At 38.7% G+C, this 60,948-nt stretch overlaps 3 protein-coding genes across 3 annotated transcripts; 1 reads left to right on the plus strand and 2 right to left on the minus strand.

The window, feature by feature from the left end:
* Positions 1–19,250: 19,250 nt before the first annotated feature.
* exoc2 (exocyst complex component 2) lies at positions 19,251–42,420 on the plus strand. The gene is made up of 28 exons (XM_063002340.1): positions 19,251–19,314; positions 23,566–23,693; positions 23,809–23,985; positions 24,496–24,622; positions 25,756–25,869; positions 25,991–26,115; positions 27,513–27,593; positions 27,940–28,085; positions 28,210–28,291; positions 29,359–29,461; positions 29,788–29,906; positions 30,056–30,169; positions 30,286–30,410; positions 30,492–30,560; positions 31,075–31,232; positions 31,495–31,616; positions 32,873–32,934; positions 33,030–33,110; positions 33,226–33,285; positions 33,915–33,976; positions 34,250–34,316; positions 35,779–35,895; positions 38,106–38,247; positions 39,333–39,388; positions 40,425–40,547; positions 40,630–40,691; positions 40,871–40,930; positions 42,110–42,420. Exons 2-28 carry the CDS (start codon positions 23,576–23,578, stop codon positions 42,201–42,203), a joined length of 2,766 nt encoding a protein of 921 aa, XP_062858410.1. The 5' UTR covers positions 19,251–19,314; positions 23,566–23,575; the 3' UTR covers positions 42,204–42,420.
* Positions 42,421–47,252: 4,832 nt separating this feature from the next.
* Positions 47,253–55,095, minus strand: irf4b (interferon regulatory factor 4b). The gene is made up of 8 exons (XM_063001432.1): positions 54,895–55,095; positions 53,936–54,122; positions 53,709–53,794; positions 53,512–53,626; positions 53,060–53,167; positions 51,141–51,476; positions 48,460–48,572; positions 47,253–47,714 (listed from the first exon to the last, which is right to left on the minus strand). Exons 1-8 carry the CDS (start codon positions 55,093–55,095, stop codon positions 47,553–47,555), a joined length of 1,308 nt encoding a protein of 435 aa, XP_062857502.1. The 3' UTR covers positions 47,253–47,552.
* A 3,587-nt stretch (positions 55,096–58,682) lies between these two features.
* On the minus strand, positions 58,683–59,995 carry stx11b.1 (syntaxin 11b, tandem duplicate 1). Its single transcript, XM_063001433.1, has one exon. It carries the CDS (start codon positions 59,984–59,986, stop codon positions 59,087–59,089), a length of 900 nt encoding a protein of 299 aa, XP_062857503.1. The 5' UTR covers positions 59,987–59,995; the 3' UTR covers positions 58,683–59,086.
* Between the last annotated feature and the right edge of the window lie 953 nt (positions 59,996–60,948).

The following is a 60,948-nucleotide window of genomic DNA, read 5'->3' on the forward strand; positions in this document are numbered from 1 at the left end:
GTTGGTAACCGTTTTAGTTATGTAGTGGATTAGCATATCACAGCAACATGCACAAGAAAGTCACCCCCAACCAGGTATTGTCAGGGAGTCGCCACAGGTTTTTAAAATATTTAATTAGAGTCTAATAATTTTGAATTAATTAATTTAACAATCACTAAATCATAAACAGTACTTTGTAATATGACATGTATGCTTACTTAATTACAAACTTCCGGAAGTTGCGTAAATCAGACAACAATAATACATTTTGTTATTTTTTTTTAAGTTACTTCTAAAGTCAAAATAAACGATCGCTTGTAAATTTAAATTGCATAAGTGGTCATGGAAATTAACACCAATGGAGAAAAAACTTAAATATTTGGAAGAATACCTACAATTTGGCTTCATGACTTTGACCAGCAATGGCATAGAGAAGCCACAGTGTGTTTTGTGCAACGTTGTTTATCGGATAAATATTTTATTTAATTAATGTTAGTTCTGTTACAGTTTAATATTTGTTTTGAACTGTTAAATTAAAGAATTGTATTTTGAAAAATCTATTTCACTCTGTTTTTGTTTAGTTGTATAAGACCTAAGAAGGCTAAAGGACTCTAAGTCTATGACCTTTTCAGGATTAATCAATAATGCCTCCTAATGTAGCTGTAGCAGGGGTCACAGCCTACTTTGCCACTGAAAAAGGGGTCGAGACACGGAAAGGGTTGGGAAACGGTGCACTAGATCAATAAGAAATACAGCTATTATACAGTCCAGCCAAAAAAAGCAGTTATCATTCTGAGGGGAAATGGACAGGGGAAAATGCACCTTCCAGAGTCTATATGTGCTTGTGTCTGCCACAGTAATCTCTAGTACAATTTCATCAATGATATTTTTAAATATGTGACGAGAGACTTGGAAAAAATTCTAATCAAAGCTATTTTTTATATACAGCAGTTCTGTTTAACACTGGAGTATTAGAGTTAAGTATTTTTGTATTAATGGCAAGCAATATGCTTACATTTTCTCTAAAATGCTGTGTTATTTACACAAGATCAAATGAGTACTGAAGTAATATCTTAGAACCAATTAATATTTTGGATGTATATTTACAAATTACAGGGTGAGTCAAAATTATGTTAACACTAATGGATCTTTTCCCCCTGAAATGTGTGTCCGGGCATTAAATGGTACTGTTACTTGCTGCTTTTTGTGTGTTGAACATGATGGCGAACAGGTTGAGACTGTCCTGTAAATCATCTTACACATATGAAGTATGTTTTGTGAATAAATGGTTTCCGCCATTCAAGTGTTAACATAATTTTGACTTACCATGTACTTACTGACATAAAGACGTCTGCAAGTTCTTACACATTTTTATGGACTGACCCAGCAACAGTCATTGAGCATTTATGTCTATTTTATGAATTAAGTTTTAGTACATAATGAAATTAATGAATAATATGTATATTGCCTGTAGTAAATTGTATCTGTTTATGTTCTTTGATTGTTAATTCCCTTTAAAGTTATAATAGCGGTGAGCACAAAGTCCAGAGACACTGCACTGAGGTATTATTTCACTGAAAGCTTTATTCTTGGTATTGTTGAACCAAAATAACCTACCATTTAAAATCCAGTCTGGTTAATCTTAGCCTTTCTGTCTGGTACGCACAGCATAGCTTTAAACAATTAGTGCAGGTTTGGGTGTTTAATGAGCTGTGTTTGTTTGTGCTGGAGGAATCTTAAATGCTGCATGCTTGTTAAAAACATGTCTGTCCTCCCGGTTCACCTGCACCACACTGAAAGATTTTACTCGACCCGGGCAAGAACAGAGGTCATGGAGAGGCTGCGTGCATGTGTGTATGTTTGTGTGGGTGTGGGTGTGTGTGAATGTAGGATGTTTTTGTTGAAATTCCTTTGTGCCTGTTCTTACAATATACACAGTGGATTCAGAAAGACCTTTTGACTTTGTGCACACTTTTTTGTGTATTTGATTTTGAATAGATGCAATTGCCATTTTCCCATCAAGCTTGTTTTCTTCATAAAAGCATTCAGACCCTATGCTGTGACAAGCCAAATCGTGGTCAGGTACATTCTATTTGTGTTTATTATTCCTGAGATATGTCTGGCATTCAGTTAGAGTCCATCAGTAGCAATTTAAATAGTTTGAACATAGATTAGAAAGGCAAACACATTGGAAACACAATTTGCACTGCACTGTTAAGACATGAACACGTAGGAAATTTATGCAATCAAATTGTGGCAATGCCTAGATCAAGACTTGTAAAACAATATCTAAGGCTTTGAGCTTTCCCAGAACCAGCAGACCCTAAAATTTTAAAATGTTAAAATTCCTTAAATTGGTCATCTGGCCAAATTTGGCAACCAGACAAGAAGAGCCTTGGTAAGGGTTGTTTGTTTGTTTATTAGGATTTTAATGTCATGTTTTACACTTTGGTTACATTCATGACAGGAACGGTAGTTACTCAATACACAAGATTCCGGAGCTCCAGAGGAAATCCACACGGACACAGGGAGAACATGCAAACTCCACACAGAAAGGACCCGGGCCGCCCCACCTGGGGATCAAACCCAGGACCTTCTTGCTGTGAGGCGACAGTGCTACCCACTTAGCCACCGTGGTAAGGGATGTAATAAAGAACCGACTGGTTACTCTAAAATACTAAAATAGCTCCAAAAATCCTGTGCAAAGACTAAAGAACCTGTCATAAGTAGAACATTCTCTGTAGCACTGCATATCAGGACTTGATAGGATCAGCCATAAACAATAGGATAAAATGCCTAAATCCAGCTGTGCAAAGTTTCTAAGGCTTGCAGCTGTAATTACTGCCAAGTGTTCTTCTACAAGTACAGAATACAAGGTCTGTTCTTGCTAATACGATGTACTATATGTAGGAAATTTGACAAAATACATTTCCTTTAACGTTCTCACTTTATATCTTCATTGCTCACACGCTCTCATGGAAAAATGTTTTACAAATAATCAGATGGATACTGTTGGGTACGAGACAGTGTTGTCTACAGTGACGCAGTGCTCTGTCTTTACCTAAAAGAGGAAATTTGGAGAAAAACATCTGTAACGCATATCTGGGTATGTTTTGTGTTTATGAGGCATTTTGTTTGCCAGATTGAGCATTGCTTATTTTTCTGGACTATTTAAATCCGACTGTGCTGGGAAATGGTTGGATTGGTTTTGGTTAATTGGTTTTCAACTAAGTTAAATTTTTTTATATTCTAAGGTACATTTTAAACATTGATTTATCTTAGAAACTCTTATTATAATCTGGCAACTATGGCTGAATTGACCTAGACCGCAGATGTTATACAATCTTTTGTCTAAACTTAAAACGGGATCTTTGAGCTCACATTTCTCACGTGTGGCCCTTTGCATGAGAAACTCTGTCCATCTCATTCCAGACTTGCTCATGCCAGCGGAGAACAAGAAGACTGTTAGGCCTATGGAAATAAATCTCAGCCAAAGAGAGGCTGCAGCACAAATCCCATACTGCCATTCTCAATACTGAACCACAGCAACAAAAATAGAACCACATGACCGTTATCATGAGCTGTGAAAATGCTACACGTGTGCATGCATTAGTCATGCATATGTCTGAATTAGTCTGTATGTATACTACAGTGGTCATTTTATTATTACAGCCTTTAATTTACTGTACAGTTTATATATATATATATATATACCGATCAGCCATAACATTACAACCACCTCCTTGTTTCTACAAACACTGTCCATTTTATCGGCTTCCCCTTACCATATAGAAGCACTTTGGAGTTCTACAATTACTGACTGTAGTCCATCTATTTCTCTTCATACCTTTTTAGCCTGCTTTTACCCTGTTCTTCAGTGGTCAGGACCCCCACAGGACCACTACAGAGCAGGTATTATTTGGGTGTTGGATCATTCTCAGCACTGCAGTGACACTGACATGGTGGTGGTGTGTTAGTGTGTGTTGTGCTGGTATGAGTGGATCAGACACAGCGGCACTGATGGAGTTTTTAAATACCATGTCCACTCACTGTCCACTTTATTAGGCACTCCTACCTAGTTGGTCCACCTTGTAGATGTAAAGTCAGAGACGATCGCTCATCTATTGCTGCTGTTTGAGTTGGTCATCTTCTAGACCTTCATCAGTGGTCAGGGGACGCTGTTGGCTGGATATTTTTGGTTGGTGGACTATTCTCAGTCCAGCAGTGGCAGTGAGATGTTTAAAAACTCCATCAGCATTGCTGTGTCTTATCCACCCATACCAGCACAACACACACTAACACACCACCACCATGTCATTGTCACTGCAGTGCTGAGAATGATCCACCACCCAAATAATACCTGCTCTGTGGTGGTCCTGTGGGAGTCCTGACCATTGAAGAACAGGGTGAAAGCAGGCTAAAAAAGTATGTAGAGAAATAGATGGACTACAGTCAGTAATTGTAGAACTACAAAATGCTTCTATATGGTAAGTGGAGCTGATTAAATGGACAGTGAGTGTAGAAACAAGGAGGTGGTTTTAATGTTGTGCCTGATCGGTATATATAGTGTATATATAAATTTATCATGTTTTTCATATTTATCCAAATGAAGGTTCTGCAGTGCAAATGCAAAGTTAATTCAGATGTGAGCTCTGTGAGTCGAGGCTGTTCATGCACACAGAGAGGCATGTATTGATTTCATGCAGCTGGTTGACTAGTTGTGTAATCACAATGTAAACAATGGATCTGTTTCCTCAAACCTTTATAGTCCAATTCTGAAATCTGGCAGAATAGTTGCATTGTGATTAATAGAATTTAGTGTAGGGATTAAGGGATGATTAGGTACTACCTTATGCCACACGGCAGATGTGTTCTGATCTTTTTTAGAACTCAGCCTTTTGTTCTTTGTGTACACAGTTTTTAAGATATCTAATGCTGAATCGTAAGAGGAGGGACTTGCACACCGGCAGATGTTATTGTAATCTTTTATTGATTTGGTTTTAATCTTTCATATTTGCTTAGATCATTAGGAGGAAGCAGGATGGGAACAAACAAATTTACAGATGAAATAATAAAAAATGGTGTATGTAGCTTTATAACCAATCCATCCTTCCCCTTACATTATATTAAGATTGATTTAAAAGCATTTAACCAAAAATGATTCACACACCTGGTAAGGTTGAGTGGTAACGTTTTGTTTCAGCAGCATGTTTACCAGAAATGTTATTCCCTTAAGTATGTATTCCCACATTTAACTGCTGAACAGCAGAGATTTCATTTAGTCAAAGTTTGAGTCTATTTAAACCCAAAGAGTATTGTTTGTTTGTTTGTTTGTTTGTTTATTAGGATTTTAACGTCATGTTTTACACTTTGGTTACATTCATGACAGGAACGGTAGTTACTCATTTCACAAGATTCATCAGTTCACAAGGTTATATCGAACACAGTCCTGGACAATTTTGTATCTCCAATTCACCTCACTTGCACGTCTTTGGACTGTGGGAGGAAACCGGAGCTCCAGGAGGAAACCCACGCAGACACGGGAAGAACATGCAAATTCCACACAGAAAGGACCCAGACCGCCCCACCTGGGGATCGAACCCAGGACCTTTTTGCTGTGAGGAGACAGTGCTACCCACTTAGCCACCAGGCCGCCCAGTCATCCCAGAACAGGAAACACTTTTAGAAACAGGTGAGGCTGAAACATCTGAACTAAAACATCTTAAGTGTGACCACAGTTGTGGTCTTATTTACATTCTAAAAAATATTTGAAAGTCTTCACTCTGGTCTGTATGTAGACGACTGACAAAGATTAAAAATAAATGTGTGGATATGAGCTCGTGTCAGAGTTTCGTGTTATTTTCTGTCTTGTATTTTTAAGCTTTAAAATATTTTTTGGGCATAAATAGTCTTTTATTTGTAAGAGCTTGGTTCTTGATTGGCATGTGTATATCTTTGCTACTCCTGCAGTAAATGCTGTAATAGCTTTACATATTTAGACAAAATACTTAAGTGCTGTGTACATTGGTATCGTTTAAGCTGCAAATGTTTTGCATTTCTCACGACACAATGCAGTGATACTCTCATGTTTAACAGACTAGACTGGCTGTTTGAGTTTTTGAATGGGCTGGAATCTGTCTGCGTGCTTTTACGTAAACTAATCTTTGAGCAAACATTCAGACTGAGCCTCGGGTTTTAAAGCATTTATAAAGTGGCATTTCTGAAAAGCACTTGCATTCAGGTAAGTTTGGTGGGATCAAAGCCTGCAGCACAATGTGCCAGATTTAGAATCCCCATGCTCTCTATCTGCCCCCATTGTCTTGGTCTTTCTCTAAAGAAAGTTATTTGAATTCTTGTGTGATTTAAACCCTTCTTTGTTCACCTCAGGGTCACAGAAAATATACACCCAAACATTAGTTTGTACTGCTCTCTCTCTCTCTCTCTCTCTCTCTCTCTCTCTCTCTCTCTCCCTCTCTCTCTCTCTCTCTCTCTCTCTCTCTCCCTCCGTGTCTACTTCTAGCCATTTTGTCTTTGTCTGGTTCAGTCCTATTCAAACAGGCTTAAACAGTAGCATCAAACAGTGTGCAAACTGTCTTCTCTCCCCACACACACACATTTTTTCATCACTTCTTTGCTCACCTTTACTTTGTTAAAGCGGTTGTCAGACCCTGTCTGTGTTTGTATTTGGGTGTGCCCCAGTTGTGTTTGTTCTAAGATGCAGGGTACCATACACGCACACATACATAAACAGCATATGCTATAAGGGAATGAAATGGTACATGATGATAAAATATCAGTTATGAGTCAGTGCTAAACTCTGCTACCAGAGCTTTAGTGTGTCTATGTTCTGTTAATAAAAACTCATGTGATAATAATGTGAGTGTGTATAAAGGTGTTAAATGTTGTGGGCTTAATTACCATCTTACAAAAAACTGCATCCCTGTCCAACCTGTGGGTGTTCTGGACTTCACGTTGGAATCGGGCCACTTCAATATACTGTATTTGTAAAACTTCCTAAGCAAATAGGTCAGAGCATAATATACACCTAAAGTCAATGCATAGATAAAAAGTCTATTGATGTATTAATTAATGTATTCATTGCAATTTCAGAAATCAATAAACTTTTGTTAGTGCATAATGTCACACGTGGCACCCTGAAGCTGTGCAATACCAACACTACCCGCTAGGACACTTTGAATTCTTTAAAATTCGGGGGTGTATTACCCCACTGCAACCCTGACCAGGATAAAACAGTGGTAAAACATAAAACATACAGCTAACAGAATTAACTAAATAACTCAATTTGATTTTGCACAAGTACACATTTACAGCCACATTTATCATCAAGCTTTGTTTTTATTATGTAAACATAAATTATTTGCAATGTGATTATATGTATTTATATATCTCACAACATACCACTGTTTGAAATCTATTTTTTAATTATTTTTTACTGAAACTTAATAATAAGGTTGACCAAATGTTATAATTAAAATCTACAAATTAAAGCTTACATTCAACTCTTCTATCAAAGCCTTTGTTGTTTCAGTATTTGCTCAGGGAAACATTGTTTGAAGGGATTTCATTATTTTGCGAAGATTAGAATCATCAAAGACTTAATTGTGTATTCAAATAGAGAAGGTTTTATCAAGTAATTTCAATTTGCTTTAATTCAAATTAAACACAGTTGTCATTTTTCCTTGTTACTCATCATCTGTGTGAACCTTACATTCACATTTATGACATTCAGCTGAAGGCTTATGTCCAAGTTGTTGTTGTTGTTGTGTGTGTGTGTGTGTTTTTGTGTTTGCCCTGTGATGGACCAGGGTGTTTCCTGCCTGTCACCCAACGAATCAGACCCATTGCAACCCTGATCAGAATAAAGTGCTGGTTAAACAGACAATGAATTAATACATTCTGGCATGGCAGGTATTTAACAAACTTACTTGCTAAAAACTGGCTATTCTCACTTATTCACTCACTTATTCACTCACTTTTTTTTAACCGCTTACCCAATCAGGGTCGCAGGGGGTGCTGGAGTCTATCCCAGCTTTTCAATGGGTGCAAGGCCCACAGTAACACCCTGGACGGGGCGCCAGTCCATCGCAGGGCAGACAGAAACACACCCCCATTCACCTATAGGGCAATTCAGTGTCTCTAATTAACCTGACTGCATGTTTTTGGACTGTGGAAGGAAACCGGATTTCCAAATCCACTCATTTACAGGGTGTCTACAACATTGCACTTCAAAACTAAACAAGAAAACTCATGCCATACAGTAGCACACTGTACAGAAATCCACTCACACCACATCTCTGTTATCAGCCTGCTGGACCCTGTGCCTTAGTCACTGGCGTTGAATAAACATGTGGAGTGAAACGTGCTCTCATTAATAAAGTTTACTCAATTTAAATGCAGCTATTAAATAGAAAGATAAACACACACGTACAACGGTGCGCCCATAAAAGTCAGCACACACCAACATTAGAGACATTAGAGCGATAACGCTTCAGGTGTTGTATTGATTTTGATTTGTGTGTGTTTTTAATTTATAGATTTATAACCAGTAAGAGAGATAGACTGGAAAATGTTTGTAATATGTATAACAATTAGTTTATGAATATTGTTGATTAGACGTCACTGGAATGTATTAGTGTAGGAAAAATGGAACAAAGTCTCTTTATTAGACTGTTCAGTGACTTCCTTTAGTTTTATTAGTGGAATTAACTTCTTTTAAATAACACTAATCAATAATTAACGTCATATATTACAAGCATTGAACAACCTGTTCTCCAAGCTAAAGGTTTTTGCCTGTCAAAGTCAAAGATTAACACTGATTTATATTCTTGTAGATAAACTATACTTAATTATTAATGCACATGCAGGATTTATTTTTTTCATGGTGTTTGAGAGGATTGTGTCTTATCTTTACCCTGGATTTATTATTTTATAAATCATTTTCTTCTGTGTTGGAGAAAGCTTATTACGTCTTAGTCTTTTGTCAAAACATTGCATCTAATATGTGACCAAAAGTATGTGGACAGCTGACCATTTCCTTTCCAAAACCATGGTTTGTTTGTTTATTAAGATTTTAACATCATGTTTTACACTTTGGTTTCATTCATGACAGGAAACGGTAGTTACTCATTACACAAGATTAATCAGTTCACAAGGTTATATCAAACACAGTCATGGGCAATTTTGTATCTCCAGTTCACCTCACTTGCATGTCTTTGGACTGTGGGAGGAAACCCACGCAGAACCGGGGAGAACATGCAAACTCCACACAGAGGACCCGGACCGCCCCACCTGGGGATCGAACCCAGGACCTTCTTGCTGTGAGGCGACAGTGCTACCCACTTAGCCACCGTGCCGCCACCCAAAACCATCAACATTAGTATGGCACTACAAAAGCTTTCACTCATTTTGAAAGAATTTGTGCTCATTACCTTAAAATAGCATAGGTCTGCTTAAGTACTGATGTTAAACATGACTTGGCTCACATGGGCTTTCCAATTCATCATTAGATTGTTTAATAGACTTGAGGACAGGCCACAGAATTTTCTCCATGTAAAACTCATCAAACCACGTCCTTATGGACCTCGCTTTGAGCAGAGTGGCACATTCATTCTAGAACAAGAAAGACCCTCCCCAAACTGCTGCCACAAAGTTGAAAGCATCTAATTTATTTCATATAATTAATTTTATGCACCTGTTAGCAACTGATGTGGCTGAAACATCTGAACTTATTGATTAGGAGGGATGTTCTTTAGGTCTCTCCACAACTTTTTGATGGGGTTTAAGTCTGTTCTTTTGCTGGGACACTCAAGAACATTTAGAGACTTGCCTCAAAGCCAGTGTTGTTTTGTCTCTATGCTTCGGGTCATGTTAAAAGGTGAAATGTTATGTCTGATTTTAACCCAGACTGAGTTTGTTAAAGAAATGTACATCTCTGTGTGTTTAAAGGGTGCAATTGCAATTGTAATAGTGGCATCAATAATTTTAATTTTGGATGTTGGGTACAGTTCAATAGTGCAATGTTAGTAACATAGAAATTATTAATGTTTTTTTTTATATACATACACACACACACACACACACACACGGAGACAATCAAGGATTAAATTATACAGTAATCCACTCATTTATTTCTATCTTCTCCCACTGAACACGGGCTTTATAATGTCAATGACAGACTAGGCTGCTAGAATAGGAGTCAGTGTATTTTAGTAGTTTGTTACTTCTATTGAAAACATTTATTACCTTAAAAATGTTAAATACAGTATTTACATGTGAATGACAAATATTTTGGCTAATATATTTGGCCATCATTTGTTTGTATTATTGGCATTGACCAGTAAAGAGAGCAACTCTGGCATTAACAAAATCCCTCAAGAACACATTAAATGAAAATTTAAATGCATAATTCTTTCTCAGCATAACATTTTTAAATGTAACTGCACTAAGCAGGAGTAATTGAAGAAATGACTTTGCTTATTTATATGCATTTTTTCAATTGTATTATAAGCTTTTAAATTAATGATCCCACATTTAGTAGTTGTATCCATTGACCCATACCATGCCTAAAGACCTGTGCTAAGTTGGTGCATGGGAGGAGTAAGAAACAGTGCAGACCCCTGAGTGGTCAAATTTTGTTTACTTATATATATGGTCATCTGATCAGTTCTGGATTTAGATGTGTACCATATTGTACTGTAGAGTACCAAGAAATGGAAAGAGGGAAAAAGAGAGAACACTGACTAAAACTGAGATCATGTATAAACAAAGCCCTGAGGAGCAGAGCAGGGTAAAAATTATCCAACTAATCCATATCCAAAACCTTTGGTATAAACTGACGTGTCCTTAGTGTGTCTTTATACTTAAACGCATGCATGGAATGGTAACAGTTTGTTTGAAGGCGTGATAATGGCTGTTTAAGAAAGGTAGTCCTTATATAATAGCACCTAAAGCACGCAAAACAAAAACTCATACTGATGAGGCAGAAAGGCTATAATATGGGGAAAGTAAAAAGATAGAGAAATTGTATATAGGTGTCTCAGAACTAAGGGAAAGACACAATTTACTTCCTTGGTAAGGATTGCAAAATGACTAATTGATAGGCTACTTAACGAATGGCAAATTAGTAGATTATTTACCATAAATATCTGCACTAGGTTACGCAATCAATTAATCAAACATAATTAAAATGTTTTTAACTTTGTCGTACTAAATGTATGGTTATACAAAGGCTCTTAAAATAGAAGTACATTGTGTTCATTCTGTACAAGGATTCCTGGTATGACACACCTTAATGGCATGTAAGCCTTAGGCACTGTACAGCCTTTTACATGTACTTTTGTAAACAACCTACCAGCTACCAGACACACACACACACACACACGTTACTTAATCACTTTGGCACTATGCAGCTTGGTAATTAAATTATTTATAAATTAATTGTTTTATTGTTTAATAAATCTGGCACAACTTCATATCATTATGCCTACTTATGCCACAGACAGCTTAATGAAATAATTGTAAGTCAATTCAAAAAGAAGAATTTAAGTTCTTTACCATCCACCATAAACACTGTAATAGTGTAAAAAGATTCAGATTCAGTAGAATTCTCAGCCCATGTGTTAAATTAATGCCTAAAATGTGCTGTAAAGAATATAGCATATGGGTGTGGTTAAACTACCTTAACAGTTGATGCAATTAGGTGTGTGTGTCATGTGTGAGTCGCCAAGATGTCTCAAGGTTTGTCACTTGCAATGGCAATTAATCAAACCATTTAAGAACAACGTTTCTTAAGGAGCTATTGCAATGATTTTATATATTTTACCCTCTACAGTGCTTAATATCATTTAAAGATTCAGGACCTTTGTGCAAGACTAAAACAACTTATTAATTCACATGAATTTTGATCCCTCAAATGACATTGCATTAAAAACTATCACAGATATCACATGGGTTTAGAATAACCCTAGATTAACCCCTAGATTTAAAAAACACTATTTGTCAATGCATACACAAATGCAAGGTAAACTTGCATTGTCCAGACAAAAAAAAGCTTATCCAGATTTGCCATCAGAAGGTTTAAAAGTCAGGATCTGTCATGGTACAGAGGTGTTTGGTGTCCTTGGTATGGATAACTTAAACATCTGTTAGGAAGGACACATTAATGCTGAAAGATATTATGTATACACTTTTTGGAGAAAAATTTGCTGCCTTCTAGAAAGCATCTTTATTTTAAACCTTTGTGTTTATTTTAACAGAACAATACCAAGCCACATCATGTACGTTGTTACAACAGTATGGTGGTGTAATCAAAAAGTGTGGGTGCTAAACTGACCTGCCTGGGGTCCTAAATAGTCTCTTATTAGAAAGGTGTGAAATTCTGGGGAGCTAAATATTAAAACAATGGCTTTGTTCCTCATAAATATGCTAAAGAATGAAAATAAAATAACCTGCATGTAAATCACTCTTTTTTTAATTTTATTTAAGTGTGAAATGTTAAACTGACTTTTAGACATACAGTGGGGTCAAAAAGTATTTAGTCAGCCACTGATTGTGCAGGTTCTCCTACTTAGAAAGATGAGAGAGGTCTGTAATTTTCATCATAGGTACACTTCAACTATGAGAGACAAAATGAGAAAAAAGAATCCAGGAAATCACATTGTAGGATTTTTAAAGAATTTATTTGTAAATTATGGTGGAAAATAAGTATTTGGTCAATAACAAAAGTTCAACTCAATACTTTGTAACATAACCTTTGTTGGCAATGACAGAGGTCAAACGTTTCCTGTAAGTCTTCACCAGGTTTGCACACACTGTAGCTGGTATTTTGGCCCATTCCTCCATGCAGATCTCCTCTAGAGCAGTGATGTTTTGGGGCTGTCGCTGGGCAACACGGACTCCACAAATTTTCTATGGGGTTGAGGTCTGGAGACTGGCTAGGCCACTCCAGGACCTTGAAATGCTTTTTACGGAACCACTCCTTCGTTGCCCGAGCGGTGTGTTTGGGATCATTGTCATGCTGGAAGACCCAGCCACGTTCCATCTTCAATGCTCTCACTGATGGAAGGAGGTTTTGGCTTAAAATCTCACGATACATGGCCCCGTTCATTCTTCCCTTAACACGGATCAGTCGTCCTGTCCCCTTTGCAGAAAAACAGCCCCAAAGCATGATGTTTCCACCCCATGCTTCACAGTAGGTATGGTGTTCTTGGGTTCTTCTTCTTCCTCCAAACACGACGAGTTGAGTTTTTACCAAAAAGTTCCATTTTGGTTTCATCTGACCACATGATATTCTCCCAATCCTCTTCTGGATCATCCATATGCTCTCTGACAAACTTCAGACGGGTCTGAACATGTACTGGCTTAAGCAGGGGGACACGCCTGGCACTGCAGGATTTGAGTCCCTCTCGGCGTAGTGTGTTACTGATGGTAGCCTTTGTTACTTTGGTCCCAGATCTCTGCAGGTCATTCATCAGGTCCCTCCGTGTAGTTCTGGGATTTTTGCTCACCGTTCTCATGATCATTTTGACCCCACGGGATGAGATCTTGACCCCAAGGGAGATAATCAATGGTCTTGTATGTCTTCCATTTTCTTACAATTGCTCCCACAGTTGATTTATTCACACCAACCTGCTTGCCTATTGTAGATTCACTCTTCCCAGCCTGGTGCAGGTCTACAATTTTCTTCCTGGTGTCATTCGACAGCTCTTTGGTCTTGGCCATGGTTGACTGTTTGAGGCTGTGGACAGGTGTCTTTTATACAGATAACGAGATCAAACAGGTGCCATTAATACAGGTGACGAGTGGAGGACAGAAGAGCTTCTTAAAGAAGTTACAGGTCTGTGAGAGCCAGAAATCTTGCTTGTTTGTTATTGACCAAATACTTATTTTCCACCATAATTTACAAATAAATTCTTTAAAAATGCTACAATATGATTTCCTGGATTTTTTTTCTTCACATTTTGTCTCTCATAGTTGAAGTGTACCTATGATGAAAATTACAGACCTCTCTCATCTTTCTAAGTAGGAGAACCTGCACAATCAGTGGCTGACTAAATACTTTTTGGCCCCACTGTATACACAGCAAGATGCCGTCTCAAGTCAAATAAACCATCCAGTCCCTTCCTGCTGTAATAATGAGATGTATTAGCCAATGCAAATTGTTCCTATTCTATTTCCTGCGTGAGAGGGGAAAAGAGATTGGTGCAATTAAACAAGAGGAAGATATTGATTCCCAATTTACCTAAACTCTCTCATCCCACTTAACGCCCACACTATGCCCTGAGTTCCTGATACACACATGCACGCAAGGTCTGATTTATCTGGTCCTGAGGCTGGGATATGTTTGGTACTCATGCCAATTGGTACTAATGCTAACGTTAAATCTAAAGTGTAAAGTGAGGTGCTTTGTCTCTGAAGGACAATGATGGGTTCTTCTTATCATGTGTCTTATACATACAGTGTATCACAAAAGTGAGTACACCCCTCACATTTCTGCAAATATTTCATTATATCTTTTCATGGGACAACACTATAGACATGAAACTTGGATATAACTTAGAGTAGTCAGTGTACAGCTTGTATAGCAGTGTAGATTTACTGTCTTCTGAAAATAACTCAACACACAGCCATTAATGTCTAAATGGCTGGCAACATAAGTGAGTACACCCCACAGTGAACATGCCCAAATTGTGCCCAAAGTGTCAATATTTTGTGTGACCACCATTATTATCCAGCACTGCCTTAACCCTCCTGGGCATGGAATTCACCAGAGCTGCACAGGTTGCTACTGGAATCCTCTTCCACTCCTCCATGATGACATCACGGAGCTGGTGGATGTTAGACACCTTGAACTCCTCCACCTTCCACTTGAGGATGCGCCACAGGTGCTCAATTGGGTTTAGTCCATCACCTTTACCTTCAGCTTCCTCAGCAAGGCAGTTGTCATCTTGGAGGTTGTGTTTGGGGTTGCTATCCTGTTGGAAAACTGCCATGAGGCCCAGTTTTCGAAGGGAGGGGATCATGCTCTGTTTCAGAATGTCACAGTACATGTTGGAATTCATGTTTCCCTCAATGAACTGCAGCTCCCCAGTGCCAGCAACACTCATGCAGCCCAAGAACATGATGCTACCACCACCATGCTTGACTGTAGGCAAGATACAGTTGTCTTGGTACTTCTCACCAGGGCGCCGCCACACATGCTGGACACCATCTGAGCCAAACAAGTTTATCTTGGTCTCGTCAGACCACAGGGCATTCCAGTAATCCATGTTCTTGGACTGCTTGTTTTCAGCAAACTGTTTGCGGGCTTTCTTGTGCGTCAGCTTCCTTCTGGGATGACGACCATGCAGACCGAGTTGATGCAGTGTGCGGCGTATGGTCTGAGCACTGACAGGCTGACCTCCCACGTCTTCAACCTCTGCAGCAATGCTGGCAGCACTCATGTGTCTATTTTTTAAAGCCAACCTCTGGATATGACGCCGAACACGTGGACTCAACTTCTTTGGTCGACCCTGGCGAAGCCTGTTCCGAGTGGAACCTGTCCTGCAAAACCGCTGTATGACCTTGGCCACCATGCTGTAGCTCAGTTTCAGGGTGTTAGCAATCTTCTTATAGCCATCTTTGTGGAGAGCAACAATTCTATTTCTCACATCCTTAGAGAGTTCTTTGCCATGAGGTGCCATGTTGAATATCCAGTGGCCAGTAGGAGAGAATTGTACCCAAAACACCAAAATTAACAGCCCTGCTCCCCATTTACACCTGGGACCTTGACACATGACACCAGGGAGGGACAACAACACATTTGGGCACAATTTGGACATGTTCACTGTGGGGTGTACTCACTTATGTTGCCAGCTATTTAGACATTAATGGCTGTGTGTTGAGTTATTTTCAGAAGACAGTAAATCTACACTGCTATACAAGCTGTACACTGACTACTCTAAGTTATATCCAAGTTTCATGTCTATAGTGTTGTCCCATGAAAAGATATAATAAAATATTTGCAGAAATGTGAGGGGTGTACTCACTTTTGTGATACACTGTATGTTCATACATGCATCACAGCATGAGGACTATATTTTCGTTACTGCTACGAAAGTTAAATACTTTTAAGAAATAAATGCTACACCAGTTTTCTGAGACAGTAATTTGTAAGACAAGCAAACATTTTTTTTAGATTTTATGGATAGCAGTGGGTTCATTTCTATTCAGTGTCGTTTATCTGTCCAGTCAGTTTCGGATAGTGTATTTGCATCCTCCCACTGTTCTTAATACTGTTCTTATCAGTTGTACCTCCTCAGGTCACACACACAAACACACATGTTGGAGGACAATGAGTCATTAGTGTTTCCATGTGCTGTTAGGAGCTCCCATGACCAGCACCCTAGGACTCTTTGATATTTCAAAGACAGTAAAGAGGGACGTCATTTCCATCCTGTGTGTGTGTGTCAGTGTGTGTGTGTCAGTGTGTGTGTGTGTGTCAGTGTGTGTCAGTCAGTGTGTGTCAGTCAGTGTGTGTCAGTCAGTGTGTGTCAGTCAGTGTGTGTCAGTCAGTGTGTGTGTGTCAGTGTGTGTCAGTGTGTGTCAGTGTGTGTCAGTGTGTGTGTGTGTGTCAGTCAACATTAATACTGCTACATCCTAATATAACTTTTATGGGAAAAATGTGTTTACTATGTAGTTTTCACCAACTTAATAATATCTGGTCAATGTTTGGCCTATAAAGGTCCGTCTCTACAATGGGTAGATGATGTGTGACATTTACAGCATTTAGCAGACGCTTTTCTCCAAAGCGACTTACACAATGAGCAGTACAGGGTTAAGGGCCTTGCTCAGGGACCCAACAGTGGCAACTTGGTGGTGGCGGGGCTTGAACCGGCAACCTTCTGTTTACTAGTCCAGTACCTTAACCACTGAGCTATCACTGTGTTACATGGGGCAGCACTATAAAGTTTGTGTTTCATGGAATTGTACACTATGCATTTTACTGTGAAATCAATGTAACATAAAAATTATGCACTACAGATGTAGTAGTAAGAGTAACATGGCCAGTCCTCAGACAGCCAGTCATGTCTGTGTAGAATCCAGCAAGCCGATAGTGCCATTTAGATTTGAAGCCGGATCTCAGTGATGGTGGGCTAGCAAAATGACTGCTGCATTATCTGAGATTTTTGGCAATTCCTACCATATGCAATTCTTTGACCGTGCAGGGTTTTAGTATTGTTTTTTGCCCTGCCCTATATTTTTTTCTTAGAAGGTCCTTTTAGGATTTATATTTCCTTAATAATATTATTTATTGTGGACAGTAAAAGACCTCATTTTTAATTTAATTTAATTTGTTTAATTAATTTAATATGTTTAATTTCCACAGTGTTTGTTTGTGTTTTTAAAAATTTCACACAGTAATTACCCCGTCACAACTTTTGGAACCTGTTGCATCAATTTTAAATTAACAATATAATTACAAAATCAAGTGCAAGGTAAAACATTAAATATCAATGTTTGTGATTTTATTAAAATACAATAAAAGTTGGTTTACAATCACTACTATCACTATGTGCGTTTGCATTTTACATACTGTCCATTTTTAGGTTTGTTATTATAAATAATATGACTTCTAATGAATATATTTAAACATACTGTACAGGACTGTTTATTGTGTTTAGAAACTCATGGATGATTTATACTGGATTGTGTGTTTTGCAGCTCCCCCTACTGGTGTAGTTTGTAATGTACACCAGCAATGTGAGGGCAGAAGGGCATACACTGGGGTGGATAGTCTGTTTCAAATAATTGAGTAATGTTGGTGATGGGTGAGTCATGAACAAATCGTGTCTGAACACGTTTTAAAGCATCCCAAAAGTTGTTTTAAAGATCATCTCAGTCTGAAAATAAGTTGTATGATGTGGCAGTTCCACACAAGGTACAAAAGCACCTGCACGTTTATGCTAATTTCCAAACCAAGATTCTCTAAATATGCAATATTTTTAATTTATTGTTCTGTCCACTTTCTGTAATGCACAGTTTCCCCTGACAGCAACATAGTCCCAGAGCATAATGTTACCATCACTGTGACGAGAACACTGTAGTCATCATTGTGCCCAATCTATTTTGTTTCAACTGACCACAAAACTGAATGTAAGTTTTGGAGAGTGAATTGTGGAGCAGAGGATTCTTTCTATAGCAAATCTGTTTTGGTGGTTTATACATGAAAGCTAACCTTCCACAGTTATAAGCAACAGGTGACGGTTTAAGTTTACTCTTCTAACTGATATTTACATTTTTGGCATTTAGCTGATGCTTTTATCCAAAGCGACTTGAAGTACTGTGATTATCTAAGCAATTGAGGGTTAAGGGCCCAACAGTGGCAACCTGACTGTGTTGGGGCTTGAACCAGTGACTTTTTGATTACTAGTCCAGTACTTTAACCGCTAGGCTACAACTACCCTGATTAGAATACTTGTGACAACAGTCTTATCAGTGTGGTCAAACTAGCCCTATTTAGATGGGCACAAACTTACAAGAAGTAAGGTCACATACAGTTGGTAATAAAAGTAGAAAAAATAAATCTTTCCACACCAGCAAATAAATAGTTAATGCACTTTGCTGCTTCCTTTATGCCCACAGTTAAACTTTTTTGTAAGGTTGTTTTTATTGTAGGGAATATGTGGCATTTGTTTAAAAAACTTTAGCTGGGTAGAGGAAAATAACTATATACTTACTTTTCGGCATCTTTCAACTTACAGTAGTGGGACAGTATACATTCTGAGCAATTGAGGGTTAGGGGCCTTGCTCAAGGGCCCAACAGCAGCAACCTGGCAGTGGTGGGGCTTGAACCAGTGACTTTCAGATTACTAGTCTGGTACCTTAACCACTAGGCTACAATTGATATACTACTGTATAATCATACTGTATTATAGCCCAAACTTTAGTTTATTAGTATTGAAGGAGCGACAGAGAAGAACATATGCAACTACACACGTGTTTAATATATTAACAAATTTAAAGACTGTAAATAAATTTTCTTACCTTTTTTTTTTCCTTCTTTTTTTTCTTCATTCGTTCCGCGATGTTAATGTTTCTGTCTGATTAGACAACGGTAAGATTTAAGGGAAATATTACAATAGTTTATTTGGGAATTTTATTTATTCATTCATTCATTCATTTTAAGTTTGGTAACATACACTATTAACAAACACATAATAACAAAATGTTGAGAGGTTGTGAAGGCAGCATGAGTCTGCTCAGGGAGGAGTAGGAACTCACGTGACCCAGCCGTCAAGCAGAGAGCTTCTCCAGCTGAGCTGATAAATAAACACCGTGAGTTATAATTTATTGTGAAATTAAATGTGCAGACTAAATCGATAATTATCTTTTTTTTTTTTAAGATGTGTTCGTTTCATATGCTAGATATATATATAGATATATATAGATATGTGTTAGCTTTCCGGCTAATTGTTTTTAGCTCGCTAGCGTTAGCTAGCATTGGTTTGTTAAAACGTTTGCGTTAATAAACACTTTAAATAAAACCTTTTCTGTGTGCACGTAAATTTTAAGTTTTAATATAAAAATGTATTTCTGACTGACCCACCAGTTCAGTGTTGTTTACTAGATTGGTCCTAGTTTTCCATGTAATGTCAGTGTGTTCGCTACATAACCCTGTTCCACACTGCTGATTTATAATTAGGTGTTTATTTACTATGTTAGACAAATAAAACAAGTAAATATCAGGTAAAATACGTATCGTTATATTAAAAACGTTAAATCGTAAAATCAAAAGATTACCGCTTGATACATACATATACATACAGTATATACATGTGTATATACATATATATATATATATATATATATATATATATATATATAGCCTTTTATAAGTTAAAGTAAAGTGTATGTATATATATATTATTAGAAAAGCTGGGCTAATAGTCTCAAACGCCGTAAGAGTATCTTTCCTATATTTCATACCTTGAGTTGTTTAATTTTCATCAGTTGTATTATCCATTAGGGCTGGGCGGTATGACCACAAATTTGTATCACGGTATTTTTTTAAGATTCTGGCGGTTTCACTGTTTATCACGGTGTGTTTTTTTGTGTATGACTGGGACTTTTTATATGTCTGTAGCTGATTCTACTGTCATACGTACATAGAATATAAAAAGTTTTAATTTTACCATGTATATAATGAAGGTTTTCAGGACTGTAAGCTTTGCTTGGCCCCACAAAATGACACAATATGATTGAATCAGGATGCGTGAAACAGCTGCAATATATAACATTTTCATTGTTCATTTAATATTTAATGTCGCACAATTACCCTTCGCTCCCTTTAACAAATAAAACGACATTTGCAAACTACACTGTACAACTTGACCACTGATCTGTTGTAGAAAAATGGACAACTATATATACACGTATATATATACAGTGTATCACAAAAGTGAGTACACCCCTCACATTTCTGCAGATATTTAAGTATATCTTTTCATGGGACAACACTGACAAAATGACACTTTGACACAATGAAAAGTAGTCTGTGTGCAGCTTATATAACAGTGTAAATTTATTCTTCCCTCAAAATAACTCAATATACAGCCATTAATGTCTAAACCACCGGCAACAAAAGTGAGTACACCCCTAAGAGACTACACCCCTAAATGTCCAAATTGAGCACTGCTTGTCATTTTCCCTCCAAAATGTCATGTGATTTGTTAGTGTTACTAGGTCTCAGGTGTGCATAGGGAGCAGGTGTGTTCAATTTAGTAGTACAGCTCTCACACTCTCTCATACTGGTCACTGAAAGTTCCAACATGGCACCTCATGGCAAAGAACTCTCTGAGGATCTTAAAAGACGAATTGTTGCGCTACATGAAGATGGCCAAGGCTACAAGAAGATTGCCAACACCCTGAAACTGAGCTGCAGCACAGTGGCCAAGATCATCTAGCGTTTTAAAAGAGCAGGGTCCACTCAGAACAGACCTCGCGTTGGTCGTCCAAAGAAGCTGAGTGCACGTGCTCAGCGTCACATCCAACTGCTGTCTTTGAAAGATAGGCGCAGGAGTGCTGTCAGCATTGCTGCAGAGATTGAAAAGGTGGGGGGTCAGCCTGTCAGTGCTCAGACCATACGCCGCACACTACATCAAATTGGTCTGCATGGCTGTCACCCCAGAAGGAAGCCTCTTCTGAAGTCTCTACACAAGAAAGCCCGCAAACAGTTTGCTGAAGACATGTCAACAAAGGACATGGATTACTGGAACCATGTCCTATGGTCTGATGAGACCAAGATTAATTTGTTTGGTTCAGATGGTCTCAAGCATGTGTGGCGGCAATCAGGTGAGGAGTACAAAGATAAGTGTGTCATGCCTACAGTCAAGCATGGTGGTGGGAATGCCATGGTCTGGGGCTGCATGAGTGCAGCAGGTGTTGGGGAGTTACATTTCATTGAGGGACACATGAACTCCAATATGTACTGTGAAATACTGAGCAGAGCATGATCCCCTCCCTCCGGAAACTGGGTCGCAGGGCAGTGTTCCAGCATGATAATGACCCCAAACACACCTCTAAGACGACCACTGCTTTATTGAAGAGGCTGAGGGTAAAGGTGATGGACTGGCCAAGCATGTCTCCAGACCTAAACCCAATAGAACATCTTTGGGGCATCCTCAAGCGGAAGGTGGAGGAGCGCAAAGTCTCGAATATCCGCCAGCTCTGTGATGTCGTCATGGAGGAGTGGAAAAGCATTCCAGTGGCAACCTGTGAAGCTCTGGTAAACTCCATGCCCAGGAGAGTTAAGGCAGTTCTGGGAAATAATGGTGGCCACACAAAATATTGACACTTCAGGAACTTTCACTAAGGGGTGTACTCACTTTTGTTGCCGGTGGTTTAGACATTAATGGCTGTATATTGAGTTATTTTGAGGGAAAAATAAATTTACACTGTTATATAAGCTGCACACAGACTACTTTTCATTGTGTCAAAGTGTCATTTTGTCAGTGTTGTCCCATGAAAAGATATACTTAAATATCTGCAGAAATGTGAGGGGTGTACTCACTTTTGTGATACACTGTATATATATATATATATCCACTTCCAGTTTGCTTATATCGTTGGAATAGCGACTAACTAGTATTTTCACCCTGTAAGACATACCTGGAATCCACTGTTTTAATTATTGCTCTGAAAGCTTCTTTCTCGACTGTCTATAGAGGAATATTATATGATTTGCTGTCTATTGAAGCCTACATCTGTTGTATTAACTGTGTTACGGTATGGTGTTATTTGAAAAATCCATACGGTATGAGGAATTGAAAATGGTATATCGAATGCCCAGCCCTATTATCCATAAAAGCCAAATCTGTGGTGTATGTAACGCCACTTTTTATTGTTAGGTTGCCACCAATGATAATTCATAATGCAGATGTGTTAATCCACACACGACAGTTTAAATTAAATAAATAAAAATATTACATTTAACTATTTAGAACTCCGGTATTTTTATATCGCCTCTCAAAAATGTGCCTACGAAATTACTCTTAATCATATATGTCACAAGCAATAGCTGTTACTCTAAACACACTAAACACAGTTACATGCACACAATAATCAAATTACTGCAATAATCTGATTATTTATATTACGTCTACTGCGAAAACTTAGGTGGTTTAATTAGTACTTTTTGAATAAAGACAATAGTTAGTTTAATGATTAAATTAAAAAAAAAATTGGTACAGCCTTAATAAATACCATGTTGTTTTATTTTGTTTATGAGCATTTTATATACTATAATTCATCACACTGTGTATTTTTATCTGTTTGGTTAAAGGTGCCCTTATCGCAAGGTTTTTATTGTTTATTTTTGAATATTGAAACCAAAAGATGCATATTGTCCCTCTTTAAGCTGCTTGACTAAGGCCATGTCCTCTGTGTACAGTTTTATATGTAAGCATAGCAATTACAACAGTTACTGGTTATTTAGTCACACCTGCGAAATTGCAGAGAACTGAAAGTAATTAATGTAGTGTGAGTTAAATAACCTACTAAGCAGAAATTCTGGTTTATGTGAATTACTTATAATCCGAATATGGCCTTAATTATATATTAAGGTAGATTAATTAAGTATGCTGTATGACCATTTGAATAATCTGGTTACTGCTATACCTTATGATTTAATATATTATTAGTGTACAAGTAAGCACACTGTTTGACAAATTCTTCTGTTTTAAAGACAACAGTCTCTCTGATAAATGTACATTATTAACATTCTCTTAAAAGAATGTTCATTATTAATTTACTTTAATCAAATTCCATGTATGTGCTTTAATTGTACTTTATTTTGTTAAGATAAAAACAATCATTCTAAATTGCAAGTCTTTCACATACAAAATTAGATTTCTTGTAGTTTTTCACTGTGCTCCCTGATTAGTGTTTACAGCATATAACCGCTGAATAAACAATTCCAAGTTCCACATGCTGTTTCAGATTTACTGTCTGCATCTACTATACATAGTTTTATAAAGGTTAGAATTAATAACAGTACTATTTCTTGTTTTTTTTTCCTCACTTCTGTAGAGTGTGAACCATGTCTCCTGCTCGTCAGCCTCCGCTGGTGACTGGCATCTCACCCAATGAGGGCACACCTTGGACTAAAGTCACTATCCGTGGAGAAAATTTGGGCTCTGGTCCTAATGACCTTATCGGTAATACACACACTACCTGATAATGTAATATCTATATAGTATATCTATATCAGTAGCTGATTGACACTGTTGATGGTGTATTAGTCATTCATATCCATATTATATATTTCCTCAGGTTTGTCTATATGTGGTCATAACTGTCTGCTGACAGCTGAATGGATGTCTGGGAGTAAAATAGTCTGTCGTGTCGGTCCTGCCAAAGATGACAAGGGCGAGATTGTTGTTACGACTCGGAGTGGAGGTCAAGGCACGTCCACTGTCTCCTTCAAGGTCCTCAAAGCTGACAAGATAGGTAAGGAACGATGATATATGCACTTACTCTGCTCTCACTAGCAAAACGCATGCAGTCAGTGATATTTCACCACCACTTGTTTATGTACAGGAACAGGAGGCTTAGCAATCTTTGGTAAAGTAAGATGGGGATGGTCATGCAATATGATAAGTTATGCTACGTGGCATCCATTTATAGAATTGGGGGCTCATTTTTCTACATGGAAGCCTTATTCTTTCACTCATGTCACTGTTAAATATTTGCATGTATTTAACACATAGAAGAATTTGTTCTAAGCGCAAAAGGTATCAGTTCTATCTCACAAGAAAGAAAATTGTAGCAGAGTGACCGTAGCAGTGCTGGTACTACCAGAAAAACCAAGCAGTCATACATAGTAGTGAACATCACATACCTGGGCACTGAAAGGTGGTAAAACATTGTTGATGGGAATACAGGGAATCATTCTGTACAATTACAAATCTCATGAATTGATCAAGACTTACTTAAATACATGTTTGTGTGTGTTTGTAGATATTCTAGAGCAGTCTGCTGTTTGGGTTGATGAGGTGAGTTACTACGATCTGCGACTAAACAGAAACAAAGGAATCTCCCCCCTGTCTCTGCGCCAAGCCGACCCACTGGGCATTGAAACAGACAAGTATGTAACAGGGGATTTCACAATTCATATAAATGAACAAACATACACCAGTATTATACATGCACGTATCTAATGCATAAACAGTTGCAAATAATGCTTTTTAACAGTTAGGTTTAATTTAGAACGTCTGAATATTCATGGTAATCCAAAAATTAAATAGTGAGCTGGGCATTTGGCATGTAGTGATGCACACATTCCCTCATGTAGGCACTACTCACAATTAATGCATGGATAAACTTGGCCAATCATTTTGCCAATAAAAAGTCTATTACAAAAGATAAATCCTTCCAGAAATGTTGGGGTAATTTAAATTTATTGTGCAGGCTAGGCTTTTCAGTTCAGTTTTATTGTCATTATATCACTACAGTATAAAATACAACGTATAGACTAATATTTTGCCTCAAATGTACCTACAAGCGCTACTTGTAGGTATGAGCAATAAGGTGTACTGTATTTACAGTCTTCTCTCATACCAGCACCACCCATACTTCTCTAAAACATTATACACTTATACCATCACCACACCAGATTATACACAGCACTGTAGTTCAGGTAATGTGCACTTTCTTACAGTCAGTTCTGGCGGCATGGTGGCTCGCAAGAAGGTCCTGGGTTTGATTCCCGGGTCCGTTCTGTGTAGAATTTGCATGTTCTCCCTGTGTCTGCATAGGTTTCCTCTGTGGGCTCCGTTTTCCTCCCACAATCCAAAGACATACAAGTGAGGTGAATCGGAGATACAAAATTGTCCATGACTGAGTTTGACATTAAAGCTTGAACTAATTAATCTTGTGTAACCAGTAACTACCTGTTTTGTCATGAATGTAACCAAAGTGTGTAAAACGTGATGTTAAAAATCCTAATAAAACAAAATAAAATAATAGTCAGTTCTACTTTGCCATTGCAAACATTAGCAATTTAGATTTTTTAACAAGACGAACACATGATGTCAACAAAAGTCTCTTGACATTCTGTGTTTTTTCAGAACTGTGTGTACCCAACTGTACTTCTCAATGAAACCTTGTGATCAAAATTTTACTGATGTTTACCTTACACAAAATAAAATACCTGTTAAATGTGCACATTTCTAGGTATCTTCTGGCTAAAGCTTTTATATGTAAAACCCTCTTTTGTAGGGGAAAGGTTCCACTTAAGGATTTGGAGAGCCTGTTCCCTGGAATGAGCGGAGATTTTACTACTGAGAATTTTTCTGCCACTTGGTACCTCATTGAAAATCACTCTACCACCAGGTTAGTCAATCCATTCATGCTGATCACAAAAGCATTCTGTTTTCTAAAGTTTTATGTTAAGCAAAATTGTATTATGAATCTAATTGATATTTATTGGTTTGTTGCTTTTTCTCTGTGCTAGTTTTGAGCAGTTGCGCTCAGCAGTGGGAAATCTGAAGAAGCAGGCCAGTAAAAAGGATGAGGGCAGTCTGGCATGCGTGAAAGGAGGACTCAGTACTTTCTTCGAAGCTCAGGATGCTCTAGCAGGTACAAACATCTTAAATGATCAGCACTTGGACAACTGTGCATGTACACAACAGACATTTCTGTTCATTTGTGGGTTTGGCTAATTCAGCCACACTCAATGTTAAAAGGTGCATAAAACCAAACAGCCATGCAGTCCATATCCACAAACAGTAAAATTAGAATACTTCATAGTAAAATGCTCAGTGAGATCAAACATTAGTCTAGTCTTCAAAAAAATTGAAAATGTCACATTTCTGCCCTGCTAAAGCTACCCTCGTCAGCACACAAGCTCACCGATCACTGCTCAAAGTCAGTTCTTGGCTGCATCTGTAAAATTCATTATACGTATGTGTGTTGTATATAACTAAAGCAGTAAATACATTATATGAGTGTCATGCACTTTCAAACTGCATACTACTGTACTAAACAATATGTCAGTACACCACTGGTATCAGCACTGTTTAGGCACATTGTTTTGCATTTAATAAGCATTTTTGATGCAGCCTTAAAGATGTGCTGGATAAATTCCAAACAGAAACGAGCCTAATTTTTTTATAAGCCTAGAAAATAACATGACTTCTGTATTTACTGAAGAGCCAAAATATTACAGCCAGCCCCTACAGATGTGAATGTCAATGCTAGTTTAATAACAGTCACACATGACTTATTTAGGGATAGGGCAGACCTAAATACCTGAGTAACATTCATAACGAAATCATTCTAGCTAGTTAGCAGGGTTGAAGTATTTACCAGCAGTTGTCCAAGGAGGGACAGATTCCAAATTTTGTTTTATTTGGAAATTCTAATTTAGTAAGAAAAATAAAATTAACTGACCGATATTAATCAGTTTTCTGCACATATTAACAATTTAGTTTTTATTTTTTTTATTTTTTTTGAATTTTCTATTCTATTATTTTCTTTTTTCCCCCAATTTTCTCCCCCAATCTAGTCGCGTACAATTACCCGGATTGCGTCCTCTGTACTGATTCGACCCTTCACCGCTGACTGAGGACACCTCTCTATGATCCGACTTCTTTCCCCTATGAACAGCCAATCATTGTTCATGCAGCCGCCCAAGACAGCAGAGCTGAGATTTGATACGATGTATTCGAAACCCCAACTCTGGTGTGCTAGCGTACTTTTTACCGCTGCGCCACCTGAGCGGCCCAATTTAGTTTCTCTGTTCTGATTCTGTTCTTTGTTGTGGTCAAAGGAAAAGCCAAGGAAGCCAAACAAGTTATTTATGCAAAGCAATTTTCTAAGAAATATTACTATAACCTGAGGCATCTGAGTTGCAAAAAAGTGAAATTAATGAAATATATTGGACTACAATAATTGTTTGAAAGGATTGAATTTTACTATCCATATACATACAATAAATTATTTCATACTGAACTTTCCTTTTTTTCCTCTTACAGCTATTCATCAGAAACTCGAATCAGATGGAACTGAGAAGGTTGAGGGGTCCATGACTCAGAGATTAGAAAATGTCCTCAACAGTAAGTTCATGACCAAACTCGCTTTCATGCACATAAATACACACACACCCAGTGTCTCAGTCAAAATGAGAGGTTCTACATGACTGCATGTTAACTGATTTGATGGAAGGTGAATACTATTTTTAATTTCTGCCAAGCTTTGGTCCATAACCCTTTTAACCCAGTGTCTGCCTGTCAATCTCAGTCACAGTTATTCAGCTGACTGGACTGGCCAGTATTTTTGTTGTCTGACATCTTGTTTTAATTGCAGTAATCTGATCTAGCGTACCAATAAATCCATCATCCCAAACAGACGAGACCAACAGACTTTCTAACTTTCATGTGTGTTCTTCTTTTTCTTTCTCAGGAGCCAGTAACACCGCAGACACTTTATTCCAGGAAGTTTTGGGCCGGAAGGATAAAGCCGACTCCACTCGGAACGCACTCAATGTGCTGCAGCGATTCAAATTTCTCTTTAATCTGCCACTCAACATCGAGCGAAACATTCAGAAGGTGGAGCTGCAAATGCAATACACACACCTAAAGCGAACTGTAGAATTGTCATAAGCAATGAATGTATTTTTTGCTTATTCAGTAATTGGCTGATACAGGACAATAACGGAGTCTCTCTTTCCAGGGAGACTATGATGTTGTCATTAATGACTATGAGAAAGCAAAGTCCCTGTTTGGGAAAACAGAAGTTCCAGTCTTCAAAAAAGGTAAATGAGCTTTTATAACGCTTTTATTTATTTGCATATCCATTAGGCATTGTATAGGAAGACACAGAAGAATAGCTTGTGCGCAGTGGGCTATAAAATCATTATAACAGTAGCATAGATTTTGTGATAATATAGATCCAGATATAAAACAAATAGCTAATCTACTGTGTCAAAATCTCCTGGGTCAAAAATACACATACAGATTTTTAATTTGGTGGTGTTAAAAGGTCTAGAATGTAATTTGTTTTCTGGTTTCACATTACTAAATATGTGCCGGTATAAACAGGGCTAGTTTGACTTTACCACAGGCTTGACAATGGGAAAGTCTACATATCTTAAAAATCCTAGGTTTTTGGGGTACTCGGGTGGCACAGCAGTCTAATGTGCAAGCCCACCATCACTGAGATCTGAGTTTCTCAGCTGTGCTATTAACTGGCCATGATTCCTCATTTCGGCTGCAATTGCCACCTCAGCTGGCTGGTCGAACGGGCTGCCTGCACAGAGATGGTGAATTATGGAGAGCAGTGTGTGACCTTCCATATGCAATACTGCTCTCTGTGTAAACCCGTCAGCATCTTTGGAATGAATAGGAAAATCAGTTGCCCATCCACACACATGCTGTTTTGACTGAATGGGCACAAATTGCCACAGGCTAACTTCAAAATCGTGTGAGAAGCATTTTTAGAAGAGTGGCTATTATAGCTGAGAAGATCACCCTGTATTTTGTCACAACTATATGTCGCGTTGGATAAAGGCTGTATATATACATGTAATAAATAACAAACTACTTGAGTGGTATTTTTTGATCGAACTCTTACCTCTACTAATGAAAGTCAGTTTTCATTAAATAACAGCTCCAATCCTGAGTAGCAGTTTCAAACAGCAGTCAACACTTAAGTACTTTGGTTCCCTGTCAGTATTTTAGAGCAAATAAGTGATAGTCAATGTTATGATAAACAACGTAAACTGACATTTCTAATACCTGTTCAATATAATTATTTAAAAGACAGGGCAAAGCCATATGTAAATGTTGGTAAATGTTGCTGTAACTGTGTGTGTTTGTGCAGTGTATGCAGAGGTGGAGACTCGTATCAGTGCTTTGAGGAATCTTCTTTTGGATAAATTACTGGAGATGCCTTCTACTTTGCATGACCAGAGACGCTATATAAGGTGAACTGATATATAGCAGGATGATTCATTACTTTTATGGCACCTTATGAACTATATTTTCTGTAATCTGCCCCCTCAAAACCTCTCCACGATTAATTAAACAGCTTAATACTGTAATGGCATCTTATCTTACTATTTATCTTATGCTATTTTTGTATTTTCTGACAAATTTGTACATTGTCTGCATATTGTTTTGTTTGTACTGTGTATTGTGTTGTTTGTTAGTTGTAGAGAGCTAACAACAGCCGGAAACAAATTCCTTGTGTGTGTAAACATACTTGGCGAATAAAGCTGATTCTGATTCTGATTATCTGTCTGGTTCTCAGGTATCTGTCAGACCTGAATGCTTCAGGCGACCCAGCCTGGCAGTGTATTGTTGCTCAACACAAGTGGATTTTGCAGTTGATGCAAAACTGCAAAGAAGACTTTATTAAAGAACAAAGAGGTAAACATAATAACACAGATTCTTGTGGGCCAAAGCACTGCCAAGTTTATATACTTTTTCTTTCGTTTGTGAGTTTTGTATTGGTGATATGTTTCACAATGTCTTTTCTCTCCGTCTTGTATATTTCTTGTCTTGTGTATCTCTTTCAGTCGGTGGTAGAGCGCTGGATTTTAATGAAGAGCCTCGATCAGCTGCTCTGAGCAGAATCAGTCACACAGCTTCTCTAAAGAGAGGCAGCAGTTTCCAAACACCAAGAGAGGACTGTGAGAAACTTTGAATATGGAAAGAATAAGAATACTCTTGAATTAGATCTTTCTTGTGATTATAAATGATGTTATAGTAGCATTAGTTTTAAGTTGTCTATACTCCTGTTTCTCAGCGTGGCAATATAAGAGCCCTCAACAAGTGAGGTTTGTAGAGAAGCTCTCAGATGTGGTCATCAGCCAGCTGCCCAACTTTTGGAAACTTTGGATCTCGTATGTTAATGGAAGCCTGTTCATTGAGGTACGGGTGAATAGTATTGGGTGCAGCTTTAAATAGACTGGAATAGATTGGACATCCTGTGATCATCCTTTGTTCTTACAGACAGGAGAGAAGTCGGGTCAGGTGGAGAAGCTGAAGAAGACTGCCAGACAGAGACAGAATGACTTTAGAGTGAGTAACATTGAGTCAGCGTGGCATTTGGAATAGGCTTTCACTGTAGTGTGAGGAGTATTGTTATGGCCAGTTTAGCGTATTCAGTTACTCAAATTAGTTTCAAAATACAAATGAGAACAGAAAAAGTGTACTTTCAATGTGTAAGAATAAAAATTATATCATTCAATCATCTAGGAATGATCTATGTAACTGCTGTTTGAAGCACAGTTCCCTAAATTTCCTTTAGCTATTTATTTATATGGACCAGACACCTGAACAATGTTAGTTACTAGCCGCCCGACCGTCTGTCCATACCCACATGCACAAAGCCTGGTCCATAAAGACATGGCTTGACTGCTTTGGTGTAACTTGACCTTTATAAATAAGTATGACTTCAAGCAGCTTCATTAACCGTATAGCTCCAGTGTAAGACAAAAAATAGCATTAGCTGTTCATGAGCCTTTGAATGGCTGGCTACAGTTCTGTGCCTACTGAATAACTATGTAATTAATGCTTTATCCTCTGTATTTAGGGCATGATTGAGGAGGTGACTCGCCATTTGGTACAGCTAGTACGTGGTGCTCTGTTGCCTGCGAGTCTCTCTGAGAACGAGCGGCGCATATATGGAGGCTGGAACATGAAGACTCCTCTTAACGGAGTCTGGCTTACACAGGTCATTCACACTGTAAGGTAAGCAATTGTATATTTTTTTTGCCATCAACTGGTCTTATCCTGGTCTTGGTTGTAGCAGGTCCATTTCCACCAGGAAATACTGGGCAATACCCTAAACAGGACGACAGTCCATTGCAGGGCTTCAGATATAGCCAATTTGAACCTGGAGCTCAGAGGTGATGGGCTTGCGTAATAGGCCTCTGCGCCATTTGGGCACAGCAATAAACATGGATTATTAATAATGAACTGTTCTTCTTTTTGTTACTGTTTTCTTTGTCAGGATAAGTCACGAGGCTCTTTCTGCTCTAGAGATCCCTAATGATCTGCTTCAGGTGATTCAGGACCTGCTGGTGGAGCTCCGCATGCACTGCCTCCTGGTCACCCTTCAGTACACTGCTGAGGGTAAGGCTCATTCAATAGCACATTCAGTAGTCACTGAGACAAAATATAAGGTCATAAGGGAAGACCTAGAAGATTCTAGTGTTATATTAGACATAATAGGCTGGACAGTGGGTAGGGCTCTCTTTTATCAATTGAAAGCTTGTGGGTTCAAATCCCGGCACTGCTAAGCAGCCACTGTTGGAATCTGACCAAGGTTCTTGAACCCCAAGGCGCCATACAGTGGCTGATCCTGCGCTCTAACCCCAGCTTCCAAACATGCTGTTTCATTGTACTGTACATGTATACGTAGGTGACAAGTAAAGCCTGTCTTCTATTGTCCAGTAGATGGTGGTAGACAGCAGCATGTACACAATCTAGACTTTTTGTAGGCAGTTGTAGCCTAGCGGTAAAGTACTGAACTGTTAATCAAAAGGTCACTGGTTTAAGCCTCACCACTGCCAGGTTGTCACTGTTGGGCCCTTGAGCACGGCCCTTAACCCTCCATTGCTTAGACTGTATACGGTCACCATACTGTTAAGGCGCTTTGGATAAAAAGCATCTGCTAAATGCCAAAAATTCAAACCTAAACTTGTTAAATTGCAGCTTTAGGATAGTTCTCAATCTGGGCCTTGTAGTATGGTTTGTCTGTTTATAATTTTATCAGCTCTTAACACTGAATGCTAATATTTTATAATTCTTGAATAATTTAATCTTATTTGCAACCTCTTGTCATCAGTAACAAACCATAAAGTTAGAAATTGCTGGTTTGTCATTGACAAAGACAAATTGATAGAGCTTTTTGGCTTTGGGCTGTTAATCAGAAGATTATGGGTTGGCCATGCAGCCCTCTTGGCTCCAAATGGGATTTGAACTACAACAAGCAGGGATATACGGCAGAAAAAAATCATTGTAATGTAAATGTATAGATGCATTACAATGGCATTTCTGCTCTGATTATCAGGGTCCACCCTCTGCAAGTTTCATTTTCATTTACATTTAAGTTTCATATGGAAAAGCCCTAGCAGTACATTTGTGCTGTGAAATCAGATGTAAAATGTCAAACCTGGATCAGAATCATAAAATGCCCATGGCACTTTCCACAATATTAGGCTTGCATTTCTATATGGTATCGGTGCTTCCCCAAATAAGTACACAACAGTACACAGTCAATCAGACAAACATTATTGTGCCGTTTATAGTTTGATTGTATTCTGTAGTTTGCTCTAGTTTTTTTTATGTGCGTTTATTTGTAATTAATGACAAGTTGTATTGTCCAGATGTGAAGAGACTTCCTGAAAAAGAAGACTGGATTGTCGATAATAAAGGAATAACATCACTGGTACGGCATTATTTGTGTTCATATTGAGTGCAGATCATAAATAAGCATACACTGACATTATAAATGTGTATATGTATATTCGGGTGTGTTTTTAGCCAGCACGGTTTGAGCAGTGCATGGTGCAGATGCTACAGTCTCTAAAGGAACCTATGGATTGTAAGCCTGGGGAGGTCAATGTAAGAGTCACTGTTCATATATCAAATCAACTACTTTAGAGTTGTAGTTGTAATTCAATAGCTTTAGGTAATTTGATATTAGCTTTTATAATTACCTTTGATGTCTTTTATGCAGGTGTTTCAGCTGGATCTGGCTCAGGATCAGGCATGTGCGCAGTGTGTGGAAATCATTAAGGTACTGTGAGTGTAAGGGACCATCCAGAGGCGCCCAGGTGGCCACCCGGATATTCCGCTAGCACACCAGCGTTAAAACACCCCGGTTTGGGTCTCGGCTCTAGCGGGCACAATTGGCACAATAGGCAGTGCCTGCATCAGATGCAAATTGGCCACTGTGTCTGCTGGGTTGGGGAAATGACCGCGCTGGGGTGGGGTCTTCAAACGCTGTGCAAGGGCCGAGCAGATAGAGGCGTCTGTGCAGAAGCACAGGCATAAAGGAGGGGTCCGCTAGGACTGCTCACGTGTCAAAGGGCACATGAGCAGCAAATATACCCTCCTTGAATGCAATCAGGGATCCACAGCAGCGGAAGACAAGTTGACTACGCTAAATTGGGAGAAAAAAGGGAAAATGCATAAATAAATAAACCATTGTTTTATACACACACGTTTTTTTTTTTTTTACCCCATAGCAATTTTTTTGTGGTGTGGTAAAGTTTCAGTGAGTTGCACCAAATATTGCAGATTATTGTAAACATGTACATATTGTGAAAGTGTATTGTGGTTTTCTTGCAACATGTAAGCAATAGAGAAGGGTGTGGGAACCTAAGCATTGCATCTATAGGGGTCTGAGATTGTGGTTTTTTTTAGGTGTTTATCAACTGTCTGGAGCAACTAAGCATCAAGACTGATAGAGACGTTGATTCCTCTCAGTAAGTTAATTTTTATATTTTTCATTTTATTTTTATCACTGTTTTATCCTGGTTTCCTTTTCCACTGGAAAACAGTGTGCAGAAGGCCGAATTACCTGGATTGCACCAGTCCATTGAAGGACTGCCCCCACCTCACCTCAGACATAGATGTGTAAACGGGTCCGAATCTCAGTGGTAGTGGGCTGCTGAGCCACTGGTTGTTTAATAGACATATACTCATGTGTGTTTGCTTATGTGCGCTTTTGTATTTGACATTTTCAATATATGTTTTAGTTCGTCAGTGGACATGGGATCACCTGATGTCTTCGGAAGCGTTCATGAACACTTTGGGTCATCACCAGTAAGTTTTTTGTTTGTTTTGTGTGAAATAGAAATAGTCTCTTTTTATTAAAATACTCTTCAGTGTTGCAGTAACAGTCAAGCCTCAGTCTACTATCTGGTGTCCCTCAGGGTCGTTTCTTGATCCATGTTTCTTTTTATATTGTACACAAATGACTGTAGTAGCCAGCACATCAACTGCCACATTTAGTATGCAAATGACAGAGTAGTCTTAACGGTTCTTTTACCGTGGTGAAGTGTTGCATGCCTTTTAAACTGACAGTTTAGAAGACTGACTGACAAACTCAGGTTTATTGTATCTTTCTTAGGGTTAATTGAATACCAACCCATGCACTTATGCCCTGCTGAATGTTTAAATTATATCATGTGATAGTTCTATTTAAAATGCATATTGCAATATACACCGATCAGGCATAACATTATGACCACTCCCTAATAGTGTGTTGGTTCCCCTTTTGCTGCCAAAACAGCATTAACCTACAGTAGCTCATCTGTTGGATCCGACCACACGGGCCAGCCTTCACTCCCCACGTGCATCAATGAGCCTTGGTTGCCCATGACCCTGTCACCGGTTTACCACTGCTGCTTCCTTGGACCACTTTTGATAGATACTGACCACTGCAGACCGGGCTGCCACCCCACAAGAGCTGCTGTTTTGGAGATGCTCTGACCCAGTCATCTAGCCATCACAATTTGGCCCTTGTCAAACTCGCTCAAATCCTCACGCTCGCCCATTTTTCCTGCTTCTAACGTCAACTTTGAGGAGAAAATTTTCACTTGCTGCGTAGAGATAATGTTATTTACTTCACCTGTCAGTGGTCATAATGTTATGCCTGGTCGGTGTAGTTATTTCTTGCTTAGTAAGAGCTAATAAAAGTGATTTTCAGTCATTGTGTCACTGTAATGGAATAGTTCTGGGTGTAGATGATACACTGATAATGCCAATCTGCTGTATGATTAAGACAAAAACTTTGTATTAGAATGTTTTCTTTTTTTCATTCTTATTTCATTTTCATCGTCTTTATCACCTTTAATTTACTTTTTATCACTAGATGTGCTGTTATTTCACTCTGTCTTGCATACTTTAATGTGTTTGTTTTCTGTGCTGAAATGCTGCATGTTCATAATGTAAATTAAAGAATTACAGTAAGCATTCAGAACTGGAGTATGAATGATACACGGCTGTGCTAAAGTCTATCTGGGGATTCCCCTCCTATGTTATGAAAGTGCCCCTGGTTTCCCCTCTGTCCGGTTTCTCTCTGCTTTCACTCACACATTTACTTTCATTATCTTACTCACTCTTTACTGCTTGCTTGATGACTCGCATTTTTATCAAATCTGTTTGACATATCATGTATTTCCTTCTGTGGCTGTTCCTCTCATTTTATCTGCAGATATTTTTTATAAGCACACACCCCTCAGTTAATCCAGCTGTATTTGCTGTGTGTATTTGTGCCTTTTAGGAACGGCGCCTCCTTATCATTCTTAGTAATTGTCAGTACCTGGAGAAACACACCTTCCTCAACCTTGCTGAGCATCTGGAGAAACACGGCTTCACCACTGCTGAAAAAATCACTCGAGTAAGCACGAATGCGCACTCGCAGACCCACAGCAGGTGGAAAGTGTGGGTATTAAGTGTGTAAAGTGTGGGATTAAGAGTTGGTGATTCATAAGCACAATTCAGGGAAGCAAGAAGGTTTTCACACTACTTTGTTAGTCACACAGACATGAACTTTGCCTTCCAGTCAACACTCAACAGGTTGAATTATTATACCTGGTTACAGTGTAGAAAGTAAAACTTGTGTGCACCTGAACCAGTTGGCCATTTATTGGTTACACCTACCATGAAGATGCACTTGTATTGTGTAGGGTCTTTACTGAATTTGTTAAGGTTTAAGTGGGGGAACTTTACATGAACTACACTATAATACACCGATCAGCCATAACATTAAAACCACCTCCTTGTTTCTGCACACACTGTCCATTTTATCAGCTCCACTTACCATATAGAAGCACTTTGTAGTTCTACAATAAGGTCCCCCCACAGAGCAGGTATTATTTAGGTGGTGGATCATTCTCAGCACTGCAGTGACACTGACATGGTGGTGGTGTGTTAGTGTGTGTTGTGCTGGTATGAGTAAATCAGACACAGCAGCGCTGCTGGAGTTTTTAAATACCGTGTCCACTCACTGTCCACTCTATTAGACACTCCTACCTAGTTGGTTCACCTTGTAGATGTAAAGTCAGAGACGATCGCTCATCTATTGCTGCTGTTTGAGTCGGTCATCTTCTAGACCTCCATCAGTGGTCACAGGATGCTGCCCACAGGGCGCTGTTGGCTGGATATTTTTGTGGTTGGTGGACTATTCTCAGTCCAGCAGTGACAGTGAGGTGTCTGATCCACTCATACCAGCACAACACACACTAGCACACCACCACCATGTCAGTGTCACTGCAGTGCTGAGAATGATCCACCACCCAAATAATACCTGCTCTGTGGTGGTCCTGTGGGGGGTCATGACCATTGAAGAACAGGGTGAAAGCAGGCTACAAAAGCACGCAGAGAAACAGATGGACTACAGTCAGTAATTGTAGAACTACAAAGTGCTTCTATATGGTAAGTAGAGCTGATAAAATGGACAGTGAGTGTAGAAACAAGGAAGTGGTCATAATGTAATGCCTGATCGTTGTTAATTTCTACAACAAACCAAATTATACTTTTTTACAGTTGGTATGTAGGTTCTTTCCACAATACATTTTGCTTGTGTTCACAAAGTTGGTTATGTGATGTAAACTTGGATGTAAATTTAAATGACTGGAAACCCCTTATGTTGCTTTGTGGGCTGCATGGTGATGCAACTTGTACAGCGGTATATGCCCCACAGCAACATGGGTTCTGTGTAGAAGAGTTTCGCATGTTTTTCCCAATGTCAGTGTGGCTTTATGTGAGTAGTCTGGTTTATTTCTACCCCACGAAAACATGGGAGGACTAACTACTCTATATTGGACAGGGTGTGCAAGTAAAAATGACCAAGAAGTAAAATGTATATGATCAAGACTGCACTGAGAGTTACAAGAATTAAAATGCATCCAGAGCAGCGATACATCACCTTTGTGGAAAAACTTTATGTCTCTGCTCCATGTGCAGCCTGTTACAATGAATTTAAGACATTAAATCAACAGCTTTTCAGTCTCTGATACTCTTTGGTACATTTCTCTTACTTTCTCTTCGGTTGTATTTAATTAATAGGCTTGCAGTTAGTATTTGGAAAATACATGACTTTTCACCAATAATGTTAAACATACTGGAAAAGATGCTGACTCATTTAACAGTGTGCACAACGTAACGGGCACACTGTTGAGTCCAGCTGCTGATCAAGTGCAGAGACTTCATTACTAAGTTTATTTATTAGTTATACAATTCATAGAATTTTTACACTGACTAATAAGAACTTCACAGTTCTCGTTCATGTGTTGGTACTTTTTTAACTTCGAGGAAATTTCATCAAACTGGCAGATATGCATGAGTGGAGACTGTGTTTGTGGGGAAGTGCATTAATGTGTGTATGTTGGTATGAAAGTAGGATAACGTCATATTAATTTGTGCCTGGTAAAATAACCTTAAAAAAATATCACATGTACATGTATCTAAAGGTGTGTGTGTGTGTGTGTGTGTGTGTGTGTGTGTGTGTGTGTGTGTGTGTGTGTGTGTGTGTGTGTGTGTGTGTGTGTGTGTGTGTGTGTGTGTGTGTGTGTGTGTGTGTGTGTGTGTGTGGGGTTATGGTTTCAGGTGAGTATAGAGGCAGTTCGTCGGTTGGATGAGCGCTTGTTTGAGACATACATTGAAAAGAAATCTGATCCCATTGTGGGCTCTCTTGAGCCAGGAATCTACGCAGGCTACTTTGATTGGAAGGACTGTCTGCGTCCTACAGGTACTATTATCTTTTTACATCCCACACATTCTTCTTGCAAAAGATAATGTTTTTAAAAGACATCAAATTGCACAAGCACAAATACTTTTAATATGACTTTTACTGTATTTTGATGCATCCCATATTTCTTTTTACTTTTTTAATTATATGAATTTACTTAATGTGAAATGTCCAACATGACAGAATCTAGTCGAACAGTGTCAAAAGATAACTGCATATGTATTGCTGAATTCATTCTTGTTTTTTAGATTTTTGGCCAGCTTGTCAGTGGGAGTTAGATAGAATGTGTATGAAATCAGAAATTAATTAGCACTATACACCAATGGACCACTTTATTCTGAACACCTGTATACTATACTGGTACTGATTATTTATAGTGTATAATTAACCAGTCGTGGCAGCATGCAAAAAATCAGCAATGTGAAAGACTGGTGGAGAGCATTCAAAGATGCATGAAAGCTGGGATTGAAAATTGGAGTTATTCCACCAAGTATCGATTTATAAAAGTTAAAACATTAGTATTGTGTTTCTTACAGAGTGTGTGTTTTGGGTATATTGTGTTTATTATTCTGCCTTATTAAATGACTATTTCTATTTGGACTTTGGAGGAACTGTTGTCTGGAGTTTTGGAATGAGTCAATAAAACAGAAATGTTTATTTTACACGTACTGTACAGACAGACTCTGAAAGTATTCAGACCTTCGAAATTTTGAATGGTTATAACTGACAAATGAACAAGGAGTGAAAACTTTTTTTTAAATAATTAAAATTTAAAAAACTAGATCTATATACATATACTATACCTATATACTAATACAAAACTATATAGATCTTTCTTCAATATTTTGTAAAAGCAATGTTGCAGCTGCATCAGTGTCTACAAGTTTTGCACACTTGGGTTTGGGCAGTTTATCCCATTCTTCACAGCCGATCTTCTCAATTAGATTGGCTATAGAGCATCTGCAACCTTTAGGTCTTTACATATGTTTAAGGGGGTTTAAGTCTAGGTGTTGGCTGTCTGCTTAATACTGTCACCTTCCATTTCTTACTGTCTGATTTACCTCCTGTCTTTCTTTTTCATTTAGGTGTTCGCAGTTATTTAAAGGAGGCTTTGGTCAGCATCATCTCTGTTCATGCTGAAGTGAGTGATTAATCTTAATCATACTTCAGATTTGCCTCAACCCTCTTTCTAACTCTGCTCTTTACCCTCTCTCATTATGAATAATCTACAGGGTGTGATTTTGTCGGTCTTTAGTGTCAAGGTTTTAGACTCTATTTAGACTTATTAGGTAATGATATTATATAATGCAGGAATGGGTAGTTGTAACTAAAATACTTTACCATGGTATATGGCATGTTATATCTAACCGTGTATATCACATTACAGTAACTTCAATAAGAGTTCTGCTCAGTTTTTGGACAACTGCTTGTCAAGTGTCACTATAGCATCTCAGCTTGGTGTGGCTCAGGACTAGTCCATTTTCTGCCCTTTTACTACATACACATCGTTTGTAATAATGTTAGGTGTAAAGCTTTGATGGATTCATTCAACTATTTGTTGCAAAAGAAGGAACCTTTTAGCAATGCATTGTACACCATCTCATGCAGTCATCAAACCACAAAAGCGCGTTTTTTGTCATTAACAACTCAAGGCAAGCATGGGTTAGGGGCGGCATGGTGGCTAAGTGGGTAGCACTGTCGCCTCACAGCAAGAAGGTCCTGGGTTCGATCCCCAGTTAGGGTGGTCCGGGTCCTTTCTGTGTGGAGTTTGCATGTTCTCCCCGTGTTCGCGTGGATTTCCTCCGGGAGCTCTGTTTTTCTTCCACGGTCCAAAGACATGCAAGTGAGGTGAATTGGACATACAAAATTTGTCCATGACTGTGTTCGATATAACTTTGTGAACTGATGAACCTTTTGTAATGAGTGACTACCGTTTCCTGTCATGAATGTAAACATGTAAAAGTGTAAAACATGACGTTAAAACCCTAATAAACAAACAAACGTGTTTAATTATACATACAGTGTGCATTATGGTAAATCTAAAGTTTTATTGTGTTTGTTTGCATTGCTCATAGCTTGACTTTATTTAGGCTAAAGAAAAAAACTGTTCTATTAACCATTTGTGTCTCTTTTGTCTTTCTGTCTATCACTCACTTTCACACTTTTCTCTATGCTAGGTGTTTACCATTTCTAAGGACTTAGTCCCTCGCGTTTTGTCAAGGATTGTTGAATCTGTGGCTGAAGAGATGAGTCGTCTGATGCAGTGTGCGCAGTCATTTAGCAGAAATGGTGCACTGCAGGTATATGCCAAAGCTGACTGTACTTTTATAAAATCATTAGTTATAGTAAGACATTTCTTACAAACACTGTTTGCATTTTTAGGCACGTCTGGAAGTCTGTGCATTGAGGGACGCTGTAGCTTGTTTCCTGACTTCAGAAAGCCAGTAAGACCCAAGTTTCAGACCCAAGTTAAATCTGACATGATGTAAAAAAACAAAAACACCACATTCCAGATTGCACTGCTTTCTCTGGTCATCCTGTACTAAAAATGTAGTTAAACCAGCAAGTACAGTAGGTGTGGTGGGGTTTATTCATGGTGACTCCTGTTTGTGTTTATTTTTAGGTCCAGTTTTAAGCAAGCACTGGAGGATTTACCACAGCTTCAGAGTGGAGCTGATAAGAAGTAAGTTTTGTTTTAAACCAAGCACTAAATCAACATGTTTCTACAGTATTTTCCCAAATTCCATCAATGTTAAAAAAGGATCAAAAATGTTCATGGTGGGCCACTCAGGTGGCGCAGTGGTAAAAACACACGCTGGAACCAGAGCTGGGATCTCGAATACATCGTATGGAGTCTCGGCTCTGCCTGCCGGGTTTTGTTTGTTTGTCATAGTAGAGGAACATGATGATTTTACTGTCACGTGACATCATTTACTATTGCAAAAGAGTTACCACTAGAGCTGGGCGGTTCCTGAATCACCCGGGTTAATGATTCGAATCTTTGTACTGAATCAGGAATCAGGAGTCAGAGGTCTCAATTAACCCGGATCCTGACTGGCTGCTGCTAAGTACACAAGCGAGTGAGCAGACTCACCGAAAAACCGCGGACTGTGATTTGGCTCACTCCAGTCCGTGAATCTAAGTAATAAGTTAAATATTCCAATAAACAAGCGGTTAAACACAGTGGGTAGTCAAGGTATAGATTAGTAATGCAGCATATTTTCTTGTAAGAAAAATAACAACAAAATAGAGTTATATTATTATTAAAATGCAAATGCTTACAGGCTACTTTAGGGCTCCACCACTTAAGGAGTATCACAGCCCCCATGGTATTTTATTGACTGTTTGTATTGGTGCCACTGTGGCTGCCTGGGTCAAGTTACCATGGCAATTTGTTGTTGACCATCCCCCTTGATCCCTTGACCCATTAATATACCCATCTGATTAGTAGGTGAATCCACCACCACCCTCTCCCCCATGATCAGGATTCCACTTAGAAAAAAGTGTCAACTTGTCACTGACAAGAGAAGTGTGAGGTGCCAAGAGAATTAAGAAAGAAAGATTTATTTACAGAAGATGAGTGCATGGAAGACAAAGTGATATTTGGATGCTTTTTCATGCAGTAAATCAATCGCAATCAAGATGACAGTACAAGTGACTTAAGTGAACTCAGATTAATCCGAGTCCATAAAATGAACCGAATTTACCACCACTAGTTACCACTATTGTACATCTGATGGTCTTTTTGTAATAAAATAGCTTCTACAGTATAAGCATCTTTTTCAAAGAGCGAAAATATTTTCTGCTCAAATGAGATGAAAGGTGTGATTACAGTTAACCCTTTATCTCTGTTTTCTTTCAGGCTCTTGGAGGAGTTGTTAAACACGTTTAAGAGCAGTATGCATTTTCAGCTCACCTGTTTCCAGCCCTCCTCTGTTCAGCCTGTCAAAAGATAAACTGACATCTGTACAGCACCTGAAGCTCATTACACTGGCCGAACATTTCTAGCTTGTATACTTGTCTACGTGAGTTAGACGAGTCTATCACACTAATAAAACACTAAGCTGTACTAGTAGTTACTGAATGCTATATTAATTGTGAGTACTTGATGCACTTTGTTCTTAATATGTTTAAAACAATAACTGAAGTGCCCATAAAACAATATCTACATAATGTCTTGTGTCATTGTGGTCAATATTATTAAGTACTCTTAATAGATCCAATTTACTATCCAGTTTGAATCTCTGATGCACTTAGCAATCACATCGTTACCCAAAAATAAATTTGAAGCACCAGGATGAGCAAGTGTGGACGCACTGGAATTTTTAGTGTAGTACAAGATGTTTATTTACTGCCTTCCAGTATCATCAGCAGACAAGTGGGCATCATGTTGGTAAAGGCACCAATAATAAAAAATATTAATTGCTTAACTATGTTAAATGTTTAAATCAAAATTTAGTAAACAAACATGGACTGCATTGTGGTCATTGAAGTCATGTGGACCTAGTGGCAGTTAATGCCTCTGGTTGAGGTTTGTTGCCCCCCATGTTGGTTTCCTCTGGGTACTTTTGTTTCCTCTTGGTTTAAATATATGAGTACATGTGTTGCAGTGCTATTAGTTAATAAGTAAGTGATGGATTGTGTCGGTGTATTTTGCCCTGCTATAGACTGGCTCTTGGACCCGGTGTTTTTTTAGGTTGAAACAGAACCACCACAACCTTGATTAGGATGAAGTGGTTGGTGTAAAAGAATGAATTAATTAAGTAGACATAATTTTAGAAATATTGATGTGTGTTAAACCTCATTGATGACTTCTGTATTCTATACGTTATATATAGAATATATATAGAAATTATATATTTTCTTGTCCCCACCCTAAACAAAATCAAATTCTGTCTAGCACTAATGAGCTCTCGCACCCTTTCTGGTGTCATAATGAAAGTTTCACATTCTGCCTCTCCAAACGTTTTACTGAAATCAGTGCGTTACAGTTTACATTTGAAAGTCAAAACTGTGGTTGTGCTAAGAAGCACTTGATTACTGATCAGTCCATCAAAAGTAACTGACCACCTGCTTTAGTGTAGTAGAAACTTGTTACAAAGATCAACATTCCTGCAAGATGGATAAAACATCACACAATAAAACCCAAAGCAAAAGGTTGTATCAAAACAAAGCCAAAATGTGTTATCATGTAATAAATAAATTATATAAAGAAAATGATGTGCTTCCAACTTTGCAGCAACAGTTTAGGGAAGGATCTTTCCTGTTCCAGCATGACTGTGCCCTTGTGCACAAAGCAACGTCTATAAAGACATGAAGAAAAGCTCTGTTTTAAGAAACTCCAGTGTCCCTCACAGAGCCCTGATTTCAGTCCTACTGCACAGCTTTGGAATAAACTGGAACATCAACTGAGGCTTTCTTGACCAACATCGCTGCCAAGCCATACGCATGCTTTTTTGACTGAATAGGCACAAATTCCTACAGATAAACTTTAAAGTCATGTGAGGAGCCTTCTCAAAAGAGTGGCTGTTATAGCTGAAAAGATCACACTTTGTTTAATATCTTTCGCTTATGAATCAGGATGTCGAACAACCTCATGGTCAGGTGTCCAAATATTTTTAGCCATATAGTGTATGACTTACAAATCTTCAGTTATATGATGGTGTTGATGTTTCCAAAGGACAAATTACACGTTTACATGTAAAAATGCTGCAGTAAATAAATGATAAAAGTAGAAATGAATTCATGGCTTTTAATTCTCGTTCACACTTTGTGATGTTTAGTTACTGGCACCCTTCAGAGCTAGCGATTTTTTTTGAAAGATTGCCAGCTCTTTTTTGTTGAATACTACTAAGCCTGGCTTGTTTACTTAGTTCTATTATTAGTTCTCTTTTAACTCTGTACTATTTAAAGGAACATCTTAAATGTAGGATTTTCATCAAAGCGTTGTGTAGTTTCAGGTAAATGAGTGGGTGTATGACGAGGTGCGAAGGGAAGTTTTTGTGACTTTTCTTTCCATTATACGTAGGAAGAAAGGAAGTTTATCCTAACATGTTTTTAGTTTTGTGTTACTCCAGCAGAGCAAACATTTACTCGCCACTGTATTTTACTTAAATTACTTTAAATATGTCTAACAATTAATTCCAGAATAGTTTGAAGATAGTTTGAGCTTTGTTCATGTTACCTGTATAAGGGCAGGTTTATGTTCTTTAGATGTTTGGTTTTGATTGATATTTACTACACTGTGAGTTTTAAGACGTTCTGATCAATTGTTCTCTTTGACCACTGTCTGTTCAAAGATTGGATTGTTCCTCCACTGTCTTTGTGGGTTTCATTCAGGTACTTCATTAGTTAGTGTTGTAACAATGTGGGTGAAACACATCAGTTCCAGAGAAAAACTGGCTTGACATCTGATGACTATGAAGACTCCAGCATACTTTTATGAAATTTTTCATCCCTTGTGAGATATAGATTAGGACAAGAGCGTTTCTGTACTGCTTGTTGTACTGGGGCATGCTTAAAATCTGAAGGCAGGGCTGTACTTCTTTGCTTGTCCACAACTGTGCATCTAATCACTAAATAGATGAAATTTTTTAACACTGAATTTAAGTAAACACTAAATGTGCACAAATCCAGTGTGATTACTATAGGCCATGGTAGCTCAGTGGTTAAGGTACTGTGCCAGGTTGCCACTGTTGGGCCCCTGAGCAAGGCCCTTAACCCTCAATTGCTTGAAATGTATTCAGTGATGAGTGTAAGTCGCTTTTGATAAAAGCTTCTGCTAAATGCTGTAAATGTTCTATTAGATTAAATAACAAATATTTGAGGCAATCCATGATAACATTTCTTTTAACCATGTGATTTCCATCTGTGTTATTTATTCGGTGTTATGAGAAACCTTATCGAATTTGGTTCACAGACTGATAAACAACTTTGGGTGGAGACATATATTCTTATATTTAGCGACTGTTAAATGTTAACTGGATACACATTGTTTCCTCTCTGGGAACACAGCTGTCGTCATCAAATGCTTATCGACTTTGAAAATGTACCTATTCCTTTGTGATGTCATGATGCCTTCCTTATAATGTCTGCGGGTCTATGAACCATCGCCATCCTGTCAGAAACCACATTTCCTGTGTGCTCACGTATATGTACAAACACACTCACACAAAAGCGCACAAACAGTACATTTCCTATGACTCTCTGGTTAAAAAAAACGGCACATTTACAATTCATAACCATTTAACCATATTTCTCGAGATATTGGAACAAATTGGATATTTTCAAATCTGGCTGCCAGCTGAAACAAAAGTATTAAGCCGATATCTCAGTAAATATAGAGATGTACTTTCCCAAAGGGCACCATATACTGCTGTTCTTGTGCTGCTCTTCCTTAGTGTGTTAACTTTATGCCTGTGTGAACTATTCAGAATCACATTTATAATGGCAACTATGTGGGTCATACAGTACCATGTTTACAGCGATGGTAGTACAGCAAGATGAAATGTGGAGCAGCCCTAAACAATTGATAACTGGCTCAAACCACATACTTATAAACTATTAAATAGCAGTGGTAGCGTATGTAGCTTAGTGGTTTACGGTACTGGACTAGTAATCAGAGGGTTGCTGGTTCGACCCCCACCACCACCTTAACCCTCAGTTGCTCACACTGTATTCACTAATAATTGTAATTCTGGTAGTCTAAATAAAAGCAAATGCTGATAAGTCTGCTAAATGCTGAAAATACACTGATCAGGCATAACATTATGACCGCCTCATTGTTTCTACACTCAGTCCATTTTATCAGCTCCACTTACCATATAGAAGCACTTTGTAGTTCTACAATTACTGACTTTAGTCCATCAATTTCTCTGCATACCTTTTTAGCCTGCTTTCACCCTGTCCTTCAATGGTCAGGACCCCCACAGAGCAGGTATTATTTGGGTGGTGTGTTAGTGTGTGTTGTGCTGGTATGAGTGGATCAGACACAGCAGCACTAATGGAGTTTTTAAACACCTCAATGTTACTGCTGGACTAAGAATAGTACTCCAACCAACAGCGCCCCGTGGGCAGCGTCCTGTGACCACTGATGAAGATCTAGAAGATGACCAACTCAAACAGCAGCAATAGATGAGCGATCGTCTCTGACTTTACATCTACAAGGTGGACCAACTAGGCAGGAGGGTCTAATAGGGTAGGCAGTGAGTGGACACGGTATTTAAAAACTCCAGCAGCACTGCTGTGTCTGATCCACTCATACCAGCACAACACACACTAACACACCACCACCATGTCAGTGTCACTGCAGTGCTGAGAATGATCCACCACCCAAATAATACCTGCTCTGTGGTGGTCCTGTGGGGGTCCTGCTAAAAAGCAGGCTAAAAAAAGTATGTGACTACAGATGGACTACAGTCAGTAATTGTAGAACTATAATTGCTTCTATGTGGTAAGTGGAGCTGATAAAATGGACAGTGTGTGTAGAAACAAGGAGGTGGTTTTAATGTTATGGCTTATCTAAGCCTTAAACTCCCACCACAGTCTGGAATGTCCCACAAAGACTTAATTTCACCGAGTGATGTATTACCAAGAAATCAAACAACTGGACCATGTTGAGTTTATCAGAACATGTCAAAAAATCAAACTTTTAAAGTAGATATTAAAGATAGATATACCAGTGGATAGCTGGTCGAGTAGGTGCCACAAAGCAGCATGGTTTCTGAGGTCCTGGGTTTGATCCTGGGTTTCTGTGTCACTCATCAATGGCTTGGGGCCCTGTGCTGATGTATTTTTACTCTCTACTCAAGTGGATCAGGGTTATATCACATGTATCATGTTAAAATGAACATTTTATTTGTCTTTAATGCTTGTAATATTTATAATTTTGTTTTTAAACCGAACAAGACGTCCTGACCTGCTATCAATATGTAAAAGGTAGGCAGGACAAGTCTGTAAAAAGTCGATAATGTGCCACATGTAGAGATCAGACAGTGCAGTTATGCTTTGATTGTAGAAAGTTTAATACTGTTTTATCACAAAGCCCACATTTATAACAACATAAAGGATTATAAAAATAACTATTTAAAAAAAATATCAAATGTAAGTAATGTACAGTTGTTCCTGTGCTTTAGTAAACATTCAATAAGTCCACCTGCTTTTCTGTCTTCAGAGACAATCACAGGTAAAGTTGATTTTTTGCTAGCGTAAAAATGAACCATTGTACTGCATTACTTGCAGATATCTTTGTCCTTCAGTGCATTTAAAAATGTTATCAAACTGCAGTTTTTGTGTTTAGGCTGATTTTACAGTCCATTGCTGTGATGATGACTGATGACTCTATGGAAGTCCTGACTAGAAGAAATCATGTGCTCCGGAGTCGGAGGTGAAATGTTGTGGTTGCGAATGTAGTTCATGCTGCTTGGGTGGGTAAAATAGAGAAGCTGGCGTGCAAACAGGGGTTCCACCTAAAGCAAGATAAAAAAAAAGGCTTCTTGAAAAAAAAACTAGTAACTGAGTACATTAGCGTACATGCTAATAGCATGATTATTAATAGCAGTTAGCAAATAATACAAGTGGTCCTGTAAACAGCAAACTATTTAGATAAAATCAGATTAAAGCTATTAAAAAGGTTAGATAAGACTCCAGTGCTTTAGCCAAGTAATCAGGTTGTTCATCACAATAATACAGATACTCTGAATTGATCCACATCTGTGCATGCAAGAAATGTAACTGGTTAGAGTTAAACTTCGATATGGCAAACAGACATTTCTCAGACAAATCATGAACAAAACAATAGAGCCACATAACTGTGTTCCTGTAATCCTGTAATCAGCAAATTGGAAATTTGCATCCCAGCAGTGTTATAGGCATCAGTAGCCTTGGGTCCAAATAAGCCTGATCTGAAACAGCCTAGCCATTGAAAGGTTCAGTACTGATCTCAAGCCCAGATACAACAGGTGGGTTGCATCAGGAAGGGCAGCAAAAAAACTGCCAAGTGTGGTATGTGGACTAGATCCAGTGGTGACCCCAAAATACAGAAGCAGCAAAAAACTAAATAAACTTTTAATTTCATGACATTATTAAACTATTGAAGTGCATTTAAACCAGTTAATTATTTTATGCAGATATTTAGTCGTTTTTTTAAACACAAGTACATTAAATGCTTGCTTAACTGCACAGGTTTATCATAATTGTGTTTTAACTCAATACCTGGATTGTAAGAGTTCTTTCTGGTCTCTGTAGCTCTGTGCTCTCATCCTCAAAGAACAGAAAGACCTGAGGAGAGGGTGGAGGACGTGCATGTAGAGCGTAGCTTTGTAACTCTGAAACACAGAGAAAGAAAAACACTGCAGTGAAAAAAATGAAAACAGTCCAGTGCTGAGAAAAACAAATCAAACGTGTAAAGTAGATATTGTGAACAACTGGATTTTGAGAATGTTTATACTTAAATATACCACTTATATTTGTAAGTTGATATTCAAATCTTGTGGATAGCACAGTGTGGAGTAGCATAGTGGTCGAGTGCCACAAAGCAGCATGGTTTGGATTGGGGCCCTGTCCTGGTGTATTTTCACTCTCTATTTAAAGTGTATCAGTGTTATATCAGGTGTATCATATAAAAAGGAATATTTTGTTCCTTTTTGCAGCTCGCCTGTTTCTTAAACCTAAACACTGCCACATCATCACCCAACTGCTGCGTTCTCTTCACTGGCTTCCTGTAGCTGCATGCATTCAGTTTAAAACACTGATGCCTGCCTACAAAGCCAAAAATGGACCAGCCCTACGCTACCTTCAAGGTCTAATCAAATCCCGCTCTGTATCACGCAACCTCCGAGCCACTAGTCTCGCCCGACTTGATCCTCCACCCAGGACTCGAGGAAGACGATCATCAGGGCTCTTCTCTGTACTTGCACCTAAGTGGTGAAACGAACTTCCTCTGTCCGAACATCTGAGTCTCTTGCTGTCAAAAGACAATTAAAAACCTTTATCACCTCTTTACTAAGCACTTAAGCTTACTTACTAATGATCTTAATAATTTCCTAATTTGGTTTTAAAAGTGTTTCAGCAGATTTGTGTTCTTGGACTGTTGTTTACTTAAACTAGAGTAAGGTAATGTTTACTATGGAAGCATTTCTGTAAGTCGCTCTGGATAAGAGCCTCTGCTAAATGCCAAAAATGTAAATGTAAATATGTCTTTATATGGCCTATAATTATCTGGCCTAATATAATGAATTCATATTTTTTGTTTTTTAACTTCGTAGGATAGAATTTGTTTAAATCATATTATCATTAATATAGATTTTTTACTGTTATATATCCAGGCAGCTCTGGAAATATTGGTATCTATAATCATTAAGATAAGCAAAAATGCTGTAAATTTTTTATCAATAAGCTTAATTTCACAAATAAAAATGTGTTTTCAATAAAATAGCAAATTAATTGACTCCTGTGTGTATAGTAATATGTTCAACCTTGCTTTGCCTCTAGCTTAATGCTTGGTGCGATTAGGCAGTTTAAATTACTCACTCACTCACTTTCTTAACCGCTTATCCAATCAGGGTCGCGGGGGGAGGGGGGTGATGCTGGAGACTATCCCAGCTTTTTGATGGGTGCAAGGCACACAGTAACACCCTGGACGGGACACCAGTCCATCGCAGGGCAGTCACACACACACATACACCTATAGGGTAATTCAGTGTCTCCAATTAACCTGACTGCATGTTTTTGGACTGTGGGAGGAAACCGGAGCTCCCGGAGAAAACCCACGCAGACACGGGGAGAACATGCAAACTCCACACAGAAAGGACCCGGACTGCCCCGCCTGGGGATCGAACCCAGGACCTTCTCGCTGTCAGGCGACAGTGCTACCCACCGAGCCACTGTGTTTGCCCCAGTTTGAATTAGGGAGTCTTAAAGCACAAAGTAATAAAGATAAATATTTATAAGAACTTTATATCTTTTTATTGTAATATTTAGCTAATTAATGACATACAGTTTTTCACAACCTTCTTTAACCCAACTTCACCAAGGATGATTCGATTCTTATGAAGTACTTTTACTGGAATCATTTCTCAGAAGTGTCATTTAACTAAACTGTGAGTTTAAGGTATTTACATAACCATGCTTGCTAATGGTAAATTTCTTGAATTGATTTCTCAAACATCAATGTTCTTATAAGGTTGAGGGGTTTTGCAGTTTTTTCAGTTTGTTTTCCCTGCAAGTCAATGTAGTATTTCAGTCATTAATCAAATGTCCTGGTGAAATGGTATATACAATCTTATAAGTCTCCTGAATGAAGAATGAGAGGGACCAATCATCATAGCTATAAGAAGTTCATTTTTAAGAATTTCATTAGAACAGTGGAAAGTCCTGTGTTCATACATGCAGATGTACTGCAGCCAGTCAAGCATGACGTGAGACGGGTGGGCGGCTGCTGTAGCACATAAATAAAGTGTGTTGTGGTATATTGTATCCTGCATGTAGTGTGGTTAAATGTTTACTGTAAGTCTCAATGAACTTATTTACTGTAATGAACTGAGATACTCTAGTGGTCTTATCTCAGAGGTGAATTCCCAGCAACAAAAATATGTGACCTTTCCACTGTCTTAAGGTTATATATGTTCAGTTATAAATAATATATTGTTTGTGTGCATATAGCAAGCAAGTAAAACCACAGCAGTAAATGACAAATAGGTCAAATTCAGCATTGTCTTTTTAAAAATACAAAAAATCCTAACACTATCATTTATCCAGTACTTTGTTAATGTAGTTGCTACTGTTTAATATAATTAATTCTGAATGATAAAATGTAAGGATTCTTGGTTGAAAATTACTAGTGTATAAAACTTGTCACTTAAGTCACAGTTAAATATTAGTTATTCATTTCTAACCTGTAATAAACATCTGCGTGTCCAGAAGTCTGCAGCTCTGCTCTCTCTCTAGTTTGTTGTGTTTGTTGCCAGTAGGTGTGTAAGCTCCTTCCCAGTACACCCTACAGGGGCACCGGCGCCGGGCATACAGCCCATCAGGTGCCATCCACAGCAGGACCCCATGCTCAAGAGAGCTGTGTTCGACCTGTGGAAGCTCAACAAAGTCTGGGCCTTGAGAAGCTCCTCCATAAGGTAACTCATCCCGGCTCACACCCAGCACACAACCTTCCAGACTGGTCACAGTCATCTCTCGCACAAGGGTATCCCGGAAATACACAGTCACATGGAGCCGGTAATCTGAGCAGAAAGGGAAGAGCAGAAGGAAGGAATAAACAATGGTGCCTAGAATGGTAAGTTAAAAAAAATCTTCCAGTGCTTCTCACATTGATTTCTATTCACAGCATCTACAGTGTATGAAAGATTCTTATTGGATCATTTTATTTACTACATTAATGTACATGTAAAAGGAAATAAGGATAAAATTTAAACTTTACAAATATAAATATAATTAGTTTACATTTAATGAAAGAATTACATTCATATAAGGGGAACAGTGTACCTGCAGTCAAACAACATAATACAAATACAGAACAGTTGTCCATGCAGTCAGCTCCAGAATTATTGATACTCTTGGTTAGAATTGGTAAATGTCTTTGTGCTGGTTGGTCTGACCATATCAGAGATATCTAACTCTTGATTGAAGTAAAAGCCCATTTAGAAACTCTCAAGTGGTCACTGGTGACTAAGGATTAATGGTATAATTGTGTGGTAACACAGGCCAGAGTTTCTTAGCCCCTAGAATACACAAATTAAATATTATCGCCATGTACTAGAGATTTTTAAATAATGCCAATATTGCTTGTTAGTGGTATATAAAATACATTTAAATATACAAAGAAATTTCCTCTCTGTATGAAGTTACCATTTGGGTTTTTTCTTTACCTTGGCAGGAATAGAACTGGTTCAGTTTCATCTGCCTTGTATATGGAGACACAGAGGTGTCACCAACAACTACAAGGAATCAGGGGTCATGCTACAAAATTTAACTTTTTACTTTTTTACCCAACAGATTTTGTTATATTAAAAAACACCAACAAACTTCCTGAAGAACCTAAATTTGTAAATGTGTTTTCATTTGCGTGTAAATGTGTTTCGCAAGACTTTTACCGCATACATGTATGTACTGTATGTATAGTAATAAATACAGTGTACCTTGTAACTCAACATCCCCTAAACTCAAAATCTTATTTAAATAAATGTGTACTCTTAAACTTAATGTCTCCCTTAAACTCAACGTGTTCAGTTGTTTTTTAAAAATGTATTTATTTAATTTCAAATTAATAATGAACAGTCGCTTTGTTCAGCGCTCGGCTTGAGCGGTGCACTAAAACGTCATCAAAGTGCGAATACGAGACGAATGAACATTTGTGTGGAATAACCGTCAAATTCACTCTGAAAGCTCCACATGTATCTGTGTTGATCTGGATTTTCCTCCTGTTTCACTTTTAAACTTGTGTTACAGCTCGAGCTTCTGAGAAATTGTGAGAGTATGCTTTTTATTTTAGTGTTTTTTATATTATATTTGTGTTATTTTCAGTGTGTGTCAAAAACAACCCTATTATTTTACATTAGCCTAAAATATATGCAGTTCCACGGGACCATGGAACGTATTACCAGGTTTTCCATACATCCTTATGGAAAAAAATACTTTGAAACTCAACGCCACTCCCAGAACCAATTGACGTTGAGTTTCAAGGTACCACTGTATATAAATCACTTTTCAAAGCATTTCTATTCCAAAACCATCATGGCATGCATGCTTATTACACGTGTATGTGAACTTGTAACTATACTATATATTCACGTGTGTTTATGTTTACCTGAGAGAGCCATGGCTTCTGCTGATTTCATGCCAGAATCTAGCGTATAGGCAGAGGACAGGGGCTCTGAGGCACTGCAGCTGTAGAAGGAGCCACTGAACTGGTATCCTTTCATACAAACAATAATAAAAACAATAAGCCATTTTCTGTGCCAGCTTGATTGTGTGTCTTTGCACAAAGTTGTGTATGAAAGAACTTAAACATCCAGAGTCCAGACCCTATTCTTACTAAACACCTCTTAAATTAAAATGCTGAATAAATAATTAATTGGAGCATTTATTGCAATCCAGATTTAAACTTCCACAAGACACTGCAAAATCATTTGAGAAGCCTTCTTAGAAAATTGGAGGCCCTTACACTCCCTTACACTAATGAGTTGTACAAATACTTTTGACAATAATATATATTTGGTTTAAAATGCTGGAATATGTACTGATATATCTGCAGTATACCTGTTTCCCAGCGAGGGGTGTATGGATTCTGATTGTAGGGGATGTCGGTCATCGCGTTCTTATCCGAGAGGTAATCCCTCCAACTCCTTTCTGCAGAAGAAATGAAGCTGCACATCTGCATGAAAAACACAGATTAACTTTTTATAGATATATTCTTAAACATATGTCAGTGTAAGTGTTTTTATCGTAACTCCTACTTGATTCTGGAGGGGTGCATAGGAGGGGTGTAGTGAATAACTGGGAGGGCTTGAGCTTGATGTCGTGTCCTCTAGAGATCTGGAGCCTATAATGGAAAAGTTGTTTGGATGATGGTTAGTAAACAAAAAAAAACAGGGTAAAATATAAATAAATGTAATTCCTGTTATGATTTGCCCTAAAATGTCTATAGAATATCTATATTTAATAATAAATTCATGTGACTTGCCTTTTTTGGCACCTTCTGGAATAATTCGGTAAACTTTATAAGGGTCTGAAATGTCGAACTGACTTCGCTCCAGCAGTTCTTCAAAGTCATTGCTCTTGTTTAGGGCACAGCGAAGGCGTGTTTTCCATGTGGGTGGGTCTGGTTTGTCAATGCCCTCACGGTACTTCCCTTTAAACAAAGCCCAAGCCTACAGAATGGATAAAAATATTAGTCTAGACAGTCCACAGAGAAAGCTCACCCAATTTACAAGTCTTGGTTACAAGTGTACCAATGGTGGGTCAAATGGCAAAAATCAGCTGCTTGAAATGATATTACAACCAGTTAATCTACCCATAGTATATAATACTCAATAATCTCAGTCTAATAATAATCTTAGTCTCAGTCCTAGTGACCCAGTAGGAAATAAAGATAATAAAATTGTTCAAAGTTCAAAGCACAAAGGTCTATTGGATTAGGCTAGCCCACCACCAGATCCAGGTTCGAACCGACCAGCATGATTGGATATACCTGAGAATGGGTGGGTGGCCAAAGCCCTATGATGAACTGGCACCCTGTCCAGGATATTCCTGCCTTGAACCCAGTGTTTTCCAGTGGAACCAGACCCGGTGCAACCCTGACTAGGATAAAGTGGTTGATGAAAATAAATACATGAAATGAATTATTGCTTTATCCTGGTCTGGGTCATGGAGGTCCAGAACTATCTGGAAACACTGGGTACAACACAAGAACATACCCTGAACTCTGTATTGTAGGGCAGCACACATTGGAAGGCAGATTGCTGGCTAGGACCCATGTGGCTGTGTGACACCCAGTCTACCAGCTATGCCACCATGCCACCGTGACCATGACTTATATGGGTCCTGATATCCATAAAGATTCCTGATCAGATGGTACTCATTGTGAAAGTACTTGAGCTTAGTTGCTCATAAATATTGCTCTCCTCTCATTTATTATTTTACCTTAAAGAGTGCTGCATCCTCATCCTGGTTATAGTCTTGTTTCCCTGCACGTTTCCAAGGGATGCGAAACACGGTCTTCTCCTCGTTCTCCCACACCAGTCCTGTGTATTTTCCAGTGTCCACCTGCTCAATTAGCCACTGTCTTAGCTTGCCGTTGCCAGAACTTCCCGCCACTGTGCCACGCTCTATGTCTGAGCACATCTACCAAAAACAGACACCGGCATTGGTACCCAAAGTAAAAGTAGCACCCACATGTATGTGTCTTTTTCAGGAGCATAGCGTGAACTTTTGCACTCGGGTGGCCAGATTTTGGAAAGAATTTAGAAGGAAAGTAACAAAACCATGTACAATATTATTTATTTACAATTATAAAATTACACACCTGACGTCAAATTACTCCACAATTTCTTATGTATGTAAATACATTTTCAGTTCATCAAAATTATTATTACTTTTTAAAATAAATTTAGCTTTTTTAATCCTAAAGTCTCTAAAAGTTGGGGGGTGATATGTCAAACCATTTATACTATATAATCATAAAAGCTATGTTAAAAGGTATGAATGTAATTCCAAATTTGACCAATCAGTTTATACTGTATATGGAAGCCAACATCAAAAGTCATCAAGAGTCATCACCTGAAAGACTGAAAGCCCTTTATGCATTGATTCTCACTAACCGACTATATCCTGGTTGGGGTGTTGTTGATCCACTGGTCCAGTGAACAAAAAGCTAATCCACTGCTGGGCAGTACACATTTACACAATTATTTATCTAAGTCAATGTCACGGTGGGTCCGGAGACACACTGCTTCTTTAGTATTTACACAAACTGCATAAGCCAATAAGAGCAAAACAGAATAAGTTAATAAAAAGCCTATCCCAACTTTTCAATGGGCGCAAGGCACACAGTAACACCCTGGACAGGACGCCAGTCCATTGCAGGGCAGACACACATACACACACCTATTCACCTATAGGGCAATTCAGTGTCTCCAATTAACCTGACTGCATGTTTTTGGACTGTGGGAGGAAACCGGAGCTCCCGGAGGAAACCCACGCAGACACGGGGAGAACATGCAAACTCCACACAGAAATGACCCGGACCACCCCACCTGGGGATCGAACTCAGGACCTTTTTGTGCTACCCACCGAGCCACCTAGCTGCCCTTTTAAATAATCATCCATCCATAATCATACATAAGCCAAACCAGTAAAGTACTACTCTTACTGAGTATGATTGTGGTAATTCTAGTCTTTAAAACTACTCTGTGGTTCTGTAAAGTTATACAGGGTTGTGAGTGTGGATAAATAAGATGTTTTAAATAAATTGATGTATTTAGAGCTGTATATCTGTTTAAAACAATATAACATTACTAATATAACAAGTGTATGCATTCATAAGAACTGCGCGCTCTTACCTCACTGCTGTAGTTTCTGTCTGTGGTCTGATGTTCGATGCAGCCCGACTTTCGACCGCGACTTTTCTAAGCCATGTGAGCGCAGAGGGGCGTGACTGTGTGTGTGTGAGTGTGTGTGTGTGTGTGTGTGAGTGTGTGTGTGCGTGTGTGTGAGCAAGATTCACGTCCCGTAATTGAGTAAGCGGGGGAAACTGGCGTGGGTTTAGCCCACACACGGCGTGACCGGGGTTTTCACTCACTGTTCCAAAATATCAAATTTATATTTCTCTGAAATCACGGGTCTGTTTAAGTTAGTAATAGAGTAATCTTAAAATAGGCAGCATTTAGGCTGTGAAAAAGTATGTTCACCTATTTTCCTCTATTTTTGCTCATTTGTCACATGTCGTATTTCAAATTATCCAACCAATTTTAATAGAAGATAAAGACAACACGAGTAAACACAAAATCCAGCTTTTAATGATTATTCTATTTATTTGAAGATAAATATTTATTTAAAACCTACATCAACCATGTGAAAAAGTCATTGTCCCCTGAAACCAAAACTGGTTGTGCCACCCTTGGCAGTAACAACTGTAATCAAAGGTTCGCAGTAACTTGCAATGAGTTTTAATTTTGGCCCACTCTACTTTGCAGAATTGTTTTAATTTAGCTACATTGGAGGTTTTTATATATATCTATATTTTGTTTATGCATTTTCTCCCCTTTTTCTCTATTTTTAGCGCGTCCAATTGCCCGATTGCGTCATGCCTCCTCTCCACCGATGCTGATCCCTGCTCTGATTGAGGAGAACGAAGCTAACCCACGCCCCCTCCGACACGTGGGCAGCATGCCGTATGCATCTTACCACCTACACTTTGACGAGTGCAGTGCAGCTCAGCGTTGTGTACGGAGAGACACACCCTGACAGCACTCTTTTCTCATCTCTGTGCAGGCGCCATCAATCAGCCAGCAGATTGCACCATTCATGAGAGAGACCCCATCCGGCTTAGTCCCGCCCATATCTGAACAACTGGCCAATCGTTGTTCATGTGGCCGCTCAGCCTCAGCCGGCAGGCAAAGCTGAGGTTCGATACGATGTATTCGAGATCCCAGCTCAGGTTCCAGCGTGTGTTTTAACCACTGCACCACCTGAGCAAGAACTGCTTGTTTAAGATCTTGCCACAGCATCTCAGTGGGATTCAAGTTAGAACTTGAATTCAAAACCTTAATCTTGTTTCTTCTGATCCATTCAGAGGTGGACTTGCTTGTGTGCCTCGGATCATCGTCCTGCTGCATAACCCTACTGCACTTCAGCTGTAGGTTACTGACTGAAGGGCGGACCTTCTCCTTCAGGATTTCCCGATAGAGAGCAGAATTCATGGTTCCATTATTCCTCCAGGTCCTGCAGCCCTGGACCATCACACTATCAACACCATGTTTGACTGTTGGTATGATGTTCTTGTGGTGGATTGTGGAATCAGCTTTATGTCAGATTTAACAGGACTCATGTCTTCCACATAATATAATGTCAAAATTCTTGGGGGAAGATCATTCTTTGGAAATGATCTTAAACTCGTTTTTCGTGCAATGAAAGTATCTCCTCTCTTAGGTTATGTAATAGCTTATTAGTTTTCACCATGGTTTTAACACACCTTGAGTACACCTTCGGATGATGGATATGAAACACATCACAGCTGAAGCAAATTGATGGTTGTTATTGAGTTGTCTATGGTTTATCTATTTATTTATCTGTTTGTCTGTCTGTATATACTGTATATATATATTGGGCAGCATGGTGGCTTGTTGGATAGCACTGTCACCGCACAGCAAGAAGGTCCTGGGTTTCCCAGCTGGAACGGTTGGGGTCCTTTCTGTGTGGAGTTTGCATGTTCGCCCTGTGTCTGTGTGGGTTTCCTCCGGTTGCTCCAGTTTCCTCCCACAGCAAGTGAGGTGAATTGGAGATATAAAATTGTCCGTGATGGTGTTTGACACTAAACTTGAACTGATGAATCTTGTGTAACCTGTAACTCTCTGTCTTGTCATAAATGTAACCAAAGTGAAGAAAATAATATTAAAATCCTAATAAATAATTAGTAAATATACACACAATTTTTTCAATTTAATACATTTATACATATTAATAAGTATCAATAGTAAACACTAACACCTGAATGTTACATTTGAAATACTTTATCTACATGATAGCTACTTGTCTTATAAGAAACTAATGTAAATAGAAACTGTTTGTCTAAAATTCTTAAAGTTAAAGTCAGTCATATTTGCTCAAATAAAGCCGCAACTTTCTGTTGTTTAAAATGTGCCAGTTCACAAAGAAAACAAACAGTAGCACCTTCATATGTCTGTATGTTCTGTAATACTTAAGTGTTTTGACATAGGCCAGCATGTTCAGTCCTGTGAAGTACATTTAATTGAATTTGTTTTAAATTGTCCTTAAAGGATTCATGGAGGACAAGACAGAGACATTTTACCAGAAACAGCACTTGAAAACTGAGCTTGATTTAAGCCTGAAGCCCCTAAACAATGAAAATATCCAGTTGGATTTATGCTTACAAAATATGCCATTATTTTATTTTGTCCATCCCCTGTATGTTCCCGTCCACTGTCTTAATAAAATAAAACATTGTTTATCGAGGCGAACTAAATACTCACTGAACATTACACATAACTGTCATTTCAGAATTAATGTTTGAATACTTTGTGAAAAACTAAAGCAAAAATGACCACACAATCATTCTCATTCAGTTAATAAAGTCCAGCATCTTTGGTTAAACAAATCATTTCATACAAGGAAAGCATCCACAGAAAATCTTCCTAAATGGATTGTTGCTTTTGTGTCTTTTAGCTCGTTCAAGTCTTATCAGGCCCTGATCGACATTGGCATCTATTTTTTGCACGTTGGTAAAGATGTAATCCGTCATGGCCCCCTGCTCTTCCACAAGTATGGCCACGTCCATAAACACTTCATGGACACTTTGAATTCTGCTCTCTAACTCCAGTAAATCCAGATGCCGACTTTCAATCTGATTGAGTGCAGACCGTACAGTTTTCCCCTCTGTGAGGACGTTCCCATTGAAGACGTTCCACTGGCCATTCTCCAGCATCTCCTCTATGTGTTCACCAGTCACCTCCTGCCCCACAATCTCCATCTGCCTCTGGATATGGGATTTGCACATTTCCTTATGGCTCATCTCTGTCTCGTTGTATTCCAGCATTGAATCACGGAAACTGTTGCTCAGGCTAGCATACTGAGTTCGGGCGATTCTGGCTACAGCTGAATTGATACCATGCTGCTCCTCGAGTTCTTTAGCGTGGGAGTTTATTTTACGTAGACGTTCCAGCAGGTCCTCCCCACGGGTTTTAATGTCAGTAGCTATAGCATTGGAGTTGCGCTTTATGGTGCTGGTCCGAGTCGGTTCACTAAGGATGCGTGTGTTTTGCTCTCTTAGCCGTTTAACATCTAGATTGATGAGCTGAATCTCACGCCTTGTCTCCTGAGCTTCATCAAGCACAGCCTCCGTTACATCACTGTCATCAAAAATAATGGCCTGCTGATGAAATCCATCTTCCAAATCCACATTGCTCATTGAGTCTGAGACTGATTCTGCATATTCCTGCAGTTCCAAATTGCTGCTGGTTCGAGAAAAGGCCTGTAGGTGACTCAGTCTGTCCCTCATGATTATCTTAGCTTGAAAACAAAAAAAAAAGTTAATAGCATTCTTAAAATACCATTTTGTGATGATCACTTAAACAGAACCTGTCTGGCAACATAAAGCTAGCTAAAATGTCTCAAAAATTAGCACATGATGCCACCTTCTAAAGAAATGCAAAACAAAGTCATAGGAATCCACCTGGAAAAGGATACTTTACTCATTTTGTGGATCTGGGACTCCAGCAAACCACAGCAAGAGCCATTATTCATAAATGAAAAAAGCTTGGAACAGTGGTGAACCCTCCCAAGAGTGGCTGGCCTACCACAATTTTACCATTACCGCACTGACAACTCTGACAGATTGCCAGTCCATCACAGGGCCAACACACACACACATACACACACACTCACTCATACTTTTAATTTAATTTTAATAGCCTTAATTTGACCTGGCTGCATAACATTGGACCTGCCCAGACAGACACAAGGAGAACATGCAAACTCACCATAATGCTGCAGTCCTGCTCTCTGATCCAACACTCCCTAATGACACCTAGGTCGCTACTGCTCTACCTAATGACACAGAGGTCGCTGCCGTACTACTTGATGCCAGTGAGGTTGGCTCTGCTCACACAGATGGTTCAGATGTTGCCTCCATGCGCTAATGATGTCATAGCCCTGTTCCCCGATGGCACAGCCCTGCTTCTGCGCTAACTGATGTATCAGAGGTTACCTCCCTGTTTCCTGATGGACCGGAAAATAAGTTTGGTGACCACCATGCAGTTTTAATGACTTTTTCAGTGCCAGTTTAAATCCTCCAGCTGAGTTTGCTAACCTTCCAGTGTACTGGTTCCTGGACCTCTTTCCTGCCTGCCCTGATTCTCCATCTGACACTGCTGACCTGTAGTGTGTGAGTTCCCTGACCTTCTGTGGTGTCACTATGGTTCCAAAAGGCTATTGTACAACACTTTCTAGCTACTTGAAAGG

This window comes from Trichomycterus rosablanca, chromosome 9 (genome assembly GCF_030014385.1).
Source record: "Trichomycterus rosablanca isolate fTriRos1 chromosome 9, fTriRos1.hap1, whole genome shotgun sequence".
In the NCBI taxonomy this organism is placed as follows: Eukaryota; Metazoa; Chordata; class Actinopteri; order Siluriformes; family Trichomycteridae; genus Trichomycterus; species Trichomycterus rosablanca.

Coding starts and splice junctions, on each gene's coding strand:
- exoc2 (XM_063002340.1), top strand. CDS start 23,576: ATGTCTCCTGCTCGTCAGCCTCCGCTGGTGACTGGCATCTCACCCAAT. Junction 33,286..33,914: donor AGTGTGTGGAAATCATTAAG/GTACTGTGAGTG, acceptor GGTTTTTTTTAG/GTGTTTATCAACTGTCTGGA. Junction 40,692..40,870: donor TTCCTGACTTCAGAAAGCCA/GTAAGACCCAAG, acceptor GTTTATTTTTAG/GTCCAGTTTTAAGCAAGCAC.
- irf4b (XM_063001432.1), bottom strand. CDS start 55,095: ATGTGCTCAGACATAGAGCGTGGCACAGTGGCGGGAAGTTCTGGCAAC. Junction 54,123..54,894: donor AGGATGCAGCACTCTTTAAG/GTAAAATAATAA, acceptor TCCATTCTGTAG/GCTTGGGCTTTGTTTAAAGG. Junction 48,573..51,140: donor CACGCAGATGTTTATTACAG/GTTAGAAATGAA, acceptor TCTGTGTTTCAG/AGTTACAAAGCTACGCTCTA.
- stx11b.1 (XM_063001433.1), bottom strand. CDS start 59,986: ATGAGGGACAGACTGAGTCACCTACAGGCCTTTTCTCGAACCAGCAGC.